Source organism: Rhinoraja longicauda, chromosome 13 (genome assembly GCF_053455715.1).
Source record: "Rhinoraja longicauda isolate Sanriku21f chromosome 13, sRhiLon1.1, whole genome shotgun sequence".
Lineage (NCBI taxonomy): Eukaryota > Metazoa > Chordata > Chondrichthyes > Rajiformes > Arhynchobatidae > Rhinoraja > Rhinoraja longicauda.
In genome coordinates, this window is record NC_135965.1 from 18,776,663 (window position 1) to 18,838,806 (window position 62,144).

Sequence of the window (62,144 nt, forward strand, 5' to 3'; positions counted from 1 at the left end):
AAGCCCAGTCTATCCAGTCTTTCCTCATATGTAAGTCCCGCCATCCCAGGGATCAATCTGGTGAACCTTCTCTGTACTCCCTCTAAGGCAAGAACGTCTTTCCTCAGATTAGGAGACCAAAACTGCACACAATACTCCAGGTGCGGTCTCACCAAGGCCCTGTACAACTGCAGCAGAACCTCCCTGCTCCTAAACTCAAATCCTCTTGCTATGAATGCCAACATACCATTCGCTTTCTTCACTGTCTGCTGCACCTGCATGCTTGCTTTCAATGACTGGTGCACCATGACACCCAGGTCCCGTTGCATCTCCCCTTCTCCCAATCGGTCACCATTCAGGTAATACTCTGCTTTCCTGTTCTTGCCGCCAAAGTGGATAACCTCACATTTATCCACATTATATTGCATCTGCCATGCATTTGCCCACTCGCCTAATCTATCCAAGTCACTCTGCAGCCTCCTAGCATCCTCCTCGCAGCTAACACTGCCACCCAGCTTCGTGTCATCCGCAAACTTAGAGATGTTGCATTCAATTCCCTCGTCCAAATCATTAATATACACTTGGTCGCGGGCCTTTCATCGCCCGGTTCGGCCGCGGGACGTTTCAGCGCCCGGTGCGGGGACTGTGCGGGTTGGTCGGGGACGAGCTGTCTGTCCGTGGGCGTGGGGAAGAGAGTGGAAGTTTTGTTGCCTCCATCACAGTGAGGGGGTGTTTGGAGTCACTGTGATGGACGTTTGTGTTGGGGTTATGTGTCTTGTGTTCTTTTTTTTTTCTATGACTGCTATGTAGTTTCGTTCGGTACTTCGGTGCCGAACGACAAATAAAGCTCTGTTATACCTGTTATACCTGTAAATAACTGGGGTCCCAGCACTGAGCCTTGCGGTACCCCACTAGTCACTGCCTGCCATTCCGAAAAGGACCCGTTTATTCCTACTCTTTGCTTCCTGTCCGCCAACCAATTTTCTATCCACCTCAACACTGAACCCTCAATACCGTGTGCTTTAAGTTTGTACACCAATCTCCTATGTGGGACCTTGTCGAAGGCCTTCTGAAAGTCCAGATATAACACATCGACTGGTTCTCCCTTATCCACTCTACTAGTTACATCCTCGAATTGTAAAGGGCCACAAAGCTGTAATTCCTGCCTCCCTACACAGCAAGTACTTTGATAATGTCCATGGGGGACACCCAGGCGCAGAGGCAACTATTCTAAGAGCAAAAAGCATGTTCTTCTGGCCTGGAATGACTGATTATATACGTGAGAAGATAGAGTCCTGTGCAGTGTGCAACAGCTTAGCACCTCACCAACCACTTCTCCCACACCCAGTTCCTGACCTCCCTTGGTCCACCGTAGCAACCAACATTTTTGATTAGCACGGCAAACGTTACCTGATCTTAGTCGACTCGTACTCCGGATGGTTTGAAATTGATCTACTCCCGAGCCCCACCTCCGCAATAGCCCAGAAACTGGCCCGCCACTTCTCTGTCCACGGGGCTCCCTATCAACTGCTTTCCAACAACGGCAGTCAGTTTACCAGCCAACACTTCAAAGACTTTGCTACACCCTGGGACTTTCGTCATATCACCAGTAGTCCCGAGTACCCACAGTCGAACGGGCTGGCCGAACGTGCTGTCAGGAGTGCCAAACAGGTGATGGAACCATCCCACAGAGCAGGATCTGACCTTTTCCTTGACTTGCTCAACCTGCGCACCATCTCCCGTGATCCGATACTGGGTTCACCCGTCCAACGCCTGATGTCAAGGCAGACCCGGACCACACTACCTGTTGCGTAACAGAGAAGGGCCACGATTTCCTTGGTGTAATATCAGGAACTGCTCTCGAACCATGTTCATATCTGGTCGACACTGATGATGGCACCTACAGATGTAATCGACAGCACATCCTGCCTGTGAATGAACCAGCGCCACCTCCGTACCTGCCCGACCGCACAACATACCCATCCCATCCCCGTCTAGCGGCCCCGGCCCGACCATATTACCGTTGCCCGACACTCCCGATCCGATCGTCTCGCCCACGACCACGCCACCTCAGCTCCTGCCATGGTCTCCAGTCCCGTCGCTGGCCTACCATAAAGTACCAGGCCTACCATAAAGTACCAGGCCTACCATAAAGTACCAGGCCTACCATAAAGTACCAGGCCTACCATAAAGTACAAGGACTACGTTTGAACTGCCTTTAGTGTCATTCTCTATCAGTTTATTTATACTTGCCACATATAATCGGTGGTACATATATTTTGCACTATATCATCTATAACCATATCCATATCTATTTTATTATGGGTTAACTCCTCAAGAGGAAGGATGTAGATCAACCATATTAGATCGCTTTCACTATATCTATCACCACACTTATTATGTATGCTGCACATTCCACATGTGGTCCAGTCCGGATCTTCATCCCTACCTGGACTATGTAAGCTGCCTTCTGCCGTCTCACAGCAGACGATGCTGACTATGGAGACGATAGCATCTAGTGTTTCTTCCGCTTGTGTTACAATAAAGACTATGAGTTGTTACTCCTGTGTATGGGTCTGATTAAACAACAATTGTGAAAGTCTGACAAAAAATCCTAATCTCCTTGACTGTGGGTTCTATTCTCACCCCCCCCCCCCCACCCCAGTCATTCAGTGAATCTCTGCACCCAATCAACCTTTGCCATCCTTCAAGTGCAGGGGAGAGAAGAACTATTTTGGCAATTTGTCAGAAGGTGGCACAGCAGTAGAGTTGCTGCCTTACAGCACCAGAGACCTGTGTTCAATCCTGACTATGGGTGCTGTCTGTACAGAGTTTGTACTTTCTCCCTGTGACCACGTGATTTTTCTCAGGTTTCCTCCCATATTCTAAAGACTTGCAGGTTTGTCCGTTAATTGGCTTCTGCAAATTGTTTCTAGTGTAGGATGGAACTCGTGTACGAGGTGATTGCTGGTCGGCATGGACTCCGTGGGTCAACGAGCCTGTTTCCATGCTGTAACACTAGAACTAAAATTCTAAAACTAAAAACAAATCCTGCAGTGAATTCTTTCCAGTTGCTGCCAATTATAAACATTCTAAAAGGGTAGATATATTTACATAATGCTGGAGTGGCTCAGTGAGACAGGCAGCATCTCTGGAGAGAAGAGATGGGTGAGACCCTTCTTCAGACTGAAAGTCATGGGAAAGGGAAACAAGAGATGTAGAACAAATGAATGAAGGAAACAGGCCCTTGTTCGCTATAGCTCAGTGAGAACGAAAGCTGGTGTGACTTGGGAGGGGGAGGGATGAAGAGAGAGGGAATGTTATTTAGGCTTTTGAGAAAGTTAAACCACAGATACCCATAGCTGCTCCTGTCTGTCGATGATCGATGTCATTGTCACTTTAGTAAAAGCACTTCATGTAATTTACTGCTATTTCATATAGCCATAAGGTGACCTCCCATTTTACATCTTACTATTTTTGTAGTTACTGGTAGTTTAATCCTCAGCCAAAATAATGAATGCTTTAATTGAATATTTAAGATGTACAGACCGTAGTAAGTGTCCTACCCTTTCACTTGCAAGCGTTACTTGCACCTCCTCCAGCCTCATCAACTGTATCTGTTGTTCAAGATGTGGACTCCTGTACATCGATGAGACCAAACGAAGACTGGGCGATCGTTTTGCTGAACACCTTCACTCAGTCCACCTGGACCTACCTGATCTCCTGGTTGCTAAACACTTTAATTCCCATTCACACACTGACCTTTCTGTCCTAGGACTCCATTGTCAGAACGAGGCTACACGCAAATTGGAGGAACAGCACCTCATATTTCGCTTGGGCAACTTACAACCCAGTGGTATGAATTTCTCTAACTTCAAGTAACCCCTGTTTTGCAGTTCCTTCCTAAACATTAGATGAGGTGGTGTTTCAACTGGCGTTCTGCCTGATACCAAGAATCTTTTCTGTGTATTCTAGGAATTAAATTATCTATCCGATCAATACCACTGTAAATAGTTAAAGGTCAATAAACTTGAACCAAGATGCAAATATGTTATAATATTAACACAAATAAGGCAACTTCACTGGCAAGAAATGTTGTGAAATGTAATTTTTTTATTGCATTTCTCTGTTACAAAACTTAACACTGCGGCCTCAAGTTCCCATGGCACCAATGTTAGGCATTTGCATTGTCAAGAAAGATTTCCACATTCTCTTCCCCATTTCTGATATACCTCTTTGATCAGGAAGGGAAACAAACTTCACTGGCAAGTTTCTTGGACAGACCACAAGCCAACCCTGTGTAAATGTGACACACTCATGTGGACTGGAGGCTTGCAAGCTAGATGTACCACTGTGTAAATAGTTCTCAATAAAATTTCCACATCCACATTTTAATAACAAAAATAAATTGCACATGATTTGAAATGGAGGACAATTATATTTACCTGCCTTGGGTTCATAGATTCTCCCGCTTCACAAGTTATCACTCAGACTCTTCAGTAATAATGAATGGCACTTGAAGGTAATCATTTATTACAATAACTTCTGAAAAGTCGTTTATCTTTGAAGACAATGAGATTTAAAATGAGCACATCAGCTGAATCAAGCAAAAATATATTTATTTGGGCGACAAAATGCTGCAGTTGCTTACATTCAAACACAAATTGATTGGCCCTGATAAAGACAAAGCAGCAACAAGTGGCAATATTATCATGCCGTGATTTACAACAGTTTCAGACTATACAGTGTTGACAATGAAGCAGATTGTATTTTGATTGTTTCAATTACCACAGAGAAGAAACTGCCAGTGAGCATGTTTGAAATGGCCGTGCTTGCCCTCAAAACATGCTCAAAACATTGTACCTCAGTACCAGATTACCTTTACCTCAGTTCAATTAAAACTTAAACTCGCTGCTTCCCTCCCCAAAAAGGTTAGACCAGAGTTTGTTTCATCAGATACTAAAAGATTTTAGAAAGATCGCCTACTTCAAATGAGAAGAAAAATCAAAATCAATTTACCTTCAAAAATCATTCCCATCCAAGTCTCAAAATGGTTGTACATTTTAATATACAAAAAAAGGCACTTTTTTGGAATTATAAATTTAATTTAGAAAGATTCACATTTTGTATCTCAAAAGGGGACAGGCAGTAGATTCATCTTCTCTACAATTTTCGATGGTAAGTGTGAAAGAATGGCAACAAAATTCAGAATGCACAAAATGGGTTCTTACCTACATACTTACTATATATAATGCTAAAATATTCACATTAAATATGAACTTACAAACAGTTTCCCTGATTAAAATACAAAATCAAATTGCTGGATGGCTTTCACTGTACCCTTGCTTCGAGAGAGAGATACGAAGGAATGAACTGGACTTTTAGCAACACCATGGAATAAGTTTGTCAGAAGCATTTACAGAGAGTTCTGTAAAATCCATTGTTTATAAGACAAAGGAAGTGTTGGAATGGTCAGATTCACAGCTGGAATTAACAGCAAGACACTTAAAAGGTACAGAAGTTTGTGTTTTGTCCATCTCACATGCCCATCCGGATACTCTGAATAATCTGGAAGATAGCTGCAGTGGAACAAAAAAGGTAGTAAGTTTAATTTTAAAATATATATATATATATATATATATATATTTGGAAAGAGTACATCAGTCAGAGTCATGGAGTCACACAGCACAGAAACAGACCCTTCAGCCCAAATCTTCCATGCAGACCAAGATGACCCATCTACGCTCATCCCATGTGGCCCATATCCCTTTAAACCTTTCCTATCCATGTTTAGTGGATAAATGCTGTTTAGTACCAGCCTCTTCTGGCATCTCATGCCACATACCCAAGTGAAAAAGCTGGCCCTCAGGCTGCTATTAATTGTTGCCTCACTCAGTGTTGTGGAGTTCCAGAGTCCCAGCCGCAGGTTGCAAATTCAATACACCGATCGGCCGTGGAAGTCCCGATGAGGTCGAAATAGACTGCCTTGCCCAGCCTAGGTGCCACATTTACGGGGAGACTTCCAGGGCGCCGAGGGATTTCTTGCTGAACCTCTAGCGGCCGAATTGACAAATTGGCCATGGAAGCCCCGATGAGGTTGAGATTTACTGCCTACCCTAGTCTATGTGCCACATTTTCGGGGAGACTTCCAGGGCGCGCGGGGGAATTTCTTGCGGAACCCCAGCAACCTCTAGCGGAACCCTAGTGTTCATTACAAGTCTATACATCGTTTTTTTCCCTTTCTTTTTTTTCGATCCGATTTCTCCGGTTATTTGACAAAGTGAAAAACGTGGAAACCATGCAAAAAGCGCAGAAAATGGATTTTAAAACCGAGGAAATCCTCAGAAAATTCACGTGCCTGCTGTTCTCTCACATACATTTCATTAGGGCCTACCCATACCCATACACATTCACAATCAGTGACAAACTTATTTCCAGAAATCCTAATATTGTGAATAAAATAACTATGAACACATGTCAAGATATTTTTTCATTCTATACTAGTGTAATAAAATGTAATGCATACATACCCACACTGATACAGAAGTGCTAGCTTTAGACATGAATAATGTACATTACTACCATAGTTTAGTTTTGAATTTAACATATAATTGAGGGGGTCGGTGCAATATAGTGTGAGCCCTCACTTTTGTGAAAAATCAGTTACATGCATTAACACCATACCTACTACCCTACAACCTGTAAAAAAATCATATTTAAAAGCAACTGATAAGTTGGTCAAATAACATAGGCACCTTCTTGTTTTTGTGATTTATGGATTTTTCAAATGTGAATATCTCATAATGACACATGTGGGTTAGCAGTATATTGCACCAGCCCCCTTCAAATAAAAATCATTCAAAAATGAACTTCATAAACAAGGATAACACTTTTTATTTCTGTCATTCATGGTAGATCTTACATCATTTTGTGTTGCACTGTTTTGCATATCAGCGAACCAATGAAAAGATCAGGTCATCATTTATACCAACTCTTCACCTCCCCCCCCTCCTTGTCTGAAGAAGGGTCCCAACCTGAAACATCACCTATCCTTTTTCTCCAGAGATGCTGCCTGACCTAGTGACTTACTCCACCACTATGTCTATTTGAATTGGATTCATGCTTCTGTACCATGTCAAGCAGCATTGGTTATTTTAGTTGTTGTCAAGGATTTTTAACTAATCAATTCACCAATTCAAATTTTCTTGGCTCCAAGTATAAAGTTAAATGTCTTTTCAATTACATTGTGGATACAGTAGAGTTCTAGTGTTTGCAAATGCCTAATCTCTGCTTCCATGACTTTTTAAAATAAAACAAAAAGAGATACAGCTCGTGGAGGTGAAATTAAAATTAACAGAGAAAGCAAAGAAGAACAGTTCATTAAATATGATCAATTGGCCTGATACAGACAGAGTGGATCTCTAGTGCAAATATTCAATCAGTAACATCCAAAGTTTAAAGATCACGAAGCAGCAACTCTTCAAGAAATAGTTATAAATGTCAACTTATCAATTTATCCAAGTTGAACAAAAATAACTGTTTGCAAACATTTTATATACGAAGAAATCGCAGAGAGTTGTGAACACTGCCCAGTCTAGCCAGCATACAGGATCTGCATACTAAAATGGCGCAGAAATTTACCCATGACCTACTACGGTTTTAGAGTCGAGTGGTCTATCTTGCTCCTCTAGTATCTTTGCCGACCACTCTGTGTAAAAAAATATTGCGCAGTACGTACATCTACTTTGAACTTTGCTCCCCTCACCTTAAAACTACGTCCTCTAGTCTTTTGACATTTCCACTCTGGGGAAAATGTTCTGACTTCTATCACATTTCCCCTCAGCCTCCCATGCTCCAAAGAAAACAATCCACATTTGTTCAAGTCCTATTGATAACCAACACCCTCTAATTCAATCAGCAAATTAACATTTAATGTGCAAATTAACGTTTCCACACAGCAGTCACTGTATGTCTTAAAATATAACCATCTCAATATTAAAAGAGCTTCTGCTGAAGACGCCATCACGCTCTGTTCAATCACTCATTTGACCTGTTTTCAAGCAGAACAAACAGTTTGCGTAATCGCTCCTCACAATCTAACTTTGTTCCCTTTGCATTCCTTCCAAGGACAACACATTCACTTTGTTTGTCATGTGGCCCTCTTAATAGGATGGCAGAAAGCCGCTTGTTTATTTGAGAACCATGTTGCGTAATGTCACATGTATTTGGCAAATGAACATTTTCCCAAATGGATACGTGGCACAAGGTTTATGTGGCAGGAATAAAAACAAATCAATAAAGTTGCATATTTTAACAGGGTCATGTTGACCTTGTTACACTGGGGCTGTCCAAAGAACACCGTCAAACCTTTGCCAATAGGCATAGAGACTGTTAAAGGAGAACTACATCTAATTTAACAGGTAAATTTCATAAATTTACGTGATAAGAGCAGATTTAGCCCAGTCGGCCCATCAAGTCTACTCCATCATTCAATCATGGCTGATCAAACTCTCCCCCTCAACCCCATTCTCCTCCCTGCTCTCCATAACCCCCGACACCCGTGCTAATCAAGAATCTATCTATCTTTGCCTTAAAAATATCCATTGACTTGGCCTCCACAGGCATCTGTGTCAATGAATTCCACAGATTCAACACCCTCTGACTAAAGAAATTCCTCCTCATTTCTTTCCTAAAGGAACGTCATTTAATACTAAGGCGATGACTTTTGGTCCTAGACTGTCCCACATCCACTCTATCTAAGACTTTCACTGTGGGGTAAGTTTCAATGAGGTCACCCCTCATCCTTCTAAACTCCAGCGAGTACAGGCCCAGCATTGTCAAACACTCAACCATATGCCAACCCACTCAATCCTGGCAAACGCTTATCATATGTTAACCCATACATTCAGTAACCAACCCTGGCAATCTAACGACGAAGGGTTATCAAACAAAAACATGGTATTGGACCAACAAGTTTCCAACATTTAATTTAAATAATTATTGGCATTCACATCTTTTAAAGACATTTTGTTGCTCAGCCCCTCCTTAACCAAATCTGTCTGCTAAAAAAAGACAAAGTGCTGTGGTAACTCAGCAGGTCAGGCAGCATCTCTGGAGAACGTGGATAGGTGACATTATGGGCCAGAATCTTCTTCATACTGATTCAGACGTTTCTTTCTGCAGTTGGCCACTTATTTTTTTTATTTTTTTAAAAACATGAGACTTTGGGTTAAACACAAAGTGCTGGAGGTACTCAGTAGGTCAGGCGGCATCTGTAGAGGGAACAGACGAGGATTTGGGCTGGGACCTGTCTTCATATTCCCCCTTCGCCACTCCCCAGATGCTGTTTGACACACTGAGTTCCTCCAACACTGTTTTGCTCAAGATTCCTACATCTGTATAGATCCACCACTGGTTTTCCAGCACCCCTGGTTCCAGAGCCTTGTCTTACTATCCGTTTTGCCAGGCCATAGGTCACGGCCTCAGGGGGGTTTAAATACTGGCCCGCAAAGCTGGCTATGGGAATGGATCTGCCGACTCCAGCGAGATCCTTGTCCACAGGGGGCAACTGCGACCCATCGGTCGGCTGCCCGGGGGATCAGTAGAAAAAAAATAACCCATGTTGGACCTGTAGTTCCCTGCCTCTCCGTGTGGCTTTGTCTTATAGTTCCCCAGCCCCGCACGGCCCGATTCTACCTTCTACCTAAAATCCATAAACAGAACTGTCCCAGCAGACCCATTGTCTGCCTGCTCATGTCCCACCGAACTCATTTCCACCTACCTCGACACCATCCTATCCCCCCTGGTCAAATCCCTCCCCACCTACGCTCCCCATCTCCTCAATAACTTCCAGTTCCCAGGCCCCCACTCCCTCATCTTTACCATGGATGTCCAGTCACTCTACACTTCCATCCCCCACAAGGATGGTCTCCAAGCCCTCCGTTTCTTCCTCGACCGTAGAACCAGCCAATCCCCATCTACTAACACTCTCCTCCGCCTAGCAGAGCTGGTTCTTACCCTTAACAACTTCTCCTTTTGACTCCTCTCACTTCCTCCAAACCAGAGGCGTAGTTATGGGCACTCGCATGGGCCCCAGCTACGCCTGCCTCTGTCGGGTATGTCGAACAATCCCTGTTCCGGGCGTACACCGGCCCCATCCCCGAAAAAATTTACACTACCAGTTGCTGGAGAATCAGTGGACCTGATAAACCAGCATCTGCAGTCATTATTATTACATTCTGTCAAAGGTATGATGGGACACAACTATTTCTGTGCTGAACAATCCTGTGTTCTACCCGAAACATTAATCTCTTCCACACGACAGCCAGCTTTACCTATTGTACTGTTGAGATTATTAGTTGTATAAATATATTACATGACAGTTCCCCAAACTATTTTAAAATAGGTTCAATGGTTCAGCAAATAATGTAGAAGTGTACGACTAATCTTGAGAAAAACAGATTTGAAGGAACCAGAGCTGCAGCAAGTTGGCTTGTCAACACTCCATTTCCAAACCAATTGAATCTTTCCCACGCCCCCCTCCTCCACCCAAGGTCACTCATAGATAACGTTATCGCATACAAGGTGTAGAGGGTAGAAATATATGAAGGTGACATATTCCAAATACAAATGATGAACTATCTAGGCTAATTAGCCACTAATGTAGTTGGCACAATTGACATTAGCAACGAGAACAGAAAGGCAGCCAATGCAAGGATTAACCACTTATTCAGAACAGATGATATGCTAAGATCAAAGGGAGTTGCAGAATCTTAATGCACAGAAACAGGCAATTCAGACCACAGTGACTATCATTTTGTGCTTAGGGTCATGGAGTCATGCAGACTGGAACCAGGCCCTTTGGCCCAACGTGCCCACACCGACCAACATGTCCCATCTACACGAATCCCACCAGCCTGTGTTTGGCCCATATATCCCTCTAAATCTATCCTATCTATGTGCCCGTCTAAATGTTTCTCAAATATTGCAGTAGTACCTGCATCAACTACCTCCTCCAGCAGCTCGTTCCATTTAGGCTTCTCCTAGGCGAGTAAAGTTCAGGGGCTTTAAAAAGAGCGCCAAGAGACAGCCCAGGGCAATTACCTTGAAGGTGGCAGAGGAGCAGCAGCCATTGGCTGAGACATCCTAATTAGTTGAGTGGATAGTTGTCTTGATTAAATAAAATTAAGTGTAGGTGCAGCAGAGCGGCCTATTGGGAGCGGCCTTGGAGAGGCAAAGTGTGAGTCTTTGGCTCAAGAATGTTCGGCGAGGAGGCTTTATTTATTCAGTTGTGTGTTTAATTTAATTTAAATATTTAAACTTATTGGCGCGATGGCAGGAATATTACTGCAGTGTGTTTGCTGCAGGATGTGGAAAGTCAGGAGCACTGCTGGTGCCTCTAACCACTACACTGTGTCCTGATGCAGCTCCTCAATGACTGAGTTTGAGAACTGGAGCAGCAGCTGGATGATCTGCGGTCCATCCGGGAAGACGAAAGCTTCCTGGACAGGACCTACAGCCAGGTCGTCACTCCAAGAGTGCAGGAGGTGCGACGGGTAGAGAGGGAAAGGAAAGGGATGAAATGAGTGCAGGAGACCTCGGTGGAAGTGCCTCTTGAAAACAGGTACACCCTCTTGGGAGGTGTCGGGGCAGATGACACTTCCAGTCCGAGCGGCAGACAGGGAATCCTAGCGCTGAGGCTCGACCGGCATCCGGCAGAGCCATAGTGGTGGGTGACTCCATTATCAGCGGTGCAGACAGGAGATTCTGTGGCGAGTCTCGAGGATGGTGTGTTGCCTCCCTGGTGCCAGGGTCCAAGATGTCTCAGACCGACTTCAGAACATCCTTCAGAGGGAAGGTAAACAGCGGGAAGTAATTGTGCAAGTAGGCACAAATGACATGGGTAAGAAGAGGAAGGAGGTTCTGCAACGCGAGCATAGAGAACTAGGTAGGAGGCTGAAAAGCAGGACTTCTAGGGTGGTTATCTCTGGGTTGCGTCCAGTACCTTGTGCTAGTGCGGGTAGGAACAGGGGGATAGGGGAACTGAATGTGTGGCTGAGGAGTTGGTGCAGGGAGCAGGGATTTAGATTTCTAGATCACTGGGATCTCTTCTGGGGCAGGGGTGACCTGTACAAAAGAGACAGGTTGCACCTTAATTGTAAGGGGACCGACATTCTGGCAGACAGGTTTGCTAGTGCTACACAGGTGGGTTTAAATTACAGTGGGGGGAGTGGAGTCAACAACGTGGAAGCATAAGCGTGCAGCTAACGGGAGGGTGTAGGAAAGGTCACGTCTAAACTAACAGGGCAGGGGAATGGGACCCAATGCAAGGAGACAGAGAGACATGAAAGGAGGACAGAAGCAAAAGGTAGCAGGGAGACAAGAAAAACAAACCTGAAAGCTTTGTGCCTTAATGCGAGGAGCATTCGTAATAAGGTGGATGGATTGAATGCGCAGTTAGTAGTTAAGGAATATGATATAGTTGGAATTACGGAGACATGGCTCCAGGGTGACCAAAGCTGGGAGCTAAACAATGCAGGGGTATTCGATATTCAGGAAGGGTAGACAGAAAGAACGAGGAGGTGGGGTGGCATTGCTGGTTAAAGAGGAGATTAATGCAATAGCAAGGAGAGACATTAGCTTGGATGCTGTAGAATCGGTATGGGTAGAACTGTGAAATAGCCAAGGGCAGAAAACACTTGTTGGAGTTGTATACAGACCACCAAACAGCAGTAGGGAGGTTGGAGAGAGCATCAAGCAGAAAATTAGGGATGCGTGTGGCAAAGGTACAGCAGTTAACTTGGGTGACTTTAATCTACATATAGATTGGGCCAAACAAATTGGGAACAGCGCTGAGAAGGATTTCCTGGAATGTATATGGGATGGTTTTTTAAACCAATATGTAGAAGAACCGACTAGAGGACAGGCCATCCTCGACTGGATATTGTGTAATGAGGAAGAATTAGTTAGCGATCTTGTTGTGCAAAGCCCCTTGGGCAACAGTGACCATAATATGGTGGAATTCTGCATCAGGATGTAGAGTGACACAGTTAATTCAGAGACTAGCGTCCTGAACTTAAAGAAAGGAGACTCTGAAGGAATGAGACAAGAATTGGCTAGGATAGATGGCAAATTATACTTAAAGGGTTGACGGTGGCGATGCAATGGCAAAGATTTAAAGACCGCATGGATGAACCACAAAAATTGTTCATTCCTGTCTGGCGAAAAAATAAAATGGGGAAGGCAGCTCAACCATGGCTAACCATGGCTAACGAGGGAACGATGGATTGTGTTAAATCCAAGGAAAAGGCATATAAATTGGCCAGAGGAAACAGCAAACTGGAGGACTGGGAGAAATTTAGAACTCAGAGGTCGACAAAGGGGTTAATTAAGAGGGGGAAAAAAGAGCATGAAAGAAAGCTTGCGGGGAATATAAAAACGGACTCTAAAAGCTTCTTTAAGATATCTAAAAAGGAAAAGATTAGTGAAGCCAAATGTATGTCCCTTACAATCAGACAGGTGAATTTATAATGGGAAACATGGAAATGGCAGAACAGTCTCGACTCTGGATCTGTTCCTGTGGACTCCAGGGTAGCCAATGTAACCCCAATTTTTAAGAAAGGAGGGAGAGAGAAAACAGGGAATTATAGACCAGTTAGCCTTACATCGGTAGTGGGGAAGGTGCTTGAGTCGATTATTAAAGATGTTATAGCAGCGCATTTGGAAAGCAGTGATAGGATCGGTCAAAGTCAGCATGGATTTATGAAGGGAAATCATGCTTGACTAATCTTCTGGAATTTTTTGAGGATGTAACAAGTAGAATGGATAAGGGAGAGCCAGTGGATGTGGTGTATCTGCACTTTCAAAAAGCATTTGGCAAGGTCCCACACAAGAGATTAGTGTGCAAAATTAGAGCACATGGTTTATGGAGTAGGGTATTGACATGGATAGAGAACTGGTTGGCAGACAGGAAGCAAGGATTAGGAATTAACGGGTCCTTTTCAGAATGGCAGGCAGTGACTAGTGGGATGCCGCAAGGCTCGTTGCTGGGACCCCTGTTATTTACAATATATATTAACGATTTAGACGAGGGAAATAAATGTGACATTTCCAAGTTTGCGGATGACACAAAGCTGGGTGGCAGTGTGAGCTGCGATGAGGATGCTATGATGCTGCAGTGTGACTTGGATAGGTTGGCTGAGTGGGCAGATGCATGGCAGATGCAGTATAATGTGGATAAATGTGAGTTTATCCACTTTGGTGAAAAGAACAAGAAGGGAGATTATTATCTGAATGGTGTCAGATTAGGAAAAGGGGAGGTGCACAAGACCCGGGTGTGCTTGTACATCAGTCACAGAAAGTAAGCATGCAGGTTCAGCAAGCAGGGAAGAAAGCTAATGGCATGTTGGCCTTCATTGAGAGAGGATTTGAGTTTAGGAACAAGGAGATCCTACTGCAGTTGTACAGGGCCCTGGTGATACCGCACCTGGAGTATTGTGTACAATCTTGGACTCATAATTTGAGGAAGGATATTATTGCAATTGAGGAAGTGCAGCGTAGGTTCGCCAGGTTAATTCCCGGGATGGCGGGACTGACATATGACTGGGCTTGTATTCACTGGAATTTAGAAGGATGAGAGGAGATCTTATAGAAACATATAAAATTCTTAGAGGATTGGACAGGGTAGATGCAGGAAAAATGTTCCCGATATTGGGGGAGTCCAGAACCAGGGGTCACAGTTTAAGAATATGGGGTAGGTAATTTAGGACTGAGAAGAGGAAAAACCTCTTCATCCAGCGAGTTGAGAATCTTTGGGATTCTCTACCAGAGAAGGCAGTGGAGGCCAATTCACTGGATGTTTTCAAGAGGGAGTTAGATCTAGTTCTTAGGGCTCAAGGAATCAAGGGATATAGGGGAAAAGCAGGAACAGGGTACTGATTTTAGATTATCAGCCATGATCATCTTTTCCCCCTCATCTGAAACCAATGTCCTCTGGTTCTCAATTCCCTTACAGTGTTTACCCAATCTATTTCTCACGATTTTGTACACTTCTATAAAGATCATCCCTCATCCTCCTCCACTTCAAGGAATAAATTCCTAGCCTGCTAAACCTCTCCCTGTAGCTCAGGCCCTTGAATCCTGGCAATATCCTCATATATCTTCTCTGCACCCTTTCCAGCTTGACAACATCTTTCCAATCACACGGTGTCCAAAACAGAACATAATACTCTAAATGGGATCCAAAACCATTTTAGATACTGGAGTCTCGCTTGTGTGTCAAAAGGACTCCAAAATACCAATAAATAAATCTTTAATACAGACATTCTCAAGAGTCTGGTTAGTCACTACAGTCTGGTTGTAAAAGCAGCAAGAGAGAATTAACTCCGATAGCTTCACCAACTTGGATTTGATCCTAACTACAGCATTATCTGTGGAGACTTTGCATGTAATGCGAGTTTCCACCTGCATCCCAAAATCAGAGGTCGATTGGCTACTGTAAATACCCATTAGTGTAGATTAAAGGCAAAATGAATAATCAAAGGGGAGTTAGAGTTAATGGGCATACAGAAGAAAGTTTCTGCGGTAGGGGGATAATATGACATAGGATTACACCCATGGGCAATGGCACAGAGCCAAAAGCCCAAATGTCCTGTGTCATAAGATGAGAAGGCAAGTGATGGGAGAGAGGGAGGATGCAAATCAAAAGAAAGAGATACAAATATCTAAGATTATGGGTGATTTGGAGAACTCAGTTACCCTCACACAAAGTTTTTATTACTGGGTAGTTTCGTTCAGAGATACAGCTTGGAAACAGGCCCTTCGGCCCAGAGTCCATGCCGACTGTAGATCACCTGTTCACACCATTTCTATGTGATCCCGTGTATGCATCCACTCCCGACACACTAGGGGCAACTAACCTACAAACTCGCACGTCTTTGGGATGTGGGAGGAGACTGGAGCACCCAGAGGAAACCCACTCAGCCACAGGAAGAACGTGCAAATTCCACGCAGACAGCACCCGAGGTCAGAATCAAGCTCACGTCTTTAGTTTTGTAAGACAGTGTGTCTACCAGCTATGCCACTGGTTCTACCCATTGCAGATTTTTCATGATTACAGTACGTACGAGCACACAATGTGCAACTTAATAGCTGAATAGCTTAAAGTCAAATTTTTTAAATGGCGGTGTTAAATGCAAGCAGACTTGCAAAATGTATAGCAAGTCAGTTGAGGAGCAGTGGTTAGATTATTTCCAAGTAACCCTGGAGTGAAACATGTCAACTGTAAATTTTATGCACATTTGAAATATCAAAATCCAACTTCTTGGGGTTGCAGAGGAAATCTTCAAGTTCAGCGACCACTAGATGCAAATTTGATAAGCCGCTTCTGAGCATCATAGGCATTAAATGACTGCATCCCAGCTAAGCAATAGACAATAGACAATAGGTGCAGGAGTAGGCCATTCAGCCCTTCGAGCCAGCACCGCCATTCAATGCGATCATGGCTGATCACTCTCAATCAGTACCCCGTTCCTGCCTTCTCCCCATACCCCCTCACTCCGCTATCCTTAAGAGCTCTATCCAGCTCTCTCTTGAAAGCATCCAACGAACTGGCCTCCACTGCCTTCTGAGGCAGAGAATTCCACACCTTCACCACTCTCTGACTGAAAAAGTTCTTCCTCATCTCTGAAGAGACGTCAAATATTTCTATGAACCAGTACCCCCAAATGAAGGATACAAGTCTGCCAGCTCAGAATTGTGCATTTTCTAATTAGTCAGCGCTAAAATGTCAAGTGGCAGAGTGTAGAATCGATAATGACAATGTGTTTTAGATTCAGTTAAACAGCACGGAAATAGCACCTTCAGCCCACCCGTCCACACTAACCAAGATGCCTATCTATACTAATCCCCCTTATCTGCATGCGGCCCATATTCCTGTAAACCTTGAAGATAGACACAAAATTCTGGATCAACTCAGTGGGTCAGGCAGCATCGCTGGAGAAAAGTCTTCAGACTGAACAATCTGAAGAATGGTCTAGACCCAAAACGTCACCCATTTCTTTTCTCCAGAGATGCTGTCTGACCCGCTGAGTTACTCTAGCATTCTGTGCCTATCTTCGGTGTAAGCCAGCATCTGCAATTCCTTCCTACACATTTCCTCTAAACCTTTCCTATCCATGAACCCATTCAAATGTATTTTAAATGTTGTAATTGTACCTGCCTCCGTCATCACCTCTATAAACTTATTCCATATACCTACCAACCTCTTTAAAAACTTGCACCACTGATCCTGTCTCAAAATATTCCCCTTTCACCTTGGTGTTATCTGAAAATGTAGTTCTTAGGGCTAAAGGAATCAAGGGATATGGGGAAAAAACAGGAACGTGGTACTGATTTTAAATGATCAGCCATGATCATATTGAATGGAGGTGCTGACTCAAAGGGCCAAATGAACTATTCCAGCACCTATTTTTCTATGCAATTAAACCACTTACATTTTCTTCCAAATCATTAATTTATGCCACACCCACACATTCCTGTATTAAATTCCATCAACCATTCCTCAGCCCAATATTTTTCACAATCATCTTCACTACCTACAATATCACCCACTTTTGTGACACCTACAAACTTTTGTGACACCTACAAACATTGATATAGATGACAAACCACAATGGGCCCAGCACCGAACCCTGAGGCACACCACTAGTCAGGCCTCCAGTCCGAAAAGTAATCTTCCACCATCACCCTCCGCTTCCTTCCATGAGCCCAATTTTCTTTGCATTCAGCTATCTCTCCTCGGAACCCATGCTCTCCAAGTTCCCTCCAGAGCAGCCGAACATGATATAGGTGAAAAGGGGGGTGGTATAGTGGGAGAGTTGGACACACACCAGGATGGGGCACAGGAGCACTTAAAACTCATTTGTGGTTACTTTCTTAATACATTTTCCTCACCCGTCGAAGTATTAATACTAGGAAGGTAGCAGTGTTTAAGTATTAAGAAATTTGGCTGCATGCTCAGCATTGTCTACATTGCAACAGTTACTTCTATGACTGAACAGTACAAGCATGATTATTCTAAAACCTCTCTCAGCTTCAATAGTTTAACGCCACACCTAATTTCTCACAAGTCTACTTCCTGCCTCTTTCTCTGGCTTGACACAAAGTGCTGTAGGAACTCAGCGGATCAGGCAGCATCGGAGGAGAGAATGGACATGTGACATTTCTGTTCTGGACCCTCTTTCCTCGACTTACTAGATTCCAGGAATTTGACCAACCCGTAGTTAAAAAGATAAAACAGAGCCCAGGTCACTTATGTAGATCAGTACCAAGAAGAATAAAGTCCAAAACCAGAAGATAAATACACAATTGTAACAGATAAATATATTTTAATTCTGTCTAGAGATACAGTGCAGAAACAGGGCATTTGGCCCACTGAGTCCGCGTCGACCAACAATCCCAGTACACTAGCATTAACCTACACACTAGGGACAATTTTACTAAAGCCAATTAACCTACAAACCTGCATGCCTTTGGAATGTGTGTGGAAACCAGAGCTCCCGGAGAAAAGCCACGCTGTCACCAGAAGAACGCAAAAACGCCGTACAGACAGCAGCCGTAGTCAGGATCGAACTCAGGTCTCTGGTGCTGCAAGGCACCACCGTGCAATATAATGAGGAAGTTAAGATAAATGAGGGATCAGCATGTGGAACTGACAGCACAATACAGTCAATGATTACAGCTGCGCTCAAGGGGAAGCAAGATAAAAAAATCAAGTGAATTAAATAAAGAGATTTGATGCTTAAGTGGAACAAAAAGATTGGCGTTGTGCAAAAGGCCAAATAGTCCATTTATGTTGTACATTTCCTGCAGGATTCAGTACACTCCATTTAACAGAACTCACTGGCACATCATTTCACAATGCTGACATCAACCAGAGGAAGACTTCCAAAATGTCATATCTACAAAACAAATACTACATATAAATTAGCTTACTGCTACCCTGTCAACTTTCCATTGGCCAGACTGTAAAATAATGATGTTGAGAGCGGGTTGAAAGGTGGATGGCTTTATTAAAGAAAACTCACCGGATGAACTGGGAAGCAGCCAAAACAATGCACGGCATTCCAAACATTAAAAAAAGGATAAGGAACAAAATGAAGTAAAATTAAAAAATGATATTTTAAGATTTACAAAATATTAAGTCTTAAATTTTAAGAGTTTTTGAAAGATAAAAACAGGCAGTAGGGTTTAGGGGGAGAATCTGATATCTTAAAGTCTAAGGGGATCTAAGTCTAGAATAATGAAAGGCATAGAGTGATGCAGGAAGAATGTTTTCACTGGTGGGAGAGTTTAGGACCAGTGGTCATAGCCTTAGAATTAAAGGGCGCTCTTTAAGAAAGGTGAGGAGGAACTTCTTTAGTCAGAGGGTAGTTAATCTGTGGAACTCATTGCCACAGAGGGCTGTGGAGGCCGTCAGTGGATATTTTTAAGGCAGAGATAGACAAATTCTTGATTAGAATGGGTGTCAAGGGTTATGGGGAGAAGGCAGGAAAATGGGATTAGGAGGCAGAGATAGACTCTATGGGCCTAATTCTACTCCTATAACTTGCGAAGTTGAGATAAAGGGATAGCTGTCAATGGAGAAAATCTTTAGAAAATAGAATAGTACAACACAGGAACAGGCCTTTCAGCCCACAATGCCCATGCTGGGCACAATGTCAAGTTACACTAATCTCCTCGGCCTGCACGTGATCCATAGCCCTCCATATCCACGTGCCTATCTAAAAGCCTCTTAAATGCTGCTATTAAATGCTGTTTCCACCACCACCCCTGGCAGTGAATCTTATGCACCGACCACTGCATTAACAAAAATACACTTGCCCAGCCCATCTTCTCTAAACTTTGCCCCCCTCACCTTAAAGCTATGCCCTCTAGTCCTCGACGTATCCAAGCCGGGAAAAAGGTTCTATCTAGCCTACAGAGTTCAAGTACAAATTACATTTTGCGTTAAAGCCTATTGGGGCTTTTTTTTTTTAAAGCACAGAACTCATGTAATTGTGGCATTTTGCTTTTGGGTCATTTTTAAGACTGCAGGTCTTTGTAATTAAAGATTAACAGTTTTAGTGTGATATTGTTCACAAAACTTGGAAATTTCTGATAACTTATGTAGTCTCCAACACCACTCTACACTTTTCAAAAGATAAATAAAAGTAAAAACAAATTACCTGATCCACAAACAACAAAAATGAATAGTGCCAATAGCCAGGGACCAACCGATGATTTTTCATCCGGTGTTGATTTCTACAAAGACAAGAAAGGCAGTTTGTTACTGACTGAACGAGCACTTACAAGCTAACAAATATTGAGGCTTTAAGCTGCAGTGACAAATCGTGTTTTGTGAAATCTAAACAAGCTTGCATTTGTCAGCTAACAAAAATAAGGCAGCCTAACCGATTTCAAGATAACAGACCCAGCAAAAGATCAGTTTAATGCTGTCTGCTCTCACAGACAGAGTCTGAAATGGTGAAATTTGCTAATCATATACACACCGCAGCAAAAGTCACTAATGCATTACCATGCCCACTGGTTGGTAGGCTTTGGAAGATTTTGGCAAGAACCTCAGGGGATGGAAACAAAGTGAGGAGTAAATTTTTAAAATTGTGACAGTGATAAAAGGGGGGTTGAATATCTTCGCAAGTGATGAAGGGATAAAGTTTCATTGAGCAATTGCCAATTACTGGAATAACTGCGCAGTTTAGGCAACATCGTTGGAAGACATGGATAGCTGACATCTTGGGTCGGGACCCTTCTTCAGACTGAATTTTGAAGGTTTAAACTTCAATGTTCTTAATCGAACAAACTTAAGATCGTGAGACATCTCCATAATACAATTTAGCCACTGCAATGGAAATTGTCAAAAAGCTTGGAATAGGAAAAAAGATGCAAACCTTCCATCAGTGACAAAAAATCTAATTACTGAGCTCTTGTAGATAAATTTAATTGACACTTACTTTTATCAGTCACAAATCAAAATTCCAGAGCAAAAGGACCCATGGATGTATTATTTCAATTTCATGGGGTGAAAAAAACAGAGCGACAAAGACTTACCGAACTTTTAGGAACATTCCCTCGCTGTGTGATGTTTTTACTGTGTTTCTCATTTGCCATGCGAATCCTTTGTTTGGCCACCATTATGCTGCTCCGATAGGCTTATGCACCACAAAAAGGGACTAAAAAGGAATAAAACGTAATCCCAATGTTAAATTACATATTGTATTTCTTAAATGTTGTGATAGTACCTGCCTCAACTAACTCCTCTTGCAATTTGTTCCATATCCCTACCACCCTTTGAGTAGAGAGGTTGCCCCAAAGGTTGCTATTAAATCTTTCTCCCCCACCCCCTCACCTTAAACCTATGGCCTCTGGTTCTTAATTCCCCATCTAAGGTAAAAGACTGTGCATTTCCCCAGATAGGGGAAATGCACAGTCCTCTCATGAGGACTCATAATGCAAAATCCTCTCATGATCTTAAACACCTCCTGCACTCCAAGGAATAAAGTCCTAGCCTGCTCAACCTCTCCCTACAGCTCAGGCAACATCCTTGTAAACCTTCTCTGCATCCTTTCCAGCTTAAAAACATCTTTCCTATAAGTGGGTGACAAAGACTGAACAGGCTAAACATGGCCTCACCAATGTCTTGTACAACATGGATGATGTTAAGTAGATACAGATTTCAGGCTGGCAAATATATGGGCTGAAGAGTTCAGCTCAAGATCAAATGGTCTGCAAACGGTCTGGTTCAACTTGAAACCATCTCCAAGGCATGGGATAAAATAATGCAGAGTTTATGGGAATGCAAGGGGCTCGGCAGCTTGTAGAGCAAAGAGAAGGCTGCGATGTGGGTTGGAAAGGGTGGCAAAAGTGGGCAGTGTGGTTGCATGTTGCAAGACAAATAGATAATGGATTTGTTCTTGCCAATGTTTAAACAGATAAAATTGTTGTTTCTGCATTTTGGATATTGGCCGTTCAGTCTGAATACAATCGCAGCCGAGGGTACGAGAGAGAAATGGATGAGAAAGATCCAGATAGAATAACAGAACCAATTAAATAGGAAACTGTCAAATTAACTAATCATGCTGCATCTCCGTTGTCCTCAATGCTTTTTCCCTCCCATGTTCCAATTTCCCAGAATGACTTTCCCCCATCCTTGCAGGCAGGTTTCATTTTCGCTCAAGAAGGCTTCCCTTCACATCTTTTACCCGTCAACTCTGAATTGCCTGAGCATCTGTTAATGGAAATAACTTCCATTTATTATTTTTAAACCCATTGTGTACTTTGACACGATCAAGCACGAGGGGCATAGATAACGTGAACAGTCGTAGTCTCTTTTTCCTGGGAGATGGGAGTCTAAAACCATAGGTTTAAGATGAGAGGAAAAAGATTTAAAAAGGACCAGAGGAGCAACTTTTTTTGCACAAAACATGGAGGAAGTTGTAGGGGTGGGTAAATTTCGATTTTCAAAACACATTTAGGCAGGTACGTAGATAGGAACGGTTAAGAGGGATATGGGCCAAACACAGGAAAATGGGACTAGCTCAGGTACACAACTTGGTTGGGATCCATGAGTTAGACAGGCTGATCTGTTTCAGTGTATGACACTATCAAAACTTCCCTCAAGCCTAGTTTGTTTTAAGGCCAATCTTATCGAATCTTGTGACTGTGAATCCTCATCCTTTAAACCACTTTGAGGACTTTGATAACCTTCCTCAAGCAGGATGACCCAAATTGGTCACAATACACCAGTTATAAAAGTTGATCACTTCTCTGTGATTTATATGAAGAGACAGCTTGTAGGAAAAGCAGGGCGAATCGAACTACAAATTCATTAGGGGATTCCAAGACCAATGATAAGGAAGGGAAGAGAACCTATTGCTGCACCAGACAAGAGGAAAAATCAAATGGGAGCAACTCAGTCAAGTTCAATAAGAGGAAAAACAGCAGGATGCAGTTGATTAAAGCAAAGGCTGAATGAGAATATCACATCTGCGACTAAGGATGTATTTTACACCTTTTTAGACACTTTTTTTTCAAACCTGCCAAGGGATTGGAAACCTAACTGGAGTTGCAAAATGACAGATTTAAAACTCTGGGAGTAAGAAGGTTGGAAATACAACAGCAAATAGCAGCAAGTTCTGAAACTTCATAAGCATACATCTTGCTTCATTTTCTGCTAGCATCCTTTACATGTGTACACTACCATGTTAAATTAGACTACTTCAATATTCATAACAGGCAGGGTGAGGAGTTGACTTTCAATTCCATTAATCTGATGCACAATCCATTCTTATACACTAATCCATCCTTAAACAAAATTGAGTATATAATTTAAAGCATCCATTTCTATTCCATCTTTATAGACAGTAAAATCATGGATTTGAAAGAAGTGTTTTTAAAATACTAGCAGGAAATAGATTGTCCTTTATAGATGAAAGTGATAAGCCATATTTAAATAGAGGCAAGTTACAACCAATTAAGGGCGTCACAGCGGCAGAGGTGCTACCTTAGAGCACCAGACACCCGGGTTTGATCCTGACTGTGGATGCTGTCTGTATGGAGTTCATACTTTCTTCCTGTGACCGCGTGGGTTTTCTCCGGTGCTCCAGTTTCCTCCCACACTCCAAAGATGTACAGGTTTGTAGGCTAATTGGTTTGTGTAAATTGTTCCTAGTGTGTAGGATAGCACTAGTGTACAGGCGATCATTGGTCGGTGCAACCCGAGGAGCCAAAGGGCCTGTTTCCAGGCTGTCTCTCAGAACTAAATCCAAGTTCGGCTAACTCTAATAAAATGACAATTAGAACATAGAACAGTACAGCACAGGAACATGCCTTTCGGTCCACATTGACTGTTCTGAATTTGATGCCAAGATCAACTCGTTTTCCAGAATAAAACAACCCAGCAATGAAGTTTGTAGGAAGGAACTGCAGCTGCTGGTTTATGCCAACGATAGTAAACTAGGAATGAACTGCATTTTCATCTGTGGAACTCTGGGGCATATATCCACGCCAGTCGCTATTTTGGGGGGTAGAAGGAAATTGAGAGATTTGTTCTCCAGGTCCTCTCTCAACCCAACCACTCCCCCCATAACTTTATCCATGAGCAGTTTAGTTTATTGTCGCATGCACCGAGATAAGAGTGAAAAGCTTTTTGCGGCATGCCATTCAGTCAGCGGAAAGACTATACCACGATTACAATCGAGCTGTCCACAATGTACAGATGCCAGATAAAGGGAATGCTGTATAGTGCAAGATAAAGTCCAGTAAAGTCCAAATAAAAATAGCCTGAGGGTCTCCAAGGAGGTAGATGGTAGGTCAGGACTGCTCTCTAGTTGTTGATAGGATGGTTGAATTGCCTGATGACAGCTGGGAAGAAACTGTCCCTGAATCTGGATCAGTCAGACATAGCTGAACTATCTTCTTCAGCAGCAACAAAAAAAAAACGTTCAGGGCTTGGTGTGAAAGGTTTAATCAAAGTAAATCAAATTAGTTTGGTTTCCCTTCAGGAAGTTTTTCCTGCAACCAAAAAAATATATAATATTCTTGCTCCAACAGTGAAGCAGGTTTCCAGAGCAACAAGCGCAGATAATGTGGACACAACGTTTGACCCTCTTGACCTCATGTTCCAAAATATTGCACAACCTCATTGCAGTTGACACATTCCAGTTTCCAACATTAGAAACTACCATATGGAATGCACATTCAGACAAAGCAATGCTATAATAACCTTAGATAAATTATATAAATAGGTGATCACATTCATGTTCCACAGGGAAAGCAAGGTTAAATTCCAGTATTATTGAACATCAATATTACATTATCTACAGTCCATCATTCAGACAACTGGTTAAGTGTCATCTATGTTTCTGAATTGCTAAAACAATACTACCTAACTGCTCTGGAAAAAAATATTTGAATGAACAAATGGTAACATATGATTAATCTCCAATTCACTTATGAAGCTTACTATAGCAAAATCCTATTTGCCCAGTTCATAACAGTAATCAATGAACCCATAACAATGTGGAACATGTCTAAAGTTGGCATGGACAAAGTGGGCCAAAGGGGATGATTCCATTCTGCACAGATCTGTGGCACAAGAGACTGCATAAATGTAATTATTCTATGCTACATGCCATATGGCCAGAACATTGCAAGAAATTCAGTTCATCCACAAACACCTCCCTTCAAACAAAAACACGAAAACATTTACTCTGTTATAAACAACCTGTGCCATCTCTTCACCCGACGCACCATTTCCACAACAAACAAATGGCGTCTACATTGATCAAAACTCCAACTGGAATTTACCTATTTATCTCCAAATATTTATTATAAATTATCTGCATGATTGCATGTACAGGCCACAGTGCTGATGCAATTAAGAATTTCATTGCACCATTGTTGGTGCCTACGACAAACAATCTTGACAATGATAAGGGTAGTAAATAAGTGCATTGGCAGGCAACATTTGGCATTTGATTCATGCTGGAACAGCAACGTGGCCTCTTAGCTAAAAAAAAAACGGGGGAGAGAAGTAGTGTTGGAAAACACTTGCGGCTGCATGTCTACCAGAAATTATTGCTATCTTTCTAATGGCCAGAACCCATGCAGGGCTGAAGCCCAGTGTAGTGGCATCTCGACTCCCCAGAGATACTGATCACAATTAAACTCAGCAGTGCAGAGGGTGAGGAGGGGCAACAGGTACAAAATTAGATCTTTAGAGTCTTGGAGTCATAGAGTGATACAGAGTGGAAACAGGCCCCTTCGGCCCAACTTGCGCACACCGGCCAACAATGTCCCAGCTACACCAGTCCCACTTGGCTGCGCTTGGTCCATATCCCTCCAAACCTGCCCTATCCATGTACCTGTCTAACTGTTTCTTAAATTATGGAATAGTCCCAGTCTCAACTATCTCCTCTGGCAGCTTGTTTCATACACCCACCACACTTTGTGTGAAAAAGTTACCCCTCGGATTCCTATTAAATATTTTCCCCTTCACCTTGAACCTATGTCCTCTGGTCCTTGATTCCCCTACTCTGGGCAGAGACTCTGTGCATCTACCCAATCGACTCCTCTCATGATTTTGTATACGTCTATAAGATCTCCCCTCATCCTCCTGCACTCCATGGAATAGAGACACAGCCTACTCAACCTCTCCCTATAGCTCACACCCTCTATTCCTGGCAACATCCTCGTAAATCTTTTCTGAACCCTTTCAAGCTTGACAATATCTTTCCTATAACATGGTGCCCAGAACTGAACACAATATTCTAAATGCGGTCTCACCAACATCTTATACAACTGCAACACGACATCCCAACTTCTATACTCAATATTCTGACTGATGAAGGCAAGTGCAAAAAGTCTTTTTGACCACCTTATCCACCTGCGACTCGATCTTCAAGGAACCATGCACCTGTACTCCTAGATCCCTCTGCTCTACAACACTACCCAGAGGCCTGCCATTTGCTGTGTAGGTCCTGCCCTTGTTCGATGTCCCAAAATGCATCACCTCACACTTCCCTGCATTAAATTCCATCAACCATTCCCCTGCCACCTGGCCAATCGATCAAGATCCTGCTGCAATCTTTCACAACCATCTTCATTGTCTGCAAAACCACTGACTTTCGTCTCATTTAATTTGAACACAGCACCCTAAACTCAGCCAGGATAACAGGAACCCCGATACCACTCACCCGCAAATCCCCTCCACCTCTCCCAAACCCCCACACCTTGCCCGCACAGCACAATTCCACCTCACACCCCCCACCCTCATCTCCTTGCAAATGCTCCCATCACCATCACACTGCCTCCCCCACACTCCACCCTCACCAACTCCTCCCCCTCACACATCCTTCCTCCTCCCCTTCAAAGCCCCCTCCCCATTCTCTTCAAACCCCCACCCCCATACATCTCACACCCTCCTCCCCTTCCCCCCACACCCCCCTCCCCTTCCCCCCACACCCCCTCCCCTTCCCCCCACACCCCCTTACCTTTCCTCCCTCACACCCCCTTACTCTCGCACATCCAATTCCTCCCCCTCACACCCCCATCCTCATGCCCCATTCCTCCCTGTCCTCCAATAATTCCCTCATCTCACTCCTCTCCCCCTCCTCCCACCCCTCTCCCTCTACACCCCCCTCTCCCTCTACATCCCCTCTCTCCCTCTACATCCCCTCTCCCTCTACACCCCCTCTCTCCCTCTTCCCCCCTCTCTACACACCCCCTCTCCCTCTACCCACCCCCTCTCTACACTCCCCTCTCCCTCTACCCACCCCTCTCTACACCCCCTCTCCCTCTACCCACCCCCTCTCTACCCACCCCTCTCTCTCTACACCCCCCCTCTCTCTCTCTCTCTACACCCCCCTCTACACATCCCCCCCCCTCTCCTTCTACACACACCCCTCCCTCTACACCCACCCCTCCCTCTACACCCCCTCTCTCTCTCCACACACCCCTTCTCCCTCTACACACCCCTTCTCCCTCTACACACCCCTTCTCCCTCTACACACCCCTTCTCCCTCTACACACCCGCTACTCCCGACACAACCGTCCGCAGCCCAAATAGCCGAACGAGGCGTCGTTACGCCGGAAATACACGGCACCCCCCGCCCACACTCCTCTCCTCTCCCCTCTCTTCAATTCTCACTCTCCCCCTCCCCTCTCTTCAATTCTCACTCTCCCCCTCTCCCTCCGCCCCTCAATCACCTCTTTCCTTTCCAGCAGAATTCTGGTAACGCTGTGAGCTCGGGCGCTGACCAGCAGAGTGAGTGAGTGAGGGCGGGGGATGGAGGCCGGGCTGTGCCGGGCAGGGGGTGTGACGGGGCGGGGGATGGAGGCCGGGGGGATGGAGACCGGGGGGTGGTGGAGGCCGGGCCGGGGGTGTGGCGAGGCGGGGGGATGGAAAGGCCGGGGGTGTGGCAAGGCCGGAGGGATGGAGGCCAGGCCGGGCCGGGCCGGGCGGGGGGGATGGAGACCGGGGGGTGGAGGCCGTGCCGGGCCGGGGGTGTGGCGAGGCGGGGGGGATGGAGGCCGGGCCGTGCTGGGGATGTGGCGGGGAATGCGGGGCGGGGGGTGGAGGCTGTGGCGGGGATGGAGGCGGTGATGGGGGCGGGGATGGAGGCCGGGCCGGGGGTGTGGCGAGGCGGGGGGATGGAAAGGCCGGGGGTGTGGCAAGGCCGGAGGGATGGAGGCCAGGCCGGGCCGGGGGGATGGAGACCGGGGGGTGGTGGAGGCCGGGCCGGGGGTGTGGCGAGGCGGGGGGGATGGAGGCCGGGCCGTGCTGGGGATGTGGCGGGGAATGCGGGGCGGGGGGTGGAGGCTGTGGCGGGGATGGAGGCGGTGATGGGGGCGGGGATGGAGGCGCCACCAGCGACGTGTTACCCGGCGCCGGCCGGCCGGCCGCCCGCCCCCTGACTCCTGACCCCGCGCCGGGCCCCGCCTCGTCACCTCGGGCAAGATGGCGCTGTCCAGGCCGCTGCTGGCAGGTGGGTGGGTGAGTGGCTGCCGCCGAGCGGCCCGGTCCATGGCGCTCCTCCCGTACACCCGCGTGTGTGCCGCGTTGTCCACGGCCCCACAGTTGTTAAAGATGAGGCATTTTAAAGGGTGGATGATCTAAGTTTGGGTGTGAGAGGGAGAGGTGCAAATCTCATGATGGGTGGTGAATCTTGATGGGAAACCCGGGTGATCAGGAGGGTCGTACATCTAAGGAGTCTCTGTCTGGGAGTTGTCTCTTCACTTAAAGATTCTGTTTATTTGAGGACGATGATCTGTTTATTTGGAGAGGTTTATCCGTTCATTTGAGGGGCTAGTATGATCATATGAGGATTGTCTGTTTATTACAGGAGGGTTGTCTGTTGGAGGGTCATCTGTTTATTTGGAGAGGATCATCTGTTTATTTGGAGAGGATCATCTGTTTATCATCTTTACATTTGGGGAGAGTATCTGTTTATTTGGGGAGGGTATCTGTTTATTTGGGGATGGTAACCTGTTTATTTGGAAAGGTTTATCCGTTTATTCTGAGAAAATTACCCATTTATTTGGGGAAGATTATCCATTTACGTGAGGATTGTCTATTTGTTTGGGGAAGATTATCCATTTACGCGAGGATTGTCTGTTTGTTTGGGGAGGACGAGGTGAATAGGATGGGTTTGGCCAGTCCCTCCTTGACTGATGGGGAACTATCGAATTGTAGGTGACTTCAGCAAACATCAGACAGGCCTGGCAGGAGCCTGGGTTTTTCTGCCCCACTGCTTGGAGAAAAGGACTAAGGACATAATTTTGCTGCATGTTTGTCAGTGTTCAAAATGTTGGTCAAACAGTATTCTGTGGCGAGAGAATGTTTAATTATCTTTTCATGGCTTGGATAGACACAAAAAGCTGGAGTAACTCAGCGGGACAGGCAGCATCTTAGGTGAGAAGGAATGGGTGATGTTTTGGATCGAGACCCGTCTTCAGACTGAAAGTCACGGGAAAGGGAAACAAGAGATATAGACGATGATGTAGAGAGATAAAAAACAATGAATTAAAGATACGCAAAAAAGTAACGATGATAAAGGAAACAGGCTATTGTTAGCTGGGTGAAAACGAGAAGCTGGTGCAACTTGGATCGGGGAGGGATAGAAAGAGAGGGAATGCCGGGGTTACTTGAAGTCAGAGAAATCAACACTCGTACCACTAGGCTGTAAGTTGCCCAAGCAAAATATGAGATGCTGTTTCTCCAATTTGCATTTAGCCTCATTCTGACAATGGAGGAGACCTAGGACCGAACGGTCAGTGTGGGAAGGAGAATTAAAGTGTTTAGCAACCTGGAGATCAGGTAAGTTCAGGCAGACTGAGCAAAGGTGTTCAGCGAAACGATTGGCAAGTCTACGTTTGGTCTCGCCAATGTATAAAAGTCCGCATCTTGAACAACGGATACAGTAGATGAGGTTGGAGGAGGTGCAAGTGAACCTCTGCCTCACCTGAAAGGACTGTCGGAGTCCCTGGACAGAGTCGAGGGAGGAGGTGTAGGGACAGGTGTTGCATCTTCTGCGGTTGCAGGAGAAGGTACCTGGGGAGGGGGTGAGTTAACTAGGGAGTTGCGGAGGAAGCCATCTCTGCGGAAAGGGGTAGAGATGGGAAGATATGACTAGTGGTGGGATCCTGTTGGAGTTGGCAAAAATGTTGGAGGATTATGTGTGTTGAATGCGATGGCTGATGGGGTGAAAGGTAAGGACTAGGGGGACTCTGTCTCTGTTGCGACCAGGGGAAGGAGGAGCAAGGGCGGAGGTGCAGGGTACCAAGGAGACATGAGTGACGGCCTCATCTATGATGGGAGGCGGGAACCCCCGTTCCCGTAAGAATGTGGACATGTCAGATGTCCTGGTATGGAACACCTCATCTTGGGCACAGATGCGGAGGAATTAGGAGTAGGGGATTGAATCTTTGCAGGAAGCAGGGTGGGAAGAAGTGTAGTTGAGATTGGTGTGGGAGTCAGTGGGTTTGTAATAGATGTCAGTTGATAGTGAAGAAAGGGGAATGACGTGTTGGAGATGGTCCAAGTAAATTTGAGTGCAGGATGCCTGAATGACTCAGTGAAGGGAATGACTCAGTGACCCGCTGCCTGGACCCGCGAATGGCCATCTTGGCCAGGCCCAGGAACAAACCAACAGGGAGACCCCTCCCGACCCTCCCCCCTCTGAAACGGGTGAGCAAATATCAGGAGCGTGGGGCTTTTATGTTCTTGGCTGTGACTAAGTGGAAGCATTCCCAGGTAATGTAGTGCAGCCTTTGAAACCATCAGGTGCATAATGCAGGCAAAGTATAGAGTCAAGATGCAGTACAAAATAGCAAAGACTGGGAATTAGGAACCCAGACATTCATGTATCACCGTACGAAAGTATCATCCGTCATGTACATTAGTTTATCATCCGTACACATTCATGGATGATAAGTAGCTCTTCTGATTGTATTGGAAGGCATAATGGGGTTATTCAATGTTTTAACAGTACTTTATTGTCACTTGAATCTAAGTAAAGTACATTTATTTTGCATAGAATGCAGTTTAGTGGCAATCCCACTTTCCATTAGGCACAATTATACTAAGTATAAGAGTGTAAAATAGTAGACCACACTGTGTCTGTACACAAGTCGCCACATTTTAGGTGCCATCTTGTATCTCATTCCAATGGGAATTTCTTCCTGGATCTCTTCCCTGCTGTTTATAAAATCTGCTTAAAACAGCAGTGTTTAGATACACGAGAAAACGGGAGCAGGATTAGACCACCTGGTTGCTCAAGTCCAATGGGATGAAAGATCCCCCACACACCTCAACATCAAGCATGTTGTCCTTTGCTGCTTATGTTTACTGCAATGGGACCTTCCCGTCGATCACGTCTCCACATCTTCCCTTCTTCTTTCTCCCCCGTCTTTCTGCTATCTGTAGGACCACTCTCTCCATGACACCCTGAGCTGCTCACCCCTTTCTACCCACCTCTCCCCATCCCTGTCCCCAGCACTTTCTCCTGCAACCATTATTCATGCAGCCATTGTACCTGCAACTCCTCCCTCGCCGTCATCCAGGGACCTGACAGCCCTTTCCAGCGAGGCAGAGATTCATGTGCCCCTTCTCCAACCTCATAATCATGCCCTTGATGTAGTCTCCTCTACATCGGTGATATCAAGATGGGTGACTGTTTTCCGGTGACCACAGGGTCAATGTTTTGTGGAGCACACGTGCTCTGTCCACCACGGCCATCTTCAGCTTCCAGTTGTGTGTCATTTCAACTTCCCTTCCCTTCCCCATTCCCACACTCACCTGCCACTGCCCTGTGTAATTTCAACTTCCCTTCCCCATTCCCACACTCGCCTGCCACTGCCCTTTGGAGCGGCGCTGTGGTATAGCGGTACAGTTGATGCCCTACAGTACCAGAGCCCCAGGTTTGATCCTGACTACGGGTATTGTCCATACGGAGTTTGTGTGTTCTCGCTGTGACTGAGTGAGTTTTCTCAGGCTTCCTCTCACATCCTACTGTACGGTAAATCACATTTCACTGTACCTTAAATGGTACACGTGACAATAAAGGACCATTGAACCATTGAATTCCAAAGGCGTACAAGTTTGTAAGTTATTTGACATGAGTAAATTGATCCTCGTGTACATTATGTGTAAAAAACCTTCTTTAAGGAAGATGGCTGTTGGAGTTCAGCAGTAATTCACAGACACATGCTATTACCTTTTGTGCTGTATAAAAAATGATTTTTTTCTGTATGTCCAAAGTTAACTGATACAGTGAGAATATAGGTTGTCAAAGATTTAGCCTGTCCTAGTTTCTTCAACATGTTCTTTTTGTTTTACCTATAATGTGTATTTTTGGAAAATAAATACAATCAACCTTGATATAGTGTCGATAAAAATCTGTATGAGATCAAACTGTTGAATAACAGTTGAATAATGCTTGATATTGAAAATAGACACAAAATGCTGGAGTAACTCAGCGGAACAGGCAGAGTCTCTGAAGAGAAGGGATGGATGAGTTTGAGACTTCTTCAGACTAAGAAGGGTCTCGACCCAAAATGTTGCCTATTCCTTCTCTCCAGCCCCGCTGAGATACTCCAGCATTTTGTGTCTATCTTTGGTGTACACCAGCTTCTGCAGTTCCTTCCTACACATTGTTTGATATTGAACAATTTCAGCAATTAGACAAGAGAGGTAGAGGCATGGCAGGGAGAGAGGAAAGACTTCTGGATTAAATTGCATTTATTACAATGCAAGAGGCCTGACAAGTGAGGTGGATGAACTGAGGGCATGATGGGGACTGGGATAAAAACATGGAAAATAGGTGCAGAAGTAGGCCATTCGACCCCCATGAGCCAGCACCGCCATTCAATGTGATCATGGCTGATCATTCATAATCAGTACCCCGTTCCTGCCTTCCCATATCCCCTGACTCCGCTATCTTTAAGAGCTCTATCTAACTCTTTTGAAAGCATCCAGAGAATTGGCCTCCACTGCCTTCTGAGGCAGAGAATTCCACAGATTTACAACTCTCTGATTGAAAAAGTTTTTCCTCATCTCCGTTTTAAATGACCTACCCTTATTCTTAAACTGTGACTCCTGGTTCTGGACTCCCCCAACATCGGGAACAGTTTTCCTGCATCTACCTTGTCCAATCCTCTAAGAATTTTATATATTTCTATAAGATCCCCTCTCATCCTTCTAAATTCCAGCAAATACAAGCCCAGTCGACCCATTCTTTCATCATACGTCAGTCCCGTCATCCCTGGTGAACCTACGCTGCACTCCGTCAATAGCAATAACATCCTTCCTCAAATTAGGAGACCAAAATTGCACACAATACCCCAGTTGCGGTCTCACCAGGGCCCTGTACAACTGCAGTAGGACCTCCTTGCTCCTAAACTCAAATCCTCTCGCAATGAAGGCCAACACGCCATTGGCTTTCGTTACTGCCTGCATGCTTACTTTCAGTGACAGGTGTACAAGCACACCCAGGTCCTGTTGCACCTCCCCTTTTCCTCATCTGACACCATTCAGATAATAATCTGCCTTCCTGTTCTTGCCACCAAAGTGGATAACCTCACATTTATCCACATTATACTGCATCTGCCATGCTTCTGCCCACTCACCCAACCTATCCAAGTCACCCTGCAGCCTCATAGCATCCTCCTCGCAGCTCACACTGCCACCCAGCTTTGTGTCATCTGCAAACTTAGAGATGTTACATTTAATTCCCTCGTCTAAATCGTTAATATATATTGTAAACAACTGGGGTCCCAGATATTATTGCTATTTCAGAAAGCTGGCTAAGGGAGGGACAAGACTGGTAGTTAATGTTCCAGGGTACTGGATGCTACAGGTGGGAAAGAGGTGGAGGAAAGGGAGGAGCGGTAGTTGCATTTTGATTAAGCTATGTGTCAAACGCAGGCAGGTGGGACTAGTGTAGATGGGACATGTTGGTTGGTGTGGGCAAGTTGGGCTGAAGGTCCTGTTTCCACACTATATGACTCTATGACTAAGCAAAACATCATAGCAATAGTCCCAGATAAAATTACCGAGGGGTCATCCAGAGGCTTTATGGCTCCCAAATAGTCAACGGGAATGAGAGGAACAAACATGCAAGAAGATTGCAGAGCGTTACAAAAATAGTGGGATTGTCAATTGTACAATCAATTATCAGTAATACCCCAGAGTATGGAGTGAATCCAAAAATTGTCCAGCGTAGATTGTTGCTGAGATTATAGGGATTTGGGTTAAAAGTGGACAAATGCAACTAGATCCCATATCCCATCTCAGATTGGCATTTAGGTTGGCATGGAGAAGGTGAGCCAAAGGGCCTGTTTCCATGCTGCATGACTCTGAGTCTCTGACTCTCCAGGACCCTTCACTGAGTCATTCACTGTGTATGTCCTCCCCTGGTTTAACTTTGCATCACTTTGCACTTATCCAAGTTAATTTCTATCTGCCGTTCCTTTACCCACTTTCCTACGTGATCGAGATCCTGTTGTAACCTGTGCCAATCTTCTTTATTCTCCACCTTACCACGATTCCGGGTATCATCTGCTGACTTGCTGATCATGTTGCTTACACTCTTCACCAAATCATTAGTAACAGCAGGGGAACCCACACCACCGGTCACAATCCTCCAATCTGAAAAATAACAATAGACAATAGGTGCAGGAGTAGGCCATTCGGCCCTTCAGGCCAGCACCACCATTCAATGTGATCATGTCTGATCATTCTCAATCAGTACCCCGTTCCTGCCTTCTCCCCATAACCCCTGACTCCGCTATCCTTAAGAGCTCTATCTAGCTCTCTCTTGAATGCATTCAGAGAATTGGCCTCCACTGCCTTCTGAGGCAGTGAATTCCACAAATTTACAACTCTCTGTCTGAAAATGTTTTTCCTCATCCGTTCCAAATGGCCTACCCCTTATTCTTAAACTGTGGCCCCTGGTTCTGGACTCCCCCAACATTGGGAACATGTTTCCTGCCTCTAACGTGTCCAACCCCTTAATAATCTTATACGTTTCGATAAGATCCCCTCTCATCCGTCTAAATTCCAGTGTATACAAGCCTAGCCGCTCCAGTCTTTAACCCTCCACTACCATCATCTGACTCCTTTCACCAAGCTAAATTTGTACCAATAGGCTTGTTCTCCCTGAATCCCATGTGATCTCACCTTCAGGACTAGTCTACCGTGTCGTACCTTGTCAAAAGCTATTGATAAAATCCACATAGACAACATCAGCCACATTAATCACTTCTTCAAAAAACTCAAACTTACGAGGCATGAGTTTCCATGTTGACTATCCGTAATCAGTCTTTGCTTTTCCAAGTGTAGATAGATAGAATATTTTTATCTTTTAGAAACTAAATGGTGAAAATACCAGGACACCGAATTTTGTAGTTTGAAACAATTTTAATGTTTTTGTCATTGAACTGAAACATTAACCCTTATTTCTTTCTCTAAGTGAAGCCAGACTCACTGAGAATTTCCAACATTTCTGCTTTTATTTTCACTTATCAAAATCAATTGAGTCTATTTATCAGGGAAGGAATACACCTTTGTTGTTGAGGACAATTTCTTAAAGTACAGTAAACCCTTGTTATTACAGATAACTGATTTCGGTTATATGGACTTTCTCTTTAAGCCACTAGTTTCAAAGTGGAGGCTATTGAAATAGACAGGGCATTGAAACTGAAAGGGCATTGAAACTGACAAGCAATCGCTCAGATTGACACTTTAACTATTAAACAACTAGACCAAGTGGACCTGTTGGGCCCAAACCTCTCCTGTATTGGTGCAGCACCCTCTCCCCTCTCCCTTCCCTTCCCCCCCTCCCCTCCCCTCTCCTCTCCCCCTCTCCCCTCCATCCACCCCCTCCTCCCGTCCAACTCCACCCCCCCCTTCTTCCCCTCCCCCCCACTCCATCCCCCTCAACCCCCCTCAACCTCCCTCCACCCCCCCTCCCTCCCTCCCTTCCCTCCCTCCCTAGGAGATAGATTTAAACTTTAAAATGTGAATGACTTTAAAAATATAACACCGATTTCAATGAAACCTCTTCCATTAGCACCAATGGGACGACGATGAATAAGGTGGGCCTAAAATTGTCACGCTTTTGGCTTTAGTTCAGGAACAAACAAACTAACTAACGAGAGTTTTAGTATATAGATGTAACAACCAATCTTCAGTAGTTTTGCAGTAATAAAAATAAATTTTTAGCAGTTAAAAAGTTTTTTATTTGAAAACAGCTTGTTGTATCACGGAGTGACCACTAGGTGGTTGGAGCAAACCCCTTACTTGGTCATTGCAGACAATCAGTAATAACGGACACCAATCCTTCCCCTATGGTCCGTTATAACGAGGGTTTACTCTAGTTGAATATGGTTAGTTGGATACCTAGAGAAGCGAGGGATGGGGTGAAAAGACGTCATGGTGGAAGTTCAACCTCCATACTGAATAGTGGAAAACGCTTGAGGGGCTATAAAGCAAATTAGTTCAACCAAGGGTAGCAGACTTCAAATGTGACCATTAACTGTCCAGCCAAGGGAACTATGGGTTCAGAAAATGGGTCCATCAGTGGACATTATGGGGAGTTATTGGGAGAAGGCAGGAGAATGGGGTTAGGAGGGAGAGATAGATCAGCCATGATTGAATGGCGTAGACGATGGGCCGAATGGCCTAATTCTGCTCCTATCGCTTATGACCTTGATGTCCCAAACTTTAAGATGCAGGGTACAATGTCCAAATTTCATACATCCACCAAACTTGGAAGTGAAGTAATCAAGAAGGTGCTGCTACATTTCAAGGGAACATAGGCAGGCAAGCACGGCAGATGGATTTCAGGCATTGAAACATAATACGATATATTTAGGCAGGACGATCGAGACAAGATCCTATAAAGGGTACAGTTTAAAATGAAATGCAAGAACAGAGAACTGTTGCTTTGAAAATGGATGCACAGGTTAATAAAGCAGTTAATAAAGTACAAATGATGCTTGTTTTATAATTAAAGATATAGCCATGGAACTGTGCCAACTGAGAGCACAATACAGTTCAGTTCTTGCTGAAGAATACTGTATATTGGATTCCAGTTGCCACTCTTTAGGAGAGTTAACAAGACCTTGCAGAAAGTCCAGGAAGAGGCTGGCATGGCGGCGCAGTGGTAGAGTTGCTGCCTTACAGCGCCAGAGACCCAGGTTTGATCCTGACTATGTGTGCAGTCTGTACAGAGTTCGTACATTCTCCCCTTGACCTCGCGGGTTTTCTCCGGGTTCTCCAGTTTCCTCCTACGTTCCAAAGACGTGCAGGTTTGTAGGTTAATTATCTTTTGTAAAATTGTCCATAGTGTGTAGGATAGTGCTGGTCATAGAGTCATTCAGTGTGGAAACAGGCTCTTCGGCCCAACTTGCCCACACCGGCCGAGATGTCCCAGTTACACTAGTCCTACCTGAATACGTTTGACCCATATCCCTCCAAACCTGTCTTAACCAAGTACCTAAGTGTTTCTTAAGCGTGTACAGGGATTGTTGGTTGACGCGGAATCGGTGGGCAGAAGGGCCTGTTTCCGCACTGTATCTCTAAACTAAACGGTTTATTCATTGGATTCTGTTAGACAATGGATTACAATTACAAGCGTCCCCAGGTTACGGAGGGGTTCCGTTCCTGTGAACTGTTCATAACTTATTTTAATATTGTATCATTATGATTGTGTATTACAGTTCGAGGCTCTGAAGGAATCTATATGCTCAATGGCCCCCCGACAAATACAGAAAATACCTCTTTCACAAGGTATTTTAAATTTGTTATATTTGTGGAACTTTCATTGAACGCGGGGCACTGTTTAAATGGAGATTGGAGTCAACGCCTTGAGATAGTAATAAAGTATTGTGTTTTACAGACTGATTGTTCCAAGCCACAAATTCCATCATGTTGGGAACAAAATTTGAATGGCGGAGTAGACTCGAATGGCCTAATTCTGCTCCTATGTCTTTTGGTCTAATGGACCTTTCTTCATATCTACAATATTATGAACTTATTTGGACAATTTTTTTTCTACAGAGTAGGGACCTGGAGGTCTTGCCTTTGTTTTAATTGTGCTGGTAATCTTTTCCCTTTCCTCTTTATCTTACAGAGATGACAAGAAAAATTGCAAAGGCTTCATTTTCAGCAGAGATGGTTCATTGTTCGCTTGGTGCAATGGGGAAAAGTCAGTTCTCATCTTCATTCTCTAGTTATTAATCCTTTAAAATCATATTTAAGCTTCTGTTTTGAATCATATCCATGCTGCATGTATTTATATTATTGTTGAACTTTATGCTGCTTCACAATTTCGCACTGAGAGATTGTTGCGGCTTTATCCATGCTTTAATTTGATGTCATAAACTCAGAGGAGGAATGTTGACTGACAAGATAGTTCTTGTAAAATACCACAGGCATGCATCACTCATTGTGTATTTCAATGTACTGTGCAGGTGTAGCACTCCAGTTTACCAGGCTCTTTTGCGCGTACGACATTGTATTGATTGTTCATTCTGTAACAAGCTCCAATAAGCTCATGTTTGAATAGCTTTTCTTCTTGTCCTCCAGTGTAAATATCGTGGCTACCCAGGACGGCCGGTTATTGCACTCTTTTGATTTGCCTAAAACTGCTTTATTGGCATTCTCTCCTCAAAGCAACATCTTGGCAACTTGGCAAACTTATATTAGTGAGTAATTCAATTACAGGAAGTGCATATTCTACATGTAATTTTATTTTGTTATACCAGTCAGCCTTTTTTGCATGAATACAGAGAGATGGGTATTTACATAATTTCCATATAGAAACATAGAACTACAGATGCTGATTAATACACAAATGGACACAGAGTGTTAGAGTAACTCAATGCTGGTCTGAAGAAGGGTCTTCGTAAGTTCTAGGAGAAGAATTAGGCCATTCGGCCTATCAAATCTACTCCACCATTCAATGGCTGATCCTTCATTCCCTCTGAACCCCATTCTCCTGCCTTCTCCCCATAACCCCTAATACCCTTACTAATCAAGAATCCGCCTTAAAAATGTCCATTGATTTGTCGACCCAAAACATCACCTATCCATGTTCACCAGGGATGCTGCCTGGCCCACTGAGTTATTCCACTTGTGACACAGAGCTTTGGGGACTGAATAGGGATGTGTAACTAATTAGATAACTTTGAGACCTGTTCAGCCACAATGGGCAGAATGCTTCCATGCCTTGATCATTCTTAGGGCAATACAGCGCCGTTGGTAGAACTGCAGCCTCACGACGCCAGAGACCCAGGTTCAATCTTGACCTCGGGTGCTGTCTGCGCATGATTTGTACTTTTTCCCTGTGGAAATCTTTGGTTTCCTCTGGATGCTCCAGTTTCCTCCCACATCCGAAAAACGTGGGTTTGCAGGTTAATTTGGTCTTTGTAAATTTCCATTAGTGTGTAGGGAGTCAATACAAAAGTGGGATAACATAGAACTAATGTGAACAGGTGATCGATGGTCTTCATGGACTTGATTGCTGAAAGGCCTGTTTCCATTCAGTATCTTTCAAATCAATTCAACAAGTGTTGAATAGTAATGGAAAATAATGAATTGTCCACGTTACATTCCTAAATTGGGGTAGGCCAGTTTTGAGGGTATTAGACAGCAACTTGCAGAGGTTAATTGGGACATCTATTTACAGGGGAAGGGACATTGGGCAAGTGGAAAGGTGAGATTGGGGAGTGAAAATTTGATGAGTCTTGAAAATAATATTTTTATACAGATGCAAAGATATAATTGGATTTTGTGATGAATTATTAAGTACAGGCTGACAGATTTCTATCAGTTCACAAATGTTCAGGTTGTTTTTGGATTATGCGTCTATATTAGTTCTAGATAGAGCTAGAAATGGGGTTCCAACCCGAAATGTCACCTGTTCCTTTTCTCCAGAGATGCTGCCTGACCCACTGAGTTGCTCCAGCACTTTGTGTCTATCTTTGGCATAAGCCAGCATCTGCAGTTCCTTCCAACACATATATTAGATCTAGTGCTGGTTTAAACTTATTGACAATAACCAGTTGCTGATAATTCCAATCAGCAAAATAAAAGACCTTCCCTTGCCTATTGATCGGATTCTAAAGCATAAGAATTTGTTAAGTGATGCAGTTCTAATTCATGACTTCCTGAAGTTTGGATGCTAGTACATCTGAGAGTCCCCTTCATTGTTGTGTTCCCTGTTCAGTCCAGCAGCAGAGCAATAACTCCCTGACTAAGATGCACATTGGAATCTGGTCCTAAGCTTTCTGTCAGGGGAGACTGGTTTAGAAAAGGCAAACCAACTCACTTGAATTGGGTGATCAGGCTTGTAAAGATAAGAACTGTTTTGCTTAGTTTTATTAACAAATAGTTTTGTTTAGTTTAGAAATACAATGTGGAATCAGGCCCTTCAGCCCACCGAGTCGATGCCGACCAGCGATCACCCTGTACACTAGCACTATCACTAGGGACAATTTACAATTCTTACCAAAGCCAATTTAACCCACAAACCTGTACGTTTTTGCAATGTGGGAGGGAACCAGAGCACCCGGGGAAAACCCACACGGTCATAGGGAGAAATACACACTCCATACAGACAGCGCCCTTTGTCAGGATCAACCCTGGGACTCTGCCGCTGTAAGGCAGCAACTCTACCGCTGCGCCACCGTGCCGCCCCACGAAAATTAAATATGAAAATAAGATTTAAACTTTTAAAATAATCTATCAATGTATTACAGTCACAAAAGTTTCCATACTGTATCACTCTATGACTGGGAACTGTAAAGACTATAAAGGCATTCTCGGGCCTTGAGAATCAGTGCTTGAGCCCCATTAGCTGTTTAAATCCAGTCTGCCTTGCAGGAGTCAGCAAGATTGACCACCCCATCTCACGTTTGACCAGTCCATCCCACATACCCTGCACAGTTGTGCAGTTGATAGAGCTGCTACCTCACAGCGCCAGAGACCCGGGTTCGAACCTGACCTCTGGTGCTGTCTGCGTGGAGCTTGCACGTTCTCCCAGTGACTGTGTGGGTTTCTCTTGGTGCTCTGATTTCTTCCCATATCCCAAAGTTAATTGGTTAATTGGCCTCTAAATTGCCTGTCGTGTGTAAGGAGTAATATAGAACTTGTACAAATGGGTGATCGATGATCGGCATGGACTCGGTGGGCCGAAGGGCCGGTTTCCATGCTGTATCTCTATCCAAAAAGCTACGTGCGGGTGGCTAGGGCTGCACAGAGAGACTCTGCATACAGAGCTGGAAGATATAGCCCACTGTTTAGATTGATGGAAGGATGGTCAAATGGAGCACAATTGCCAGCAAAGACAGCTTGGCCAAATAATCATTTTCAGTGCTATGAATTTTACCTAAATGTTTAGTCAAAACATAACAATCTATTAGTGTGCAAGTCCTGGTAACTGATATTCATTGTTCTACAATACTTTTATTTTAGCAACCAAAAATAATCCACAAGGAGACCCAAACCTGCAGCTTTGGAATCTTAAGACTGGACAATGTCTCAAGTCACTTTTCCAAAAGAAAATGCAAGGCTGGTAAGGATATGGTTTTATACATGAGATAATAAAGTCTGTATTTTATTAATGCACTAAAAGTCTTCATAAGTTTCCACTCCACTTTGACAATATCCAGTGATTTTGTGCTTTCATCAAAAAGGTTAATCCCCAATTTCAACTGCGCAACTTATATTGTAAATGTAGAAAATAGCAACAATGATATTGGTTTCAGATTGTAAGTTAAAATGGTGGGCAAACTGTTGAAGGCAAAAGATCAAGTTGGCACAGTGGCACAGCGGTAGAGTTGCTGCTTACATCGCCAGAGATCCAGGTTCGATCCTAACTACAGGGGCTGTCTGTATGGAGTTTGTACACTCTCCCCATGACCTGCGTGAGTTTTCTCTGGGTGCTCTGGTTTCCTCCTACACTCTAAAGATGTACAGGTTTTTTGGGTAAGCTTCGGTAAAATTGTAAATTATCTGTAGTTTGTGTAAGATAGTGTTAGTGTGCGGGGATCGCTGGTCGACATGGGCTGAAGGGCCTGTTTCTGCACTGTATCTCTAAACTAAACTAATCTAAACTAATTAAGTTTGTGATTGGAGGTAGGCGTTTTTGAACTTCTGTATCTCCTGCCTGATGCGAGAGGGGAGGAGAAGAGGTGAGATCGGTCCTTGATTATAGGTAACCCTATAAAGAAGAATTACTGAAAAGTGCAGAAAAAGTTTAACAGTTTTCCAGAGCAATTGTTAGAAAACAAACCCAGCTGATTTCTTTATCTGTGTCCCATGTTAATGACTGCCTTTTTCTCCTTGAGATTAGGTGTCCTTGTTGGTCGGATGATGAAAGTATATGCGCACGAAATGTAAACAATGAAGTGCAGTTTTTTGAGGGCAACGAATTTGGTATGTAATTCCATCCAGATTACTCAGAAACCAGAGAATTTACCGAACGTGAACATTATTTATACTTAAAACTTTGACCAAATAATTGTCATGTGCTGAAGACCATTTATTTAAATCATTTTTTTAGATTTTAGAGTAAATCACACATTGAGATTAACAAATGGACCAAATCAATGATCATCTGAAGGATATTTCCACTTTTTCAATTATTCCGATAAATCCCGATGAGATTATTTGTGCATATTATTTATTTTGATATAGCAGGAAAGTAGTTTAGTGATACAGCGCGGAAATAGGCCCTTCGGCCCACTGTTCGTGTCGACCAGCAATCCCCACACTCTAACACTATCCTACACATGTGAGGGTCAACTTACAATTTACCAAGCTAATTAACCTACAAACCTGTACGTCTTTGGGAGGAAACCGGAGCACCCGGTGAAAACCAGGCAGGTCACTGAGAGAGTGTACAAACTCTGTACAGACAGCACCCATGGTCAGGATCGAACCCGGGTCTCTGGTATTGCAAGGCAGCAACTCTACCGTGATACCACCGTGGTGTGAGAGGCAACATTGTTAAAATGGAGATCCCCGGTTTATGAGACTGTTCCATTCCTGAGAACGTTTTGTAACCAGAACTGTTCCTAAATCAGAATTGAATTTGTATGAACCTTGTATGAGAGAAGATCACAGTAACTGCTGTGATGGGAGAGTGAGCAAGCGCAGGAAGAACGGCCCACTACGGTGGTGTCATGATGTTACAGCAGAATTTGGCCGCAGCGTTGTGAATGCATTGGCACTATAGTAAGCGGCAGAGAATGCATTCTTGCGGGGTACTAGTGTTGAGTATTGTCGTGGTGGATGTCATAGAGTCATACAGTGTGGAAACAGGCCCTTCAGCCCAACTTGCCCATACCAGCCAACATGTCGCATCTACACTAGTCCCACCTGCGTGTGTTTGGCCTATATCTCTCTAATCCTATCCATGTACCTTTCCAAATGTTTCTTAAACGTTGTGATACTACCCGCCTCAACTACCTCCTCCAGCACCACGTTCTATACACCCACCACCCTCTGTGTGGAAAAAGTTACACCTCAGGTTCCCATTAAATCTTCCCCTCCCCCCTCACCTTAAACCCATGTCCTCTGGTTCTTGATCCTGTTACTCTGGGAAAGAGACTAAGCATCTACCTGATATATTCCTCTCATGATTTCCCATGCTGTTTTGTTGTATATTCTCACTGATTCTGGTCTGTGCATCAGGAAGTCAGCTTCAGTTGCAGAGGGGTGCTGAGTCCTAAGTCCAGGAGCTTGGAGATGTTTTCCTCCCCTGGGTAAAGTTCCTGGAAAGAATGCAATATATATTTCAGTGCTACTAGACAACACCTGTTTGTAATGTATATTTATATAGAAGAAATTAACAAACCAATACTCTGCGATGAATTTTACTTATGTTACTTTTCCAATCCCTTCATATCAGATAAAATAGTGAACAAACTCCATTTGCAGAAAGTATCAGATTTTGCATTGTCGCCTGGACCTCAGCCCTGCAAGGTACTTTTATCATTTACTTCCTCTTCTGTGTTTTGCGTGGCATGTTTGTAAAATTCATTATTAGGTAAAGACATTTTCAAACATAATAGAAGTTAAATGTGCAGGAGTAACTCAGCGAGTCAAGTAGCATCTCTGGAGAAAACAGATGGGTGATGTTTCGGGTTGGAAATCTTCAGGCAGAAATGCTGCCTGACCTGCTGAGTTACTCCAGCACTTTGTGTCTATCTTCGGTATAAACCTGTATCTGCAGTTCCTTCCTACACATAATAGAAGTTAAGATTCTGTCTGCCTTTAAATTTGACTGATTATTGAGTTCAACTTAACTATTACAACTTTACATTTGTATTGCTGCCTCTCTCCATAAAGACAAACAATATTACAGTATTGCAACTGTTGCTTGTCTCAGCTCAAACTTCCCCTCAATATCTTTTCACTGTTTCAGTCAATTCAGTACAGACACCTCCCGGCCTATGCAGGGATGACCTACGCACTTAAACAATTCTGTACTCAGTCCCTAGTGCAATGAAGGTAGTTTGTAATCTCCACAACACTGTACGATCACTCGTTTACATCGGAAACAGGTCGACTGGCGGCGGTGCTTATCCAGAAGGCCGTGCGCCACAGAAAGTGCCCTGGATGCTGCTGAGACAGTTAATACTCTCAGTGACTACAGACACAGAGTCGGTGATTCCAACTTGCGGAAAATCTGACTTGCGTAAGGGTTCATGGAATATAAACCTTAGGGAGTGCCTGTATCCAGCTATTCCAGAATCCATTCTGAAATGTTGTCACTCTGTAGGTGCAGTATTTTTCATGCTGACCAACAATAAGTCCAAGGCCATTTGGCAACTCAAAAGCGGCACCGCTACAGCAGAAGATGGTATCTCAACTGTAGCTCTGAAATGTGACACATGGAATCAAAGTCTCCAATTCACAGCATAATTCCATGCACCTGCCTTTGACCCAGATGCCTGAATACTACGAGTCTTTGGCCATTTGAACGTGTCCCCTTGGGCTATTTGCCGCGATTTGATGTGGTTTTAATATTTATCATTCCATTGTAGCGGGAGCGATCGGTTCAGCCCGAAATAAGGCTAGTCGCCAGGTTAGTCCAGTCGGGATGGCTTTATTAACACAGCAAGCTGCCAGCACACATGTTCACTCTCCTCTCTCTCCACAACCCCTGCTGGAGAAACCCCGTGGGCTAGGCAGTGCCCAGACCCTGTCAGTCTCAGTGCCCAGACCCTGTCAGTCTCAGTGCCCAGACCCTGTCAGTCTCAGTGCCAAGGGTTCGGCCAAGGAGTGGCCTAACTCTCAGGAGTCGCCACACCATACATTCTCCCACCGTTGCTTAAAATTTTGTATTTTGATGGAAGAGATCAACTTTGTGACTCATTTCTGCACAACTGTCAGATCCGGTGTGTAGGAAGAAGCTGCAGGTGCTAGTTTATACCGAAGATAGACTCAAATTGCTGTAGATACACAGCGTTGACCAGGCAGTATCTCTGGAGTAAAGGAATAGTTGACGTTTCGGGTCGGAACCTTTCTTCAAACTGAAAGAGAGAGGTGGGTGACCTGGTGTCTCCAGTGACAAATCCAATCTGTCCTTGCTTAAGATGAAGGATTTTATCAATTGTTTAAAAAAAAAAGATTTGTACGAAAACTCTGTTAAATAAGGCGAAATGTGTTTCTTTTAATAATAAAACTTGTGTATGGAGCCATGGATGTTTTTGAGGATGTTTTGATATGCAGTTTTAATCTAAAACAACTGACCAGTTCAAACCTCTTGTTTGTCAAAGGTTGCTGTGTATGTGCCTGGATCGAAGGGTGCGCCATCCTTTGTTCGATTGTACCAGTATCCAAATTTTGATGGCCCATCTTCTGCCTTGGCAAATAAAAGTTTTTTTAAAGCTGATAAAGTGATAATGCTTTGGAATAAGAAAGGTAGGATTTATTTTGATATTTCCTCATGATATCAAGATATCATGCTTCCATGAAAAGGCTTTGTAAGCGGCAGTTAATGCATAATATTAAGTTGCAATATTCAACACCTGAAGAGCTCAATGGCACAGGAAACTGGAAGAGTAAGTGAAGTGATTTATGGTGTTCGCAGAAAGAAGTCAGTGCAATTTCTGGAGAGCATTGATGAAGTAATGTCATTTTTGACATCTGGACAAGTCTAATTCGACTTACTAAAGGTTTTCTGCTCTCACCTCATTTAATTAGCTTCCTTTATGCTCTCTGTCATCATACCATGATATGAACGGTAGGCAAGCTATTTGGAGTTTGAGGCTGCCATTATGTGGACAGACTGTCCTCCACTTGTTTGTCTTCTGTTACCATCCCTGACAGATTGTTGTGCTTAGATTAGGAATTTGCTTATCAGTGATTTGAGATTAGAAATTCTCCAATTTTAAGCCCCCCCCATAACCCTTCTCCATTCTCTTCCTACGTACACTCATTTCTCTTCCCCCAGTCCCTTATTTCCCCCTAATCCCACTTTCTTTCCCCTCCCCGTCCCCTTCCACCCAAATCCCTCCCTCTAGTTTTACATATCACTACTTATCTGACATCCTTTTGTTTCCTTCCCAATGATTCAATGATACTTTATTGTCACATGTACCTAGGTACAGTAAAATGGATACACCACGTATTCATTCCCTCCACAGATGCTGCCTGACCGACTGAGTTTTTCCAGCATTTTGCGTTTTGCTTTGTAATTTGCTGCGTGGGTACAAATCCGCCTAATCTACAAATACACATCCTAAAGATGTGCCGGTTTGCTGGTTAATTAGCTTCTGTGAAATTGCAACTGCTCTTTCCATCAAGCTTTTGATTACCTGTCTTAATAACTCTCTTCGTGGTTCATTTTTTGATGGTACGGTGAAGCACCTTAAAATGGTAGAGTCGTGGACCAGAGGCCATAGCCTCAATAAAAGGACATACCTTTAGAATGGAGATCTGGAGGAATTGCTTTAGCCAGAGGGTGGCTAATCTGTGAAATTCATTGCCACATATGGCAATGGAGGCCAAGATATTCGGTATTTTAAAGCGTAGATTCACAGGTTCTTGAGATAAACACAAAGTGCTGAAGTAATTCAGTGGGTCAGGCAGCATCCCTGGAGGAAAAGGAGAATGACATTTCGGGTCAGGATCCCTCCTCAGGATTGAGTCTGCCTGACCCGCTGAGTTACTCCAGCACTTTGTGTCCATCTTTGGTATAAACCCGCATTTGCAGTTCTTTGTTTCTACTACTTCATAGGTTCATGATCGGTAAGGGCATCAAAGGTTACAGGGAGAAGGCAGGAGAATTGGATTAGGAGGGAAAAATAAATCAGCAATGATCGAATGGCAGAGCAGACATGATGGGCAGAATGGCCTAATTCTGCTCCTATGTCTAAAGATCTTATGCTCTAATGCTTTTCTGTGCTAAATGTAAAATAATGATTGTGTTCTCATGTTGCTTTTCTGCAGGGACTGCTTTGTTAGTGATTGCCAGTACGGATGTAGACAAGTCTGGAGCATCCTATTATGGTGAACAAACCCTGCACTATATCGCATCCAATGGAGAAAGTGCATTAGTGCAGCTGCGTAAGTATCCTTTCCAAACATTTGCTTTGTAAATAAGATTAGGAAGCTGCTGATGCTTGCCTTTGGCTAGTCTGGAAGCAAGTTAGGTCATCAAGTTCAGACTTGATGGGATAACAACATTTTGGTGTAAATTAAGATATGATCAAAACATGAGGTTGAAATGAAAGGGAATACAGGTGGAAGGCCACCCAGGAGAATATTGGAATAGCTGGGCCGCATGTTTACTCAACGGGGAGCACAGCTGACGAGTTTGAACGAGCTTGCATTCATATTGTGTCTTGTCAAGCCCTTGTTATTCCCAAGGTGTGGTACAACTCGTGAATTTAATTTAAAGCACAATTGTGATTAGACAAACATGGGAGCCATTTGGAGAGAAACAAAGATCCAGAAACAGCAATGACAAACTAATCTGCTGTTCCTTACGTTGATTGCGGAATAAAAATTTGTTCAAGCATAAGGTTTAAATCCACTATAATTTCCTTGGAACAATAGTGTTAATAGTGTAATCAAGCTCCTTAAGTCTAATGAAGGGTGTTGACACGAAACGTGAACTATCCATGTTCTCCAGAGATGCCGCTTGACCAGTTGAGTTACTCCAGTCTTTTTTGTAAATTAATCAGCATCTGTGGTTCTTTGTTTTTGCATTCTTCCTAATTTCTCCTTTTTGATTACGTTTGTGAATTGCTTTATAGACAATAGGTGCAGGAGGAGGCCATTTGGCCCTTCGAGCCAGCACCACTATTCAATGTGATCATGGCTGATCATTCTCAATCAGTACCCCGTTCCTGCCTTCTCCCCATACCCCCTGACTCTGCTATCCTTAAGAACTCTATCCAGCTCTCTCTTGAATGCATTCAGAGAATTGGCCTCCACTGCCTTCTGAGGCAGAGAATTCCACAGATTCACAACTCTCTGACTGAAAAAGTTTTTCCTCATCTCAGTTCTAAATGGCCTACCCCTTATTCTTAAACTGTGGCCCCTTGTTCTGGACTCCCCCAACATTGGGAACATGTTTCCTGCCTCTAACGTGTCCAACCCCTTAATAATCTTATACGTTTCGATAAGATCTCCTCTCATCCTTCTAAATTCCAGTGTATACAAGCTTTGAAACATTTCTTTCCAAGTTAAAAATGCTGCAGTTAATGGAGGATGCTGCTGTCAAATAGTTACACGCTGGAATGTTCACCATAGCATCTCATTGTTGAATCAATTTCATTTCAGCAAAAAATGGCCCGATTTATGACGTGGTGTGGAATCCGAATTCAGTTGAATTTTGTGCCGTGTACGGTTTCATGCCTGCCAAAGTGACAGTCTTCAACCAGAAGTGTGACCCAGTCTTTGACTTTGGTACGGGCCCTCGTAATGCAGCATACTACAGCCCTCAGGGACACATCCTAGTGTTAGCAGGCTTTGGAAACCTCCGAGGACAGATGGAAGTCTGGGATGTAAAAAAATACAAACAAATTTCGAAGCCACAAGCTGCTGACACAACCTATTTCTCGTGGTGCCCGGATGGTGAGCACATTGTGACAGCGACTTGTGCACCTAGACTACGGGTTAGCAATGGCTTCAAGATCTGGCACTACAGCGGTGCAGTTCGACACGAAATCGAAATACCATCAAACTCTGAACTCTGGGAAGTCCAGTGGCAGCCGTTTGTGGATGGTGCTTTCCCAGAGAAGCCCATCAAATACCATACGGTTCCCAATGATGTCCCTAGCATCGATGTCAAACCAGCACAGGCCTACAGACCCCCTGCACTGAGAAACAAGCCAATAACCAGCACAAAACTGGTGAGCGGTATTCACAATAAGTGGCAACCAGCACTTATTTGATGCTGGTTGCTTTTTTTCATGTTTTTGTAAGTTGAAATGTTTTTTAAATATATTTTTGGTACAAAATGAGAGAATCAGACCACTTGCAGGATGAATTGATGCCACTGGATTTGAGAAAGTATCTACAGTGGGGCAGTAAGGTGGCACAGCGGTAGAGTTGCTGCCTTACAGCACCAGACACCCTGGTTCGATCCTGACTACAGGTGTTGTCTACGTGGAGACTGTACGTTGACCTGCATGGGTTTTCTCCCGGTGCTCCGGTTTGCTCCCACACTCTAAAGACCTACAGATTTGTAGGTTAATTGGCTTGGTAAAAAATTGTACATTATCCCTAGTGCGTGCAGGAGAGTGTTAGTGTGTGGGGATCGCTGGTCAGCGCGGACTCGGTGGGCCAAAGGGCCTGTTTCCGCGCTGTATCTCTAAACTAAAGTAAGCAGACTCAAATCCATGGCACTATCTAATATTTTGCTAGCTACTTATTATTTTGGTTTTAAACTCTAAACTACTTTGCAACTGTATTCAATATTCAGGAGTTCAAAGTGCACATCTGAAATGCTTTATTGCCATGTAGTCCATCTTTATTACAATGTGTGGAATGCAACTATTAAATGCTGTCACTTCATTCTAGCTGATGGTGTGGAAGTAAGACCTATTGATCGGAAAATGCTCATGAAGCTGATGCTGTCTTCTTAGCTCTTGCCATATTCCAGATCACGCTTTTGAGAACGATAATCTGTAAATTAAGACAGAGACGCTGGAGACATCAGGGCACACACAGCCACCAGGCCTTGCTAATCCACTATTACTTTATTCATTGGTTTATTATATTTGAACCTGGACCTTTGAATGAAGCTGCCTATTAACCTTAGAAGTGGATAAATGCGTAAACTCGAGATGTTTAATGTAACATAGAACTGTACAGCCCAGGAACGGACCATTCAGCCACAGTGTCTGTGCTAAACATGATGCATGGCTAAACTGATCTCATCTGCGTGCACATGAGTACATGATCCATATCCCTCCATTCCTTGCACTTCCATGTGGCTATCTAAATGCCTCTTAAACGTCACCAATGTATTTGCCTCCTCCCTGGCAATGTGTTCCAGGCCCCCGCTACTCTGTATTTTTTTTTAAAAACTTGCCCTGCAAATCTCCATTAAACTTTCCCCCTCTAACATAGCTATGCCCTCCGGTGTTGGATATTTTCACCCTGGGGGAAAAAGGTTCTGACTGACTATGCTATCTATGCCTCTCATAATTTTACATATTTTGGTGTCTCTCATTTGAGATGTACACAATAGACAATAGGTGCAGGAGGAGGCCATTCGGTCCTTCGAGCCAGCACCGCCATTCAATGTGATCATGGCTGATCATTCTCAATCAGTACCCCGTTCCTGCCTTCTCCCCATACCCCCTGACTCCGCTATCCTTAAGAGCTCTATCTAGCTCTCTCTTGAATGCATTCAGAGAATTGGCCTCCACTGCCTTCTGAGGCAGAGAATTCCACAGATTTACAACTCTCTGACTGAAAAAGTTTTTCCTCGCCTCAGTTCTAAATGGCCTACCCCTTATTCTGTGGCCCCTTGTTCTGGACTCCCCCAACATTGGGAACATGTTTCCTGCCTCTAACGTGTCCAACCCCTTAAAATCTTATACGTTTCGATAAGATCTCCTCTCATCCTTCTAAATTCCAGTGTATACAAGCCTAGTCGCTCCAGTCTTTCAACATATGATAGTCCCGCCATTCCGGGAATTAACCTAGTAAACCTACGCTGCACGCCCTCAATAGCAAGAATATCCTTCCTCAAATTTGGAGACCAAAACTGCACACAGTACTCCAGATGCAGTCTCACTAGGGCCCTGTACAACTGCAGAAGGACCTCTTTGCTCCTATACTCAACTCCTCTTGTTATGAAGGCCAACATTCCATTGGCTTTCTTCATTGCCTGCTGTACCTGCATGCTTCCTTTCAGTGACTGATGCACTAGGACACCCAGATCTCGTTGTACGTCTCCTGTTCCTAACTTGACACCATTCAGATAATACTCTGCTTTCCTATTCTTACCACCAAAGTGGATAACCTCACACTTATCCACATTAAACTGCATCTGCCATGCATCCGCCCACTCACACAACCTGTCCAAGTCACCCTGCAACCTCATAGCATCTTCCTCACAGTTCACACTACCACCCAGCTTTGTATCATCTGCAAATTTGCTAATGGTACTTTTAATCCCTTCATCCAAGTCATTAATGTATATTGTAAATAGCTGCGGTCCCAGCACCGAGCCTTGCGGTACCCCACTAGTTACTGCATGCCATTCTGAAAGGGACCAATTTATCCCCACTCTTTGCTTTCTGTCTGTCAACCAATTTTCTATCCATGTCAGTACCCTACCTCCAATACCATGTGCTCTAATTTTGCCCACTAATCTCCTATGTGGAACCTTGTCAAAGGCTTTCTGAAAGTCAAGGTACACCACATCCACCGGCTCTCCCCTGTCAATTTTCCTAGTTACATCCTCAAAGAATTCCAGAAGATTAGTCAAGCATGATTTCCCCTTCGTAAATCCATGCTGACTTGGAACAATCCTGATACTACTATCCAAATGCTCCGCAATTTCGTCTTTTATAATTGACTCCAGCATCTTCCCCACCACTGATGTCAGACTAACTGGTCTATAATTTCCCATTTTCTCTCTCCCTCCTTTCTTAAAAAGTGGGACAACATTAGCTACCCTCCAATCCACAGGAACTGATCCTGAATCTATAGAGCATTGGAAAATGATCACCAATGCGTCCACAATTTCTAGCACCACCTCCTTAAGTACTCTGGGATGCAGACCATCGGGCCCTGGGGATTTATCAGCCTTCAGTCCCATCAGTCTACCCAACACCATTTCCTGCCTAATGTGGATTTCCTTCAGTTCCTCCGTCACCCTAGGATCTCTGCCCACTAGAACATCTGGGAGACTGCATGTATCTTCCTTAGTGAAGACAGATCCAAAGTACCGGTTCAACTCGTCTGCCATTTCCTTGTTCCCCATAATAAATTCCACCCGCTTCTGTCTTCAAGGGACCCACATTTGCCTTGACTATTTTTTTTCCTCTTTTCATACCTAAAAAAGCTTTTACTATCCTCCTTTATATTATTGCCTATTTTACCCTCGTACCTCATCTTTTCTCCCCGTATTGCCTTCTTAGTCATCTTCTGTTGCTCTTTAAAAGAGTCCCAATCCTCTGGCTTCCCACTCTTCTTTGCTTTGTTGTACTTCTGCTCTTTTATTTTTATGCTGTCCTTGACTTCCCTTGTCAGCCACGGGTGCCTCTTACTCCCCTTAGAATCTTTCCTCCTCTTTGGGATAAATTGATCCTGCAACTTCTGCATTATTCCCAGGAATACCTGCCATTGCTGTTCCACCGTCTTCCCTGCTGGGGCCTCCTTCCAGTCAATTCTGGCCAGCTCCTGCCTCATGCCTCTGTAATCCCCTTTGCTATACTGTAATACTGACACTTCCGATTTTCCCTTCTCCCTCTCAATTTGTAGCGTAAAACTTAAACGTAGGAAAATACATTTGAATAAAAATTCATTTGTGAACTTCCAAGCTCGATTAAACTCGCCTACATCATCCACACCGTTCCCACGAGAAATGGATTTGTGAAATGAGAAACTAAGCTGTCATTTTCATTAAGGCTGACAGGTGAAAGCATTGCCACATGGAAAATCAGCTGGGAGTATGTAGATTGTAGTGTCCCTTGTGAATTTTTACCCTTCTCTCAGGTGTGGCCAGCCTGTGCTCTGTTCGAGTACAGAGTGATTTACTCCCATTTTTTAAAAACGTAGCTATATATGTTTCAGATTAAAATTATCACCAAGCCCCCTGCTGGCACAACTAATAATAGCGTTAATAGTATTAGCTACTCAGCTGTTCACACAGGAATATCCTTGTTGGGTTATATTGAGTTTGCTGATTTTAATCGGGACATTAGGCAAGGCCCAATAAATGTTGTGATGATTCTTGAGTCGGGAGTAGGAAAATCAATGGCTTCTTTGCTGCCTTTATTGCACTACACGGCTCCAGAGACCAGGTTTGATCCTGAACTTAGGTGCAATCAATATGGAGCTGGTGTGATCACCTGTGTTTCCCCCAGTTGCCGGTTGGTGGGTTAACTGGCTGTAAAATTGGGAGGTTGAGGGGAGATGATGGAAGTACATAAAATGATGAGAGGCAAAGGTAGGGTAGACATTCAGAACTGTTTTTCCCAGGGTGGAAATGTCCTACACGAGAGGGCATGCTATAATGGCGAGAGGGGGGGAAACTTAATGGAAATGAGCGGGGCCAGGTTTTTTTACACAGAGTAGTGGGGGCCTGGAACGCATTGCCTGGGGAGGTGGTGGAGACATATATGATAGTGGCATGTAAGAGGCTTTTAGATAGGCACGTGGAAGTGCAGGGTATAGAGGGATATGGATCATGTACAGCCAGATGAGATCAGTTCAACTTGGCGTCATGTTTGGCACAAATATTGTGAGGCAAAGGGCCTGTTCCTGTGCTGTACTATTCTTCGTAAATCGCCCCATGTGTTGGTGAATCTGTTGTAGGGGTGAGACGGTGAGGATAAAAGAAAAGTGTAAATAGTGTAGAGAGGACGTTTAGGTCAACATAGGCACAGTGAACTGAAGGGTCTGCTATATAACTCTTTGGCTTTATCTTGATCACCGTTCAAAGACTTCCAAGCTGGTCGTGCATCTGATGTGGACAATAATAGACCCCAGTGGCAAGTAACTTGCTGATGTCCAGTGTCAAGGCTTGTAAGTACAGAATGTCCTTCTGGTGTTGGAGGAATTAAATCTGACGAGAATCAGTAGGAGAGGAGGAAAAGATGTGTGAACGTTAAAACGCTGGGTTTTAAATGATTTTGGCAAATGTAGAGGAATACAGGCTGTATGAGATTGAAATTTTAGTTTTGTTTATTGTCTCGTGTACAGTGAAAAAGCTTTTTTGTTGCGTGCTATCCAGTCAACGGAAAGACTATACATGATTACAATTGAGCCGTCCCCAGCATACAGATGCGGGATAAAGCAAATAATGTACAGTGCAAGTTAAAGTCCAGTTAAGTCCAACTAAAGATAATCCTAGAGTCTCCAATGAGGTAGATGGTAGCTATGGATCACTCTCTAGTTGTTGATAGTTGCCTGATGACAGCTGAGACGAAACAGTCCCTGAATCTGGAGGTGTGCATTTTCACACTTCTGTACCTCTTGCTTAATGGGAGAGGGGAGAAGAGGAAATGTCCGGGGTGAGACTGGTCCATGATTATGCCAGTGGCCTTGCTGAGGCAGAGTCAAGTATAGATGAAGTCAATGGCAGGGAGGCTGGTTTATATGACGTCTGGGCTGCGTCCACTATTCTCTGCAATTTCTTGTGGTCTTAGATGGAGCTGTTCCTAACCATGCTGTGATGCATCCCGATAAAATGCTTTCTACGGCGCATCTGTAGAAGTCGGGGACATGTCAAACTTCCTAAACCTTCTAAGAAAGTAGAGGCATTGGTGTGCTTTCTTGGCCAATGGAGAACTGGATCGGCAATGTGAAACCTGAGTGCATGTACCAGACGATTTTGATGGCACATGCAATAAGGGATTATTTTTATAAGCTCATGTGATCAGCAACTAATACAGTGTCTTATGCAGTCTGTGATTTGATCTGCTTTGTTTCCCATATAGCATGAAGAAGAACCCCCTCAGAACATGAAACCGCAATCTACAGATAAACAACTGTCAAGAGCGGCTGTCAAAAATCAAAAGAAAAGGGAGGCAAGGAAGGCATCAAAGCAGGTATTTTTTTTCTGAAGAAGGGTCATGGCCAGAGACATCACCTATCAATGTTCTCCAGAGATGCTGCCTGATCGGCTAAGTTACTCCAGCACTTTGTGGGGGTTTTTGTAAACCAGCATCTACCATATTACTTCCCCAACATGCCTTTGTTCTCTAGGAACGACATTGATTTTCAGGTAATAAGTAGGGTTTTGGGCAGAATAGTGACCAGCTGAATTCAGTAAATTTGAAGCACAATGCAAAATATTGTAAACCAGCCGGGCGTGAACCCGTTGGGTCCAAACCTCTCCTGCGGGCCTGGCAACCCCCGTTGTGTCCATACCTCTCCTGCGGGCCTGGCAACCCCCGTGGGGTCCAAACCCCTCCTGTGGGCCCGGAAACCCTACCCCAACCGATGACCCGTGGACCCGTTGCTGGCCGGGGAGTCTCCCCCGGGGTCGGGGGGCGGGCGAGGGCGGAGAGGAAAGGGGAGTGGGAGCCACTCACCCAGGCCCCGGGCGGCCAGCAGCAGGAGAGCTCTTCTCACCACCCCCCCCCCCCCCCCATTGGCTGCCACTCCTGTAACTCGGGCGGGTTCCGCCCCCCTCCGTGCGGCAACCCTCCCCCAACTGCGCATGCATGGATTCGGCGGCCATGTTACGTAAGTATTAGATCAACGGGCCCCAACTGCGCTGGTGCGGACCTGTTCGGCGCACGCGTGGATCCGGCGGCCATCTTATTAGATCAACGGGCCCCAACTGCGCAGGCACGGACCCATTGGGTTCCCATTGTGATGTCCAACACGCGGACCTGTTAGGTTCCCATTGTGGCGTCGAACACAGCTGACGGGCAGGGAAAGTGGAGAAGGAATTTATTAAAGTTTAAAAAGTGATATTTAAAGTTAAAAAAGTGAATAACTTTTAATATATAACAACCATTTGAACCGCAGGCCAATGGTGAGTCGGGTGGGCCTAAAATTGTTGCGCTATTTTGTACCGTTTTGGCTGTATTTCGGGCACAAAATACAGCCTAACAAAGCAACAAACAAGCAAGATGCGAGTTTTAGTAATGTAATAGATAGATGTGGAGGTCAAACGGGATAAAGGTGCGCATGATCACTGTTCCCTGGAGATTGTAGGACATTAATGTGTACCTTTGTAAAGAGAGGTGCATGTTCTAAGGCCAGGGAGATTAAGCCAGAGATGTATTGCAAATGACTAGCTAGTCTTGATGCCTGCAGTCTGTGCACCATGTTACCAAGATACGGTACAGAAGAAATTAATTAATTAGGAAGCCACCATCATTGGAAAGCTTTTTAATTGAGGGACGATTGGAAGGCTGGATTTTTTTTTGGAATAAATGAGACAGGGAGCTGGATTCAATTAAAGTGTAATAACAAGGAACTGCAGATGCTGGCTTACCAAAAAAAGACACAAATTGCTGGAGTAACTCAGCGGTTCAGGCAGCACCTCTGGAGAACATGGATAGGTGATGTTTTGAGACGGGTACTCTACAGCGCCAGAGACCCGGGTTCGATCCTGACTTTGGGTGCTGTCTGTCTGGAGTTTGTATGTTCTCCCTGATACCGCATGGGTTTTCTCGGGTGTCCCAGTTTTCTCCCACACACCAAAGACGTACCTGGTTTGTAGGTTAATTGGCTTCTGTAAATTGTTTCCAGTGTGTAGGATAGTGCTGGTGCATAGGTGATTGTTGGCCGGCGTGGACTGTAGGGCTTGTTTCCACGCTGTATCTCTAAAGTCTAAAGGATGGGACGAGCCATCAATAACTAGCTGGCATAAATAAACACATCTGAGCGACTGGGTGGAAGCATTAGAAAGGAGATGAGGAATATTTTTTATATGGGGGTAGGTAGCATCTAAAATTCATTGAACAGGCCCATGGAGGCAGCAATCCTTATTATTATATTTAAAAAGCAAATTATGTAAATGGAGAGCTGGAAAGTGCAATCTAATTAGATAGCCCTTTCTTAGTCTGCACGGTGTCATTAGGCTAAATGGCCTCGCACAGTGCTGCAAATGTATTCTTAATTCATGTACAGGATGTGAATAATGCTGGTAAAGCCGGCATTTATTGTCTATCACGCGTTGTTATTTGAACTCTAGTTTACCTGGTCAATTTGGCGGTTAGTTAAGAGACGACCATTTTGGCGGCTTTTTGGGATTATGGGTAGAAGGCAGGAACGGGGTACTGATTGAGAATGATCAGCCATGATCACATTGAATGGCGGTGCTGGCTCGAAGGGCCAAATGGCCTCCTCCTGCACCTATTGTCTATTGTCACTAAAGATGGGTGACTTCCTGCCCCTTGAGTACTTTGGTGAACCAGATAGTCATGACTGTCAAAAACCTAAGAGAAAGTTGACGTTTGCAATACGAAATTCTTGCTCAACTACCCATTAACTCTCTACCTTATTTCTTGCAGGAGAGCAGATCTGACATCATTCAGGAAACACCAATTGATCCTGAACCGAGACCATTCTGTCCTGAGAGCCATGGAGACCCCGAAATGGAGAAAAAAATTAAGAACATTAAAAAAGTAAGTCCCGTGGGGAAAAAAATGTATGGAGACATAGGATTAGAGGTGAGGACAATGACATTGTAGGAGAGAACTAGCACCACAGACTGATACACCTTTGTGGTTAACCGGGTCAAAGTTTATTCTGGTGCATTGGAACATTTCTATCTCTAGGTGGCACAGTGGTGCAGTAGTAGGGTTGCTGCCACACAGCCAGAGAACCAGGTTCGATCCTGACTACAGGTGCTGTCTGTACGGAGTTTGCACATTCTCCCCGTGACCGCGTGGGGTTTTTCTGGGTGCTCCGGTTCCCTTTTAGGTTCCAAAGACGTGCAGGTTTGTGGTTTAATTGGCTTCTGTACATTATCCCTATTGTATTGGATAGAACAAGTGTACCAGGTGATTGTTGGTCAGTGGGGACACTGTGAGCGGAAGGGCCTAGTTACATGCTGTATCTCTAAAGTCTAAAAACAAGCTTCTGAAGTTTATTGATTATCTTGCCACATTTGTTACTGTTCACCTTGATTCCAAGACTCTCTCTATTGCAGAAACTTAAAGCAATTGAACAGCTGAAAGAACAAGAAGCTTCTGGCAAGCAACTGGAAAAGAATCAGGTGCAAACAAAATTAATGTTTTCCATCTTGGGAATTGTGTGGTGCTGGTGGGAATCAAAGTATCAGGCATTGTACAGATTGCATTCTATTGTGATCAACACGGGGGGGGGGAGAGTGGCTTTGATGGTTGGATGTCCTTCAACACCCTCTGTTCAGCCCTCTTATCTCACTAACATTGCAGATTATTATTCATTTTTAGGAGCAATCATTCAAGGAATTGCTTAGTTTATTTTGCTGGAGAAACAAAGAACTGCAGATGTTGCTTTATACCAAAGATAGACACAAAGTGGCAGAGTAACTCAGTGGGTCAGGCAGCATCTCTGGAGAAAAAGGATGGGTGATGTTTTGGGTCGGGACCCTTCTTCAGACTGAAAGTAGGGGGTGGGGGTGATGATGGTGGTGGTGGTTGAAAGGCTGGAGGCGAGAAAAAACCAGGACCAATCAGGGCCAGCTACAAATGACCTCAAACCTGGGGGTAGGTCCACTGTTGGTTAGGGAAGGTGTGATCTCAAGGGAAGCAATATGGACAACTGTGGAACTGGTAAAACAACTAGGGTGGAGGAAGGAGGGAGGGGAGAGGAGTGAAAGATGAAGTTACTTAAAATTAGAGAATTCAATGTTCTGGTGGTTTTCTCTTAATATTTACTTGCAGAAGCACAAACGTAAATTTTTCCAAGAAACCAATAAAACATAACTTTCATTCTAAATATACATCATTAAAATGTACCTTAAGGTGACTCTTCAATGTCCTGTACATTGATTTGTACTGGGTTACAGTTCTACAGAAAGCTTTTACTTTATGTGTCCTCTTCCCCAAGAGGAATGTGATTGCCAGGGTTCTGGAGGCAGTGTTCAGTTGCGTTTCAGTGAGAGATAATTGACTTGTCATCAAAGATGATACCTGGCTCAAATGAGCCTTTCCTCATTTTATTGTAGCGCAATGCCATAATGTTCTCAAACAATCTTCACAAATTAATAATTTTCAAACACTTCATTCAGTAGAACTCAGGCTATGTTCTTTCACTTTCTGGCGAAGGAACCATCTTGACTGAGACCAATGCGAGACTCGGGATCCAATTGTAATTTAAATCTTGCAACTCTCTGATCTTTGGTTTAAATTTAACCAATGGAGCTGTTGGGGAAATATAAGCTTTAAGGCGTCTCATAAGTGATAGGGGAGAATTAGGCCATTTGTCTTCTCGGGTATAAATATTATTATTAGTTGCATTTTTTAACCTTATCTCTCTATTTACAGTTGGAAAAAATGCAGAAAGAGGAAGCACTTTTAAAGGAACTAGAGGATCTGGAACTAGATCTGTAAATTTATCCAAGAGGATTGTAATACCTGGCTTCACATAAACATGGAAAATTATTTCATTATGAAATTTAAGTGATAAAAAATCTATATTCTATGCAATGTAAACGATTTGGACAAGTGTTAAATGAACTTATGTATTAAGATAAGAGAATTAAAAAAATACTCTACTGTCAATAAACTTGTACTTCTATGGATCCGCAGGTTTTAGTTTAGTTTAGTCTTCTTCATTCGTGTCCATCATTCAAATGTTCCATCACAGTCATCGTCCGTCCAGAAAAGGGTGCAAGCTTCCGGCGACAATCAGTGGGAGCCATACAGTAGACGATGGTGGTAGCAGAATTAGTTCAGGACACTTCCAGTTTCCAGCCCCGGGACGTGGACGCTTCTGCTATAGGGCCATTTAGTTTAGTTATACAACATGGCCCACCAAGTGGCTGACCAGCGATCGCCTCCGCACACTAGCACTATCCTACACAATTTTCACCAGGCCAATTAACTGACAAACCTGTATGTCTTTGGAGTGTGGGAGGAAACCGGAGCACCCAGGGAAAACCCACATGGTCACGTTGAGAATGAATAAACTCCGCACAGACAGCACCCTTAGTCAGGATCGAACCCGGGTCTCAGGCACTGCAAGGCAACAACTGTACCGCTGTGCCACTGTGCTGCCCAAAGACCAACATTGCCCCATTTAACATGTGAAAGAGCTTGCATAGAAGTAGAACCTTTTACAATCTCAGGACATCTAAATGATGAGTTTACAGTACCTTTCAATATAAGAAGTTGCAAAAGGGGGTTGCTACTTTTATCTCCACCGTTTATCAAGGTCAAGGTTGAACTTCAACCGTGGTGGCATTTTTCATCATATTTTCTCCATATTCTCTGATGCCTAGAAATATTAAAAAATTGTTTTGAATAAACTCAATGACTGAGTCCCCCCCCAGCTCTTCGCGGTTGTGAATTCTACGTGAAAAATCTTTTCATCTGAGTCCTAAATGCCTGCCCTTCATTTTGAGACAGTGACTCTGGTTCGAGAGTCCTCAGCCAGGAAAAACATTCTCCCTGCATCCACCCTTTTCAAACCAGTAAGAATTTTCGAAGTTTTCAATCACATCTCCTTATTCTCCTTAAGTTTGTAAGTTATAGGAGAAAAATTAGGCCATTAGGCCAAGAAACCTCCCTTATCATGTCCTGTACACAAATAGCAAAACAAATCCACTAAAGTTAATTGCAGACCCATCTCCTATTAATCCTATTCTTCTAATGTCTACGAGTACAGAGATCATCTCCGGAGTATCAGCAACACAGGAAAATGCAGCAACCAATTTATATGTTATATCAGCTATGAAAGATTGACCAGAAAATCCATTTTGTACTTTGATTGGGGACCAGGACATTCTTCTTGGGGAAATTCTTCAAATAATCAAATGAGAAATGTAATGGCCACCTGGAAGGAAAATAGCTTTGCGGTTTCACATCTCATTCCAAAGACAATGTTGCACCGAGCTAGATTATGTCTCCTAGTCTCGAGAGCAGAATATCACCATTTGAACTCTGAAGCGAAAATTCTACCACTGAGCTAAAACTACACTGAGGCATAAAATAAGTAAAATATCAGATCTCAATTTGATGTAAAATGATTTACATAGATTACAATATTTAGATTTGGATATAGATGGCGTATGGACAGGATAGGTTTAGAGGGTTATGGGCCAAGCACAGGCAGGTGGGACTAGTGTAGGTGGGACATGTTGGTCAGCGTGAGCAAATTGGACCAAAGGGCCTGTCCCAGGCTGTATGACTGACTAGATTTTTACAAATAAAAATCTGATTTACAGATTGTTTTTATATCATCACAAAGGTATCTAGTCATTTATTCACAAAATGCTGGAGTAACTCAGCAGGTCAGGCAGCATCTCGGGAGAGAAGGAATGGGTGACGTTTCGGGTCGAGACCCTTCTTCAGTCATTAATCTCCCATTCTACCATTTTGTCAATGCTTTTTTTTATTCCCCAAATTATTTATTTTGCTTCCAATTTCAAATCACCAGCCTCTCAATATCTTAATGTACATAATCAACAGAAGTTGTAAATAACTCGACATGAGGAAATCCTACTATTTACTTCATGTTTTCACTGTCTTTCCACCCTTACATTGGTTAATAACCCAATTTTCTGCCCATCCTCTAACTGCATATTCCAGTGATCTTCTCAATTGTTGCATATGAAAGTCCATGCAAACTACATTTCACCCAGCTGTGGGTCAGCCTTGAAGATCTTTACTAAATTTTGCAAGCATAGTGCTCTTTTTCACATATAAGATCATTTATTTTAAATGTTTTCACTCACTTTAAAAATACTTATATTCATGGACACCAGTCTTTTTCTTTGCAAATGTTATGAGTG

The 62,144-nt window shown here is 43.9% G+C and overlaps 2 protein-coding genes across 8 annotated transcripts; one reads left to right on the forward strand and one right to left on the reverse strand.

The window, feature by feature from the left end:
• Nucleotides 1-4,101: 4,101 nt before the first annotated feature.
• LOC144599500 (stress-associated endoplasmic reticulum protein 1) lies at nucleotides 4,102-27,873 on the reverse strand. Of its 3 annotated transcripts, XR_013548013.1 has the most exons (5): nucleotides 27,745-27,873; nucleotides 21,088-21,209; nucleotides 20,205-20,280; nucleotides 18,500-18,624; nucleotides 4,102-5,558 (listed from the first exon to the last, which is right to left on the reverse strand). XR_013548013.1 is itself a non-coding variant. In XM_078410463.1 (4 exons), the coding sequence occupies exons 2-4, from the start codon at nucleotides 21,169-21,171 to the stop codon at nucleotides 5,518-5,520; spliced, it is 201 nt and encodes a 66-aa protein (XP_078266589.1). In that variant the 5' UTR covers nucleotides 21,172-21,209; nucleotides 27,745-27,873; the 3' UTR covers nucleotides 4,102-5,517. The 3 variants fall into 3 exon arrangements, 2 of the variants coding, with proteins under 2 accessions (XP_078266589.1, XP_078266591.1); XM_078410463.1 differs by lacking the exon at nucleotides 18,500-18,624; XM_078410465.1 differs by lacking the exons at nucleotides 18,500-18,624; nucleotides 27,745-27,873 and adding an exon at nucleotides 27,568-27,669.
• Nucleotides 27,672-59,923, forward strand: eif2a (eukaryotic translation initiation factor 2A). Of its 5 annotated transcripts, XM_078410462.1 has the most exons (15): nucleotides 28,392-28,523; nucleotides 29,771-29,854; nucleotides 37,759-37,828; nucleotides 38,172-38,246; nucleotides 38,627-38,745; nucleotides 41,516-41,615; nucleotides 42,396-42,478; nucleotides 43,956-44,029; nucleotides 45,829-45,973; nucleotides 47,504-47,620; nucleotides 48,842-49,413; nucleotides 55,183-55,293; nucleotides 57,715-57,828; nucleotides 58,356-58,421; nucleotides 59,677-59,923. In XM_078410462.1, the coding sequence occupies exons 3-15, from the start codon at nucleotides 37,782-37,784 to the stop codon at nucleotides 59,740-59,742; spliced, it is 1,689 nt and encodes a 562-aa protein (XP_078266588.1). In that variant the 5' UTR covers nucleotides 28,392-28,523; nucleotides 29,771-29,854; nucleotides 37,759-37,781; the 3' UTR covers nucleotides 59,743-59,923. The 5 variants fall into 5 exon arrangements, with proteins under 5 accessions (XP_078266586.1, XP_078266585.1, XP_078266584.1 ...); XM_078410460.1 differs by lacking the exons at nucleotides 28,392-28,523; nucleotides 29,771-29,854 and adding an exon at nucleotides 27,672-27,806; XM_078410459.1 differs by lacking the exons at nucleotides 28,392-28,523; nucleotides 29,771-29,854 and adding an exon at nucleotides 27,684-27,802.
• The last annotated feature ends 2,221 nt before the right edge of the window (nucleotides 59,924-62,144 follow it).

What these genes read in the sequence shown, in the direction of transcription:
- LOC144599500 (XM_078410463.1), bottom strand. Translation starts at nt 21,171, where the DNA reads ATGGTGGCCAAACAAAGGATTCGCATGGCAAATGAGAAACACAGTAAA. An exon ending in GGAATGTTCCTAAAAGTTCG is followed by an intron (nt 20,281 to 21,087) that starts GTAAGTCTTTGT and finishes TTGTCTTTGTAG; the next exon opens with AAATCAACACCGGATGAAAA. An exon ending in TTTTGTTGTTTGTGGATCAG is followed by an intron (nt 5,559 to 20,204) that starts GTAATTTGTTTT and finishes GTTCCACTGCAG; the next exon opens with CTATCTTCCAGATTATTCAG.
- eif2a (XM_078410458.1), top strand. Translation starts at nt 28,496, where the DNA reads ATGGCGCTGTCCAGGCCGCTGCTGGCAG. An exon ending in GAAAATACCTCTTTCACAAG is followed by an intron (nt 37,829 to 38,171) that starts GTATTTTAAATT and finishes TTTATCTTACAG; the next exon opens with AGATGACAAGAAAAATTGCA. An exon ending in AAATTAAGAACATTAAAAAA is followed by an intron (nt 57,829 to 58,355) that starts GTAAGTCCCGTG and finishes TCTCTATTGCAG; the next exon opens with AAACTTAAAGCAATTGAACA.